This window comes from Balaenoptera acutorostrata, chromosome 1, assembly GCF_949987535.1.
Source record: "Balaenoptera acutorostrata chromosome 1, mBalAcu1.1, whole genome shotgun sequence".
In the NCBI taxonomy this organism is placed as follows: domain Eukaryota; kingdom Metazoa; phylum Chordata; class Mammalia; order Artiodactyla; family Balaenopteridae; genus Balaenoptera; species Balaenoptera acutorostrata.
In genome coordinates, this window is record NC_080064.1 from 33,017,592 (window position 1) to 33,070,401 (window position 52,810).

At 39.9% G+C, this 52,810-nt stretch overlaps 1 protein-coding gene across 1 annotated transcript; it reads left to right on the plus strand.

Moving 5' to 3' along the window:
- The first annotated feature begins 1,020 nt into the window (after positions 1–1,020).
- On the plus strand, positions 1,021–51,925 carry ZMPSTE24 (zinc metallopeptidase STE24). Its single transcript, XM_057528293.1, has 10 exons — positions 1,021–1,234; positions 3,222–3,368; positions 11,855–11,941; positions 23,238–23,354; positions 23,750–23,902; positions 25,253–25,394; positions 30,276–30,460; positions 44,436–44,540; positions 46,049–46,192; positions 48,964–51,925. The coding sequence occupies exons 1-10, from the start codon at positions 1,112–1,114 to the stop codon at positions 49,186–49,188; spliced, it is 1,428 nt and encodes a 475-aa protein (XP_057384276.1). The 5' UTR covers positions 1,021–1,111; the 3' UTR covers positions 49,189–51,925.
- The last annotated feature ends 885 nt before the right edge of the window (positions 51,926–52,810 follow it).

Below are 52,810 nucleotides of genomic sequence, written 5' to 3' on the forward strand. Positions count from 1 at the left end.
TCAGTGAGATAGATGGGGCTTCTCCACCTATTAATTCATGTATCTGAATGACTATTTCTTACTATTAGATAAGCAGGGTTCACTTTCATTTCTTTTTTGTTTTAGTAGATACGGTGCCGAGAAATATTACTCACATTAATGTATGATAATACTGGTAGCTTTGTTAGAATATTAATCAATTCTTTGGTTTTGTGGACAAAAAAAAAAAAATGCTGCCTGCCATTTCAGTAAACAAAAAATGTTGCCCATGGGACTTCCCTGGCGGTCCAGTGGTTAGGACTCTGGGCTTTCACTACCGTGGCCCCGGGTTCAATCCCTGGTGGGGGAACTAAGACCTGCAAGCTGCACGAGGGGTTCAAAACAAAATCAAAACTCATTACCCACTCTCTAATATGCCTGAATTCAGAACAGCCCAATATAGGCCAAAACACACTTATAATGCCTAGTCCCGCTCTTAACTTTAGTCTTAAGGTATCCCAGGGATGAACACACCACAGTATGAGTAGCACCAGTTCAGAGGAATGATTTCTAGAGCCTGGGAAGCCGGCTCCTCTGCTGTTCCTCCCAGCTACCTCAGGGCCGGAGCGGCGGCCCACTCTGTCCGTTCCCGCTTAGCCCGAAGACTAGTGGTCCTGACCGCGGAAAGAACGGCGCAGGCTGCAGCCCAGCCAGGGCAAGCCCCGGAACGAAGAGAAGAAACTGCCACTCGGGAGGCTAGAAAGCGGAGAGTCCGCGGCTCTGTCAGGCCCAGGAGGGAAGCCGGACCCTCGGCAGGAACACGCCGTGGAGGGGAGGGGAAAGGATGTCGGTGCGACGCAGCTCAGGGTAGCGGGGGCTGGCGGAGGTCGGAACTCGGACTGTGGGCCGGAAGTGAGGAAGGCGGAGCTTATCCTGTTCCTACAGACACTAGGCGGCCCTAGGGAGCGTCAGCCAGGGGAAGAGTGTCTGTGTAACACTGCGGGCTGAGCCGAGGGAGTGGGATGGGACGGGTGTCGGTATAAGGGCTCTCGGGAGGGACGGATATCGCTGTGACACTGCGGGGATGCTCTGAGGGGACGGGTGTCGGTGTGGCACCAGTGCACGCTGAAGGAGCCGGCGGAACGGGGTGGTCATGGGGATGTGGGCGTCGCTGGACGCGATGTGGGACATGTCGGCCGAGAAGCGTATCTTCGGGGCCGTGTTGCTCTTCTCCTGGACAGTGTATCTTTGGGAGACCTTCCTATCACGGCGGCAGGTGAGCCTAGACAGTGCCCACCTGACCCCGACACCCGGCCAGCTCTAGGCCAGCCTCGGTCTCGACTCCAAGTCCCTGGATGATTGCTGCGGCCCCAGCACCGGCCTCGACCTTATGGGTCCCTACTGAGCCTCCTAATTTGGCCCGATGATGGGATAGGCCTTGAGGGGATCTGGTGCCTCAGGACGTTTTCCGCAACGTGATCATGGGCCCCAGGCCGTTTAGGGTCTGGTGAAAGGGAAGGCAGGGCTGCCGCCTTTTCAGGCCTGAGCTGTTGTACCTGCCGCACAGCTTCCTAAGGATTCTCGGGCACAGACTTACTTCCTTTATTTTTGGCAGCAACTCATAAACCTTCAGAAAGAAGGTGCTAAAATTTTAGAATCACAACTTCCCCATGATATTTGTGTCGTGCTCAACCACAGCACTGGGAAGCCATTTTCTGAAAATGAAGATTCCTCAGTCCTTCCAAAGACCTGAACTCTTTTCCCTTTAAAAAATAAAAAAGAAAGAAAAAAAAAGTGTATATGTTGTTTTTGCCCAAAGAACATTTTCTTAAAAGCTTCTTTATTGTTTTTATTCAAACAATTAAACAGAAAAGTAGAAAGTGAAAGTTACTTAATAACAGTTCCCTGGAGATAATCACAATTAACAGTTTGATGGATTAGAGATATGAACTTTATTTATTTATTTATTTTTTGGCCGCACCATGTGGCCTGAGGGATCTTAGTTCTCCCACCCTGGCGGGCAGTAGAAGCGCAGGAGTCCTAAACACTGAACCACCAGGGAATTTCTGAGATCTGAACTTTTAAATGAGATAGATTTGAAGTTTAATTGACCACTTTATGGCAGTCTTTCACTAATGGTTTTCTTCTGTGTTGGCACTGAATCAAGTCAACTGGAATGGTTAGGAAAACCTTTCTTTTTTTAACTGCTGGAACCTTTTCCTTGAGCACTACAATCTTTTTCCTCTGCAAATTTCTCCTCTCAGATTACATTCTGTATGAATCTTTAAATTGAAAATTAAAAAATTTTCTATATCTGTCATTGTCTGGGTTATATCTAGATTTCTTTTTTTAGTCCAGGATATTCAAAGAGATGTTAAGCTGTATAACACTAGGTTCTCTGATTAGCTCTTAAGATAGCTTCGTTGGTACAGAATGCTGTAGGCCTAGAGAAGATCCTTTGCAGAAAGTAAGCACACAGTATGTACTGTCTAAATTGGAGATGGGGTATTGAACATCTACCTACTTGTCTTACCTTAATAATAAGCCTAGTTACAGAAACTACTTTTCAATAATGTCTTCTTTCTTCAGTTATGCTTTAATGTAATGCCCTTTATCAAGGGTTTGGTAAGATATCCAATAATAAATAGAGAATAGAGATTTATTGTAAAACCATTGTAGAAAATGCTGTCCATTATATTGTTTGGTATCTGTTCTCTGTATTATGTACCATGGGCTGAAATTACTTTCTAGAATTTGGGGTAATGAGAAAGTTTGTCTTTCTTGAAGACCTGATCTGTTTCTGTCATTCCTCAAATTTCCCTTAATTTGGCTTCTAGAATCAAATTTAATGACTAGCCACATTAACTGTTAAAACTCATGATTAGCATATTTACTTCCTTCTGTCCATGAATTTGTTTTCTATATTATAGGATGTATGCTATACCTGGAATGAGTAGTACTCTTTGTAATGTTACAATTTTGGTTTACCTGTGCAAACCAAAGTGTGTGACAGCTTTGATTTTAATTTCACCTAGTCAACTAGTTGCAGGTTTTCTCGTGCTTTTACTTTCCTGCACGAGTTGTTTTAGTGGTCAGTGTACTTCATCAAACGCAGTATTTGTGTATGTATAAAGCAAATTCAACAGGCTTAAGTGACAAGTTAATGTTATAAACCATTCAAAGTTTGATCGTAAATGACTATTGTAATAAGTAATGAGTTGGCTTGACTGTTTCCTTAAGGTGTTTTCTTCAAAATATTTCAGAGACGGATATATAAAACAACAACTCATGTACCACTGGAGTTAGGACAGATCATGGATTCAGAAACATTTGAGAAATCTCGACTGTATCAGCTGGATAAAAGTACTTTCAGCTTCTGGTCAGGACTCTATTCGGAGATTGAAGGCACCGTGAGTAATTTACTTCTTGGGGAGACAGTCTGTCAACTTATTTAATACTTTGGAATGTTTATTTTCATTTTTGTATTTTTGTGACACAAAAGAGGGTACCACACCTACAAATCCCAGAATGCTTTCTTAACCTTTGTTATTGATGGTGATGAGTGTGGAGCAAAAGAGGCAGAAACATAACTGTTTAGGCAGTTGAAAACTGTAGAATATGGTAACTGTCACCCTGAGGCAAGGTATGAAAAAGAACCTTTTTTTTTTTTTTTAATATTTATTTGGCTGTGTTGGGGCACGTGGGATCTTCATTGCTGCGTGCCGGATCTTCCTTGCAACGTGCGAGATCTTTCCGTTGCAGTATGCAAACTCTTAGTTGAGGCATGTGGGATCTAGTTCCCTGACCAGGGATTGTACCTGGGCTCCCTGCATTGGGAGTGCAGAGTCTTACACATTGGACCACCAGGGAAGTCTCAAAAAAGAACCTTTTGTTGTAAGTTATTCTTGTAGCAATCCCAGCTCCTCTTCCTGCCTCTCAACTCTGTAACCTATCCTCTACATTGTAGCCCAAGGAATCCTGAAACACGATTCTGATCATGTTATTCTCCTACATAAAACCTTTTGCTGGCCCGCTGTTTCCTTCAGGGTAAAGTCCAAATTTCTTGGCATGCTTTATGAGGTCCTTTTGACCTGGCAGTTGCTTACTTGAGCTTCATCTTTTTATTCCTTCCCCCTAATTCTTTCCGCGTCTTTATTGTCCATCTCATACCCAGCTTGGTTTCTTATGACCTTGAGTCTTTTCACATGCTGGTATCTCTGTCTGGGGTGCCCTTCCTCTCCCCCTTCGTCTCCACTCTCTCACTGGGGCCTGATAAATCCCTACTGTTCCATTAGGATCCAGCTGAGACATCATCTCTTCTAAGAAACCGTTTGAAACTTCCCCATCCCTCAAGTCTGGATAAAGTAGCATCCCATCATTATTCCTATCAGAGTACTTAGCATATTGTATTGAATTTGCCTGTTTAGCTGACAGACTGGTAGTTCCCTAAAGATAGGGTACTTTAAAGTCTTGTTCATCATTTTATACCTAGTACCTGACATATAATAAGCACATAATTCATATATGTTGAATGAAATAATGAGTGACAGATAATTTTTACTTAGTAAAACAGGGCCAGTCTTCTCCCGTGCTAAAAGAAGAGAGGCTGTAAAGTACAGAGCCATGTTTCTCAGTCTTCTTTTCATGATCTCCCCTGGCCCCTGACCCTGGTACCTTTTTAGCCAATTTTCCTAGTTGCCCCTCCATGAAATTTTAATACCAGAGATATACTGTATGTCTGTTTCTGTACTGTATGTATACATATACATATATATATATATATATATATATATATATGTGCTTTACACATAAAATGAGTAAGATTCCCCCTGCCACCACAGAGCAGTTCTTGGTTTTCTACCCCTAAGAACAATTGAAAGTGCATGGCATTGAGGTTGAGAGCTGACTCTGAACTCAGGTGGCTTGAGTTTGAGTCTCAGCTGTACCATACCACTTATGAGACCTCAAGCAAGTCACTCAACATTTCTGTGCCTCGGTTTTCTGTTAAAATCGTATGGTGGGCTTCCCTGGTGGCGCAGTGGTTGAGGATCTGCCTGCCAATGCAGGGGACACGGGTTCGAGCCCTGGTCTGGGAAGATCCCACATGCCACGGAGCAACTGGGCCCGTGAGCCACAATTACTGAGCCTGCGCGTCTGGAGCCTGTGCTCCGCAACAAGAGAGGCTGCGATAGTTAGAGGCCTGCGCACCGCGATGAAGAGTGGTCTCCGCTTGCCACAACTAGAGAAAACCCTCACACAGAAACGAAGACCCAACACAGCCATAAATAAATTAAAAAAAAAAAAATGACTGAGGCTTTTATATTAAAAAAAAAAATCGTATGTTAATAATAGTTCCTCATTCATAGTGTTGGTGAGAGGATTGAAAATTAGTTAATATATGTAGGATGCTTAGAATAGTGCTGGATCTGCTGTAAGTGCTCCAGAAGCATTGGCTTTTGTGTTTTTTATCATCATAAGCATGATTATCATCACTATTCCTCCAGAACTCTTTTACTTATTTATTTACTTTAAGTTTTGGGGTGGTTTACTAACAGCAATAAATAACTGGAACATGTAATAAACATTTAAAGACAGATCTAATACTCTTTATTCATTTATAAAACAGTTTAAAATTCAGCACCATTCTGTCATTCTGAAATGTAACTAATTCTACATATCTATCATATATTTAACTGAGCCAAACCACCATACTCTACTTATTTCATTAGGCAAAAAAATAAGTTGTTATATTTTGTTGAATTTTTTTTAAAATTTATTTATTTATTTATTTATTTTTGGCTGCATTGGGTCTTCGTTGCTGCGCAGGCTTTCTCTAGTTGGGGCGAACGGGAGCTACTCTTCATTGAGGTGCTCGGGCCTCTCATTGCAGTGGCTCCTCTTGCTGTGGAGCACAGGCTCTAGGCGCGCAGGCTTCAGTAGTTGTGGTGCACGGGTTTAGTTGCTCTTTGGCACGTGGGATCTTCCTGGACCAGGGCTCGAACCCGTGTCCCCTGCATTGGCAGGTGGACTCCCAACCACTGTGCCACCAGGGAAATCCCTTGTTGAAATTTTTAAGGGCTACAAAATAGTGCAATATAAAGTGATATAAACATGAATAGAATCCAGAAGTTTATATTAATGAAAAATGGGTATATATTCTTTTTAAAAAATAAACTATTTTTTAGAGCAGTTTTAGGTTGACAGCAAATTTGAGCAGAAAGTACAGAGCGTTCCCATACACCCCATGCCCCCACATATGCGCAGAACTCTCCCATTGTCAATGTCCCGAGTCACAGTGGTACATTTGTTAGAATGGATGAACCTACACTGACACATCATTATAACTCAAAATCCATAGTTTACATTATCATCGCCTTTGGTGTTTTCCATTCTATAGGTCTGGACACAAATATAACTACTTGTATTCACCATTACAGTTCCATACAGAATAGCTTCACTGTCCTAAAAATCCTCTGTGCTCTGCCTATTCATCCCTGCCTCCCACTAATCCTCGGCAACAACTCATCTTTTTATCATTCCCATAGTTTTGCCTTTTCCAAAATGTTATATAGTTGGAATCATATAGTTTATAGCCTTTTCAAATTGGCTTCTTTCACTTAGTAATATGCACTTAAGAGTCTCCCATGTCTTTGCATGGCTTGATTTTATATTCTTTTTGAAAAAATGCTCTGTCATAATTCCTCCAGAACTCTTTTAGGTCCCTCAGTACCACTAAGAGAAAGATTCCTAAATTGAAAATAAGGTTGTAGGTACTTTCACCGTAAGCATCTTTGCTGTAGACAGCTTTGCTGCAAGCATTTTCACCACATAACCAATTGACTGTAAGGCAATTTTGCAGTAAAAGATAAAATAATGACAAATAAAAGAGGGACATTAAAAAGGACATAAACACGTAAAATGAATAACAAAATTAAAAAGACTTTATTGCAAAATACAAAACATTTGAATACATTTAAAATGTGTGTGGATTCATGACAATGCTGCACAAATAACTGATTTTATTTTGTGAATTGTACCTAAGCACTTGTCTTCCAAGTCTTCTGTTCATAGTATTTTATACAATTTTTTTCTTGTTGATTTGTCTCATCGTTCAGCATTGCACTTTTTCTTTTTTGCTAAAACTTCTTCCTTTGTTAAGAGAAGTATCAGTTTTCAAATACTAGGAGGCATATTTGTAACTGAGCTCTGTATTGCGTTGTGAAAGCCTCTATACCATAGTTCATTCTTGGTATGTAGTCATATGTCCACTGATAGACGTTCCAAAGCTCTATGGGAAATGTGGGTTCAACTCTGCACCTTCGAGACCTCTTTCTCCTCCAAAGTAGTGTGTTTCAAAGTAAGAAACCAACTCTTGGGGCAAATCATCTGTCAGCTCAATAAAGCCATCAATAACATCGCTAACTGGAGGATATGCTAACCAGTTGAAACCAAACTGTCAACCCCAAAACTATCAACCAGTTATTTTATCTTTCACAGCAAAATTTCCTTACAGCCATTTGGTTATGCAGTGAAAATGTTTGCAGCAAGGTATTTAAGGCAAAGAAGCTTATGGCGAAGATACAGACGTAAAAATAATTGAGATTGGCTACCATAATTGTTTCCTCACTTAAAGAGAAGTAACTGGCTGTTTGTAGCTTTGTTAAATGATTACAAAATTGTCTAGTTAGTCACAAAATTTGCATTGACAAATATTGAATACTAAGACTAGTGTGGTTAAAGCAAAGACTCAGAGAAATTAAATGGCTTGCCCATATAATGGCCAGGTGACACTCACTGCTAAATAGGAGAACTGAATTTCAAACTCTGCTCTTCTGAGTCTTTAAAATTACACAGAAGAAACCATTCTTGAAACTCTAAGGACTGCAACATGAATGTGCTAAATTTATCCTTGGGGAATTAGTAAACTACATTTGCCATTAGATAGGAAGTATTTTGTGTTACTTTGAAATCCTGTTCTGTTTGAAAACAAGTTCATTAATTCCTATTTTGTGTTGATTAAAATTAATTGGTTTGGGCTTCCCTTGTGGTGCAGTGGTTGAGAATCTGCCTGCCAATGCAGGGGACACGGGTTCGAGCCCTGGTCTGGGAAGATCCCACATGCCGCGGAGCAACTGGGCCCGTGAGCCACAACTACTGAGCCTGCGCGTCTGGAGCCTGTGCTCCGCAACAAGAGAGGCCGCGATGGTGAGAGGCCCGCGCCCCGCGATGAAGAGTGGCCCCCACTTGCCGCAACTAGAGAAAGCCCTCGCACAGAAACGAAGACCCAACACAGCCAAAAATAAATAATAAATAAATAAATTTATAAAAAAAAAAAAAAAAAAAAAAAAAATTAATTGGTTTGTAAGCTTTGGTCACAAAGAACAAGTGTAAAGATTAATTTAGACTTTTTTTTGCCATGGTTCTTTCTACCTGAGGGAACATAAGAGGCCCTTGTGACCAATTACAGATGCCACTGTTCACACAAATGTGACAGAGCACGCAGAGATAAAATGTCCCCCCTTTCTGAGACAAACTTTCCTGATATCTCATAGGTGTCAATAAAGAGCCCTCTCAAGAAATGGAATGGCTGGGGAGTAGAGTAGGGCAGAGTAGAAAAGTTCAAATTGTAACTTCTCCAATTTCTGCTTGTTTCGGAGTCAGCAGTTTAGCCTCTTTGAGTCTCATTTTTTCTCCTCTTTAAGATGAGAAGAAGATAGATATTAAACCATATTTCATATCTTTTGTGGCAGGGACTGAGTAAGATAATGAAATGAAGCAATTAGTATAGTACTCAACACATAGCAATTACTTAGTCACTGGGTTTCTCTGGGCAAGTTACTTTAACGTTTCTGAGTTTCAGTTGCCTTATCTGTAAAATCGAGATGACTATGCTCCCTGCCCTGCCTGCTTCTCAAGACTTTAGTGAAATAATATATGTGGAAGCACAGGACTTGTTTTTGTAGGTATCATTAGTTCTTTTTACAGGACATCCTATCAATACAGAGAAACTTTACTGCTCACCGTATTTTGTTTTTCATTCCCCAAAGCATGCTAAGCAAGTTTGCAATAGCAGTTTCCAAATGCATTCATAAATGCATTCAAAGTTCATATTAAAGGTACCCTTGATACTTACTTAAAAGCTGGACTTTTGGGACTTCCCTGGTGGCGCAGTGGTTAAGAATCCACCTGCCAATGCAGGGCACACGGGTTCAAGCCCTGGTCCGGGAAGATCCCACATGCCACAGAGCAGCTAAGACTCACAACTACTGAGCCTGCACTCTAGAGCCCGCGAGCCACAACTACTGAAGCCCGAGTGCCTAGAGCCCGTGCTCCGCAACAAGAGAAGCCACCGCAATGAGAAGCCCGCGCACCACAACGAAGAGTAGTCCCCACTCGCTGCAACTAGAGAAAGCCCACGGGCAGCAAAGAAGACCAAACGCAGCCAAAAATAAATTAAAAAAAAAAAAAAAAGCTGGACTTTTAATAGTAGATGTTCCAGCCCTTCCCCCAAAGCATTATAAATCCTTAATTCTGCATTATTTATTAGTATTGAGAATAGGATGAAGGAAATGTCATCCCAAGTCAATTAGTTCAACAAGTGGAGCATATACCACATACAGTGGTGCCGAAGCATGTCTTACGGGAAAACAGTTTATATCCAAGATTGAGTTAGTTAAAGTAAAGTGGAAATAGCCGGATGTAGAGTTAAGGGGCCTTTAAAAAGGCAGTCTATTAAAACAGTGATTTTCAAACTTTGGTGTACATCACATTTAACTGGAGACTGACTCTTGGGCCCCACTTTCAGTTTCTGATTCAGTAGTTCTGGGGTGGAGGCTGAGACTTTGCATTTCTAACATATTCCCAGCGATGCTGCTGCTGCTGTCCAGAGACCGTATTTGAGACCCATGGTATTGTATCAATCCCCTGCATACTGGTAAAAGTCTAAGAGATGGATAGCATCAAGTATGAGTGCGATTGTGGGGAAATAGGAATGCTCAAGTATGGCTAATGGGAGTGTAAATTGATGTAAACACTTTAAAGAACAAGCTGATAATGCCAAATAAAGTTAAAACTCACCATATATTGGTCTAAAAAGATGTAGAGTGTAAAAAGTAAGTTGTAGAATGATAAATACAATATGATGTCATTTATATGTGTATATATATATATATTCATTAAAAAAAATTTTTTTTTAATAAATTTATTTATTTATTTTTGGCTGCGTTGGGTCTTCGTTGCTGCGCGCGGGCTTTCTCTGGTTGCAACGAGCAGGGGCTACTCTTCATTGTGGTGCGCAGGCTTCTCATTGCAGTGGCTTCTCTTGTTACGGAGCACGGGCTCTAGGTGCTCAGGCTTCAGTAGTTGTGGCACGCAGGCTCAGTAGTTGTGGCTCGTGGGCTGAGAGCGCAGGCTCAGTAGTTGTGGCGCATGGGCTTAGTTGCTCCACAGCATGTGGGATCTTCCCGGACCAGGGCCCGAACCCTCGTCCCCTGCATTGGCAGGCAGATTCTTAACCACTGCACCACCAGGGAAGTCCCTATGTGTGTTATATATATATATATATATATATATATATATATATGTATATGTATATTTATATTTATATTTATATATTTATATATTCTTAAAAAGCATATGTAAACCGCTTTATTATTTATGGGTACATATATAAAAATGGAAAGTAGATTGGAAGGACACCTAAGAAATATATGATAGTGCCCAAAACCCTCAACGCCACAAGGAACCATGTCTGAACGGATGGGAATATTGTGCTTCTAACCAGGGAGTGTGATCATTGTGTTCTCGGGGCTCCACAGGTGAAGAAACAGTACGTTGACTCCTCTGGGCAAAATGATTCCACGAACTTGGTATCTGTTGTGAGAAGTCATGTTTTGTAAGCATGTATTCTTTTCACATTTTAAGAGCTGCTCCCTCATTCATATGTCTTGTTGGTTTGGTGAATATCTGTGTTCGCTTTATCTGCCCAAGACAAAGGGTGGTGCTGAGAAAGGGCCTTACTCCTATGATACCCTGACTCCTACCTCAGGATTCACTTTTTCCTGACCCAGAGAAGGCTCTGATAGCCCATTCTGTCCCCCAACATGGTAGGTGGACATGACTCTCTACTTATACCGATACTAATACTTTGTCCTGACCAAGAGGCTATTTCCTTTCAAGGAAAAGCCAGCTATGGAGCCGTAAAGCCTGGCTCAAATTCCATTTCTTTCACTTGTTAGCTGTGGGATTTTTGACACGTTGCTTAGCCTTTCTAAGCTTAGTTCCTGATTCTTAAGGTCTTTTGTGGTCTTTTAAAACACTTTTTTTTTTTTTTAATTTTATTTATTTATTTATTTATTTATTTATTTAATTTTGGCTGTGTTGGGTCTTCGTTTCTGGGCGAGGGCTTTCTCCAGTTGTGGCAAGCGGGGGCCACTCTTCATCGTGGTGCGCGGGCCTCTCACCATCGCGGCCTCTCTTGTTGCGGAGCACAGGCTCCAGACGCGCAGGCTCAGTAGCTGTGGCTCACGGGCCCAGTTGCTCCGCGGCATGTGGGATCTTCCCAGACCAGGGCTCGAACCCGTGTCCCCTGCATTAGCAGGCAGATTCTCAACCACTGCGCCACCAGGGAAGCCCATGTGGTCTTTTGGCCAAAGTTTGTTGGTTTTTTTTTTCTCTAAACAGCTTTATTGAGGTAAATTAGCAAATCATACAGTTCATCCATATAAAGTGTACAGGCAAAAACCTTTTAACAGTCTAAACTTAGTATCTCAATTGGTTTGTATCTGTCTAAATGCGTATTTTATCCTAAATAAGATCTCTCTTTTTTTTTAACATACTTTCATATGATAGTTTCTAGTACTGCTTCAATGTGACCAACATGTGCTTTGTTTTATAGCTTATTCTTCTCTTTGGAGGAATCCCTTATCTCTGGAGACTCTCTGGGCGGTTCTGTGGCCATGCTGGCTTTGGACCAGAATATGAGGTATGTCATTCATTAGCATATATTTGTCAGTCTTTCTTTTTCCTTGGCCAGCTTTCTACTAAAGTTAATTTTTTGGCTCCTACCATTATTAGGCTTCTCTGTCTCTGCAGTCCTTGTTGACCTGTGTTAGCATAATGCAAGTTACTGTAGCAAACCCCAGAATTTCAATGGCTTATTACAATAGTTTATTTCTTAATCACATAATAGCCCAGTGTGAGTATTTTGGGTGTCAGCAGGTGACATCCTTTTATGTGGTAAGTCAGAGACCCAGTCTCTTGTTATATGGCTCTGCCATTCCCTAAGTGCCCCTAAGTTCTCTGCATCCAACAGGCAGATGGAACGAGAGGGTGTTGAAAGTACATCCTCTTCTTAACTCCCTTGGCTCCGAAGTGATACCTGTCCTTTGCATTCACATTTCATTGGTGAGCCAGTCATTTAGTCTCAGATGCAAGGGAGCTGGGTAATGTAGTCTCTGGTAGGCAGCTGCTTCTTGGGAACAACTCTATGAAAGGGGAAGCATGAACTATGTTGAACTCACGCTAAGCAGATACCCTGTGCCACACATGCTTAGCAGATACTTTCAACAGAGACAGAGAGTATACCTCTTAGAATCTCCACTGAGCTGCTTGAGTTGACTGCCCACTCTTCCAGGAATACCAGTTATTGGAATCAAAGCCTTCGACCTGAGACTTTCTGCCTATAATGGATGCTGGGACACTGCTTTTGACTTTTTCTTGGAAATTGCCAAGTCTGTTCTCTCCTTCCTGATTGTTTATTTGAAATGATGGGTCTTATCTATACGTGTAGGTACCTTGGGCTTTAATTCAGCTCATCCTGTATCCCTTTTCTGTGTACCGTTTTCTAAAGGAGCCAAACTCTTTAAGACCTCTTCTTCCTGTGATATCTCTGTATCTTCATAGACTCTGTCCTGACCTGCTATATGCGCTGTTATAGTTTAATTGCATGTCCTCTGTATTGTTTCATAAACAATTTAAGGTGGTTTTGTATAAACATGACTGGCTCCTATTTTAGTTCCCATCTTCAATGTCACTTTCTCAGAGAGGCCTTCTCTGACCACTCTCATCTAAAATCGCATCCCTCTGTCACTCTTTTTTTTTTTTTTTTCCCCTGGCCGAGCCACCTGGCTTGTGGGATCTTAGTTCCTCAACCAGGGATTGAACCCAGGCCCTTGGCAGTGATAGCATGGAGTCCTAACCACTGGACTGCTGGGGAATTCCCCCCTGTCACTCTTTAGTGAAGCATATCACCTTATTTTATTTTCTTTATAGAGGCACTTACCACTATTTGCATTTATCTTATTGTTTATTCGTTTACTTTTTATCTGTCACCCTGACAAGACTTTTAAGCTCCAAGGGGACAGAGACCTTACATATTTTCTTCACTGCTGTGACTTGTGCCTAGAACAATGCCAGTCACGGTGTAGGTACTCCATAAGTATTTGTTGAACGAATAAACCCAATTTATATACATACATATAAAAATATTCCTTACGTTAATGGGACATTTTATATAATGTTCTGAGACATTATTTTTGTATTTAACAATGCTTTAGAGATCTCTTCCTGTCTGTTTATATAGATCTTTGTTTTCTTTAATGGCTGCATGGTACTGGCAGTCCTCACTCTGCAGTTCTGATATACACACATTTCACCTACCATGGTTTAGTTAATAACACCAGTCCCTCAGCAGGTTCAAATTTCAGTTGCCACAGTATGTTACATGCATAACTGCATAAAGTACAAGTTCCCTGCTAGCTCTTCAGTCCACAAATCACTGTGCAAATAACAAATGCTCATGCAGTGACCAATCATGTCACTCTTTTCAAATTCTGCTGGTGACTGGTCACTGCACATCTGCTATTCAGTGAATCAGAGCGTGCAGTCGTCTTGCCTCCTGGTCTCCCAGCTATAAATCCACATGACATTTTACAAAGATGGATCACTGAAAGAGGGAATTGGCCAACAAAGATGAAAGTGTAGCAAAGAAATGGAAGATGATAACACTGGAATTGAAATTCAAATCTAGGAACTTCCCTGGCAGTCCAGTGGTTAAGACTCCACGCTTCCACTCAAGGGGCATGGGTTCAATCCCTAGCTGATGTACTAAGATCCTGCATGCTGTGCGGCACGGCCAAAAAAAAGAAAAAGAAATTCAAATCTGATGTACATGGTACAGAGGAAACAGCTGACCAAATTCCCACCTGAAACAGCTTTTTTGGTTTTTGTTTTTTCATAATGTATGAAGCACTAAAATACCCTTGCCCTGGATCCTCACCGGTACTTATTGTATACATGATTTTTAACTTTTGCCAGTCAGGGAAAAAATGTTATTGTGCTGTTATTTCATACAACTTATTGAATGGAACTTGTTGAATGGAAAAGTCACTTATGAAGCAACATAAGTAAGTAAAAGTGTGTGAATATCCATACAGATTTTTAATATAACTAGTGTCCTGGTGATGAACATTTAGATTGGTTCAATCTTCCTCCCTCCCTCCCTCCCTCCCTCTCTGCCTTCCTTCCTTCCTTCCTTTCTCCCCCCGCCTCCCCCAGCTCCCTTCCTTCCTGTGTTGGGTCTTCGTTGCTGTGCATGGGCTTTCTCTAGTTGTGGCGAGCGGGGGCTACTCTTTGTTGCAGTGCATGGGCTTGTCATTGCAGTGGCTTCTCTTGTTGTGGAGCACAGGCTCTAGGTGCTTGGGCTTCAGTAGTTGTGGCACACGGGCTCAGTAGTTGTAGCACACAGGCCTAGTTGCTCCGCAGCATGTGGGACCTTCCTGGACCAGGGATCGAACCCGTGTCCCCTGCATTGACAGGCGGACTCTTAACCACTGCACCACCAGGGAAGTATGGTTCAATTTTTCTTAATTGCCTACACTCGTGCCCATCCTTGTACACATGTCGTTGTGCACATATTCCACATCTATAAGAAGTCTGAAATAGTATATACCAAAATTCCAAAAGTGGTTTTCTCGGGAGAGAATTTTGGCAATTTTTATTTCCTTATTTTTGCTTATCTCTTAAGAAAATTCAGCAATGAGCATCTACTTCTCATATAATTAAAACCAATTTCTTCACTAAAAAAAGAAGAAGAAGAAAACTAAGTGGACCTCAGCTTACCCTTAGGTATAGGCAGTGTGTCTTTTGGCAGGACTTTCTGCTTTCCAAACTACCAACAAGTGGTCTCATAATCAGTGTCCTTATTTTTTGACAGAGATATTTGGCCCAGCCTTTTTCAGCAGGTAATCGACTTAATGACTCAGGATGCTCCAGAGTTCTGTTGCCACATTATGCATATAAGATGGAATGAGTAGGTTCATCTCAGACAAGAGGTGAACTGTGCCATCAGGATGTTTTGGTCTGGATCACTTTGCCCTCATGACGCAGCACTTTATAACGTTCTGTGTCCTGGAGTCTTCAAGTGTTCACTGATAGGGCTAGAGCCCAGATCTTGTTGCCTTTGAGAAGCTATGCGTCAAAACCCCTTCCCCTCACTACCCAGTAGATCTTATTCCTAGGATATTTTCTCCTTCCTGATTAGAATTAGAGATCTTCTGAGAAAAACTCCTGGAAGTTTGTGTGTTCTCCAACTTCCCCAGTGTGACTGTCACAACTCCTTTTTTCAGCTAGAATATCTTCCTTAACGCAGTCACCTGTCTAAACTCCAGCTCACAGTTGTCTGTTAGGAGTAGAAGGATCTTAGAGAAGAGTAGTGAAAAGTAGCATTTTGGGGTTGGATTATGAAAATCTTTAAAAGCATAATGAGTTTGCAGTCTTATAGAGCAGCGGTCCCCAACCTTTTTGGCACCAGGGACTGGTTTCGTGGAAGACAGTTTTTCCATGGATGGGGTGGGGGGACAGTGGGGAATGGTTTCAGGATGATTCAGGAGCATTACATTTTTTTAAAAAAATAAGTTTATTTATTCATTTATTTAGACTATGTTGGGTCTTAGTTGCTGCGCGTGGGCTTCCTCTAGTTCCGGCGAGCAGGGGCTACTCTTCGTTTCAGTGCGCAGGCTTCTCATTGCGGTGGCTTCTCTTGTTGCGGAGCACAGGCTCTAGGCACGTGGGCTCAGTAGTTGTGGCTTGCGGGCTCTAGAGCGCGGGCTCAGTAGTTATGGCGCACGGGCTTAGTTGCTCCTTGGCATGTGGGATCTTCCTGGACCAGGGCTCGAACCCGTGTCCCCTGCATTGGCAGGCGGATTCTTAACCCCTGAGGTGCATTACGTTTATTGTGCACTTTATTTCTATTGTTATTACATTGTAAAATATAATGAAATAATTATACAAGTCACCATAATGCAGAAACAGTGGGAGCCCTGAGCATGTTTTCCTGCAACTAGATGGTCCCATCTGGGGGTGACGGGAGACAGTGGCACCTGAAGTGTGTTGCTTATGTCCATCTACTCCGTAATCTCGTTTTGGTTGCTGTCACCGCAGAAAACCCTGCTTCACAAAGACAGGATGTTGGAAATGGAAGCAGGCTTTTCAGTGCTTTTGTGGCAATCTCAGGATATTCCACCTTGACTTTCATCCAGAACGTATGGAGATTTGAAGTTGTCTTAAACATACTTTTTTTTTTTTTTTTTTTTAATTATTTATTTACGGCTGTGTTGGGTCTTCGTTTCTGTGCGAGGGCCTTCCCCAGTTGCGGCAAGCGGGGGCCACTCCTCATCGCGGTGCGCGGGCCTCTCACCACCGCGGCCTCTCTTGTTGCAGAGCACAGGCTCCAGACGCGCAGGCTCAGCAGCTGTGGCCCACGGGCCCAGCCGCTCCGCGGCATGCGGGATCCTCCCGGACCAGGGCCCGAACCCGCGTCCCCCGCATCGGCAGGCAGACTCTCAACCACTGCGCCACCAGGGAAGCCCTAAACATACTTTTAAGGCCACCGTCATTTACGATCTCAAGCAGTTAATCCTCTTCTAGCACAGACAAAGTTAGTTCACCTGGCTTATTCACAAATGGGTCGCAGATCCATTCCTTCCCAGTTCAGGGGTCTTTTGTGGTTGGGAAGTAATGCTCAGACTCTTTTGAAAGCTGAGATATGTGATCATGCACCAGCTGGGAGAAAGAAGCCCCTTGCTCAGTCTCTTTCAAAATCTCTGCTAATGTTTGAAACACGTCAAAAATCCCAGTGTTCACTTGTCGACCCCATAATTCCAGTTTGGCTCTGAATGTAGCTACTTTATCTGCCGACTTGAACACAGTTGTCGTTCTCCCCTGAAGTGACAGATTGAGTTTGCTGAGCAGGTTGAATATGTCACACAAGTAAGCAAGTTTTGTGACCCATTGTGTGTCACTGAAATGTGCGGCCAGTGGTGACTGTTTTTCTAAAAGAAATCTCTGGAGCGGCTCTTGTTAACTCAAAAACTCTGGCCAGTGATCTACCTTTAGAAAGCCATCTCACTTCTGTGTATGAGGGAAAGCGCGGGACTTCCCTGGTAGGCTAGTGGTTAAGAATCCACCTTCCAATGCAGGGGACGTGGGTTTGCTCCCCGGTCGGGGAACTAAGATCCCACATGCCGCGGGGCAACTGAGCCCTTGCGCTGTGGATCCCGTGTGCCACAACTAGAGAGAAGCCCGCACGCTGCGACTAAGACCTGACTCAGCCAAATAAATAAAGAAAAAAAATATTAAAAAAAAAAAAATAGAAGATGTGTGTGCTCTGCATCCATCTCCTCAGAGCTGCACGAACAGATGTGAGTTAAGGGCATGTACTTTAATGTGGTTGATAATTTTAATCACATCCTGCAAAACGTTGTTAAGTTCAGGTGACATTTTTCGGCTAGCCAGCAGTTCTCTATGGATGACACAGTGCGTAGATTCACATTCAGAAGCGACCTCTTTGACCCGAGTAGTGAAACCAGAAAGCCATCCAGCCGTGGCAGCTGCTCTGTCCATGCATATACCGACACAAAATGACCAATTCAGTTTTCCTGATATGTAATCATTCGAAGACTTGAATAGTTCCACAGCTGTGGTGCTGGTTGGCAACAAAAGTGCACATAACATATCCTCATGCACATCCTCCTGAAAAATATATCGCACAGAAATATATCGCAAGGCAAACATTGCTGCCTTGTCAACATCGGTAGACTCATCAACCTGGATTGCATACCATGGTGACTCATTAATCCTCTCTAACAGTTGTGCCTCAATATCCTCTGCTATTTCATCAATTCGTCTAGTTATGGTGCTAGCCGAAGGAGGAACATGTGCCACCGTTTGAACTGCAGCCTCTCCTAAAAGTTCATGACAAATGTCCTCAGCAGCAGGCAGGATCAACTCTTCACCGGTAGTAAAGGACTTCTTAGCTTTAGCCATGCGGTTAGCCACTAAGAATGATGCTCTCAGTGCAGACACATTTGATGACGTGGTGGCCTTCAATAATTGCTTCTGTTCTTTGTGTTCGTGTTTTTTTTTCCTTTGAAAAACTCCAAAGGCTTGCCGTCAATGCAGGTGCTTGGTCTCCATGTGGCGAAGCAGTTTTGAAGGTTTCATGGCTTCGTTGGATAGCCGGTGGCCACATATTATACAAAGCAGGCTTGGAGAATGTGAATCACCTGTTGCAATGAACCCGTAATTTAAGTAGAACTCTTAGTATTTTCTTTTAAATGTAACTTTCTTTTTGTTGGCAGTCTTAGAGTCTTCTGCTGTCTCATCACTGGGTCTTTCTCCCTTTTCAAAGAAGCTCTCCAGTGATGTTTGTTTTTTTACTCATCCCGGCTAGGGTTAGCTTGTGGGCTTACCAAAACTGTGGCTGAGACAAGTGCGCAGTGTGGGACAGAGGCGTGGATGGAAGTAGATAAAATAATGGGCGGGCCACGCACAGACTAAAATGTGTTGGATTCTGACTTAAAGCCTGCCACCAGATGCAGCTGTACAATTGAAGTACATCAACTCACTTGCCACTATAACGCCTGCCACCAGATGCAGCTTAATTGTCGCTTGCCACTCACAGATAGGGTTTTGATATGAGTCTGCAAGCAATTGATTTATTATGGTCTCTGTGCAGTCAAACCTCTCTGCTAATGATAATCTATATTTGCAGTCGTTCCCCACCGCTAGCGTCACTGCCTCAGCTCCACCTCAGATTATCAGGCATTAGATTCTCATAAGGAGTGCACAACCTAGAGCCCTCACATGCACAGTTCACAGTAAGGTTCCCACTCCTATGAGAATCTAGTGCTGCAGCTGATCTGAACAGGAGGCGGAGCTCAGGTGGTAATGCAAGCAATGGGGAGCAGCTGTAAATACAGATGAAGCTTCGCTCACTCCCCCACTGCTCACCTCTCGCTCTGCGGCCTGGTTCCTAACAGACCACAGACCAGTACCGGTCTGTGGCCCGGGGGTTGGGGGCCCCTGTTATAGAGCCATTACGAGCTTTTAAAGTAGAGAAGTGGAGTTTTAGATTCATCTGGTGTGTGTGTAGGATGGATCGAAAGGGGAGGGATTGATATTAGGCAGAGGGACCATTTAAGAGGCTGTTTTACTGTTTAAGGCAAAATAATTTACAACGCTTTTGGAATCTTAGTGTTTTAAGGAGGGAATAAGCCTACTGATTGGGGAATTAGACTTACTGTTCATCTTCTTTAAGAAGAAAAATGGTTTATTGATAGAATTATTCATTTAAAAATGGTATTTATGCATAAGATAAGTGAGATTAAGAAGGAATCAAGTTGTCTTAAATTAATTCAAGGCTCCAGACGTAGATGATTTATATATTAGTGTGCAGAAGGAAATTGAATTTATGGCATATGTTGATAAACTAGGGAGAATGGAGAATGTTTCAGAAGACTATAGGTGAGCAAAACCTAGATTTTCAAAAGGAGAAAATGGTAGATTCTGTGCAGAATGCTAAACTTGATAATCAGTGCCTTATCACAATTCTTCAGTGAATTATTAAGGAAGAGATTTATGAACTTTAAAAAAAGAGTAGAGGGACTTCCCTGGTGGTCCAGTGGTAAAGAATCCACCTTCCAATGCAGGCGACGCAGGTTCGATCCCTGGTCGGGGAACTAAGATCCCACATCCTGCAGGGCAACTAAGCCCGGCGCCACAACTACTGAGCCCCTGCACCTCATCTAGAGAGCCTGTGTGCCGTAAACTACAGAGCCCACGTGCTCTGGAGCCTGTGCCACAACTAGAGAGAGAAAATCCACACGCCACAACTACAGAGAAGCCTGCACACCGCAACTAGAAAGAAGCCTGCATGCTGCAACGAAGAGCCTGCGTGCCACAACTAAGACCCGATGCAGCCAAAAAAAAAAAAAAAAGAATAGAGCCCAGTTATAATCCCAGAGCAGCTTGTGAAGGGCACATGATAAAACATTTTATAGTTAATCTGAATGACTAAAGACAGAGGAATAGCCAGAAAGATTCTGAATAAGTAAAATAATGAGTGGTAACTTTTAGATATTAAAATGTATCACAAATCTTAAATAGTGTATTGGTACCAGAAACAGGCCTAACTAAGTATATGTAATCTTGGTATATGATAAAGGTGGCATTTCAGATTGGTGAGGAATATATAGGTTATACATTTTCTTAGGACAACTGAGAAAAAAATAAATTCCAATTTTATATCCTCCAAGAAAAAGAAAGACTTAGATGAATTGAGTATTTAAATATAAACAAAGATACATTGACAATACTTAAACAAAAAAAAAAACTATAAATTTTTTTTAAACTTTTTATTTGACATTGGACTATAGCCGATTAACAATGTTGGGATAGTTTCAGGTGCACAGAAAAGGGACTCAGCCATACATATGCATGTATCCATTCTCCCCTAAATTCCGCTCCCATCCAGGCTGTCACATAACATTGAGCAGAGTTCCCTGTGCTGTACAGTAGGTCCTGGTTATCCATTTAAAATATAGCAGTGTGTACATGTCAATCCCAAACTCCCTGACTATCCCTTCCCCCCTTCATTCCCCCTGGTAACCATAAGTTCGTTCTCTAAGTCTGTGAGTCTGAAGAAACTATAAATTTTAATATGATCTAGAGTTTTAAATTAATTAATTAATTAATTAGGCTGCATTGGGTCTTCGTTGCTGTGCACGGGCTTTCTCTAGTTGTGGTGAGCGGGGGCTACTCTTCATTGCAGTGCATGGGCTTCTCATTGTGGCGGCTTCTTTTGCTGTGGAGCACAGGCTCTAGGCACGCAGGCTTCAGTAGTTGTGGCTCGTGGGCTTTAGAGCGCAGGCTCAGTAGTTGTGGCGCACGGGCTTAGTTGCTCCGTGGCCTGTGGGATCTTCCCGGACCAGGGCTCGACCCCATGTGCCCTGCATTGGCACGCGGATTCTTAACCATTATGCCACCAGGGAAGTCCCGAAAGAACACTTTAGAAAAAATTGAGTACCTCAACAGAAAAATGGGCGAAGGCAGAAATTCGTATGATTATAAAATACATGAAAAATATAAATCCATACTGACAATCAAAGAAATGTTTTAATACAACAATGAAGAATCTAGGAGTTGTGCTTCTTTCTTTGTTTTGACCTATCATATCATATTGGGGAAAAAACAGTTAAAAGAATCATAAGACAGAATTGTTGAGGGATAGGGAACTAGTCTCATGCTGCTGTCAGACTGAAAACTGGTATAGTTTTTCTAGAGGACACCTTGGCAGTGTGTATCAAAAATCTTTTAAAAGTTTGACACCAGACATTTCACTTTTACGAATTTATGGGGAATTAATGAAAGGGGTTCATTGTAGCATTGGAATGAATGCTATAATGGAAATATATGTAATGGAGCCATTAGCAATGAAGAAGTAGATCTATATTTATTGATATAGAAAGATGTTCGTGATATGTTAAATGAGTAAAGCAGGTATTCAAACAATCTATACAATATGGTTATATTTTTTGAAGATGGGATTCCGATTCAGTAGTTTTGAGGAAGATCCTGGAATCTACTTTTTTTTTTTTTTTAAGGAGGCTTTTAGCCCTTCTCACAGGCTCTCTCCTTGCCTATGTTACTTTTTTATTTTTTTTATTATTTATTTATTTATTTGGCTGTGTTGGGTCTTCGTTTCTGTTGCTAGGGCTTTCTCTAGTTGTGGCAAGCGGGAGCCACTCTTCATCGCGGTGCGCGGGCCTCTCACTATCGCAGCCTCTCCTGTTGCGGAGCACAGGCTCCAGACGCGCAGGCTCAGTAATTGTGGCTCACGGGCCTAGTTGCTCCGCGGCATGTGGGATCCTCCCAGACCAGGGCTCGAACCCATGTCCCCTGCATTAGCAGGCAGATTCTCAACCACTGCGCCACCAGGGAAGCCCCTGGAATCTACTTTTAAAAAATTTCTCATTTCCCATTTGGGGACAAATGCTGGCATAAACCACCCTGCATGTTGTAGCCAGACAAATCTCCTTTCTTCCTCTTCCCTTCTCCCTCTTCCTATGTTTAGAAACGTAGTGGCTGCGTCTTTACTACCAAGTCAAATATGCTTTGCTGGTGTACTCACACTTAAAAGAATTCAGTTTTACTCTAGGGAGTAAGAGGGAGAGTGATGGCGTGGTGGGAGGGAGAGCGAGGGTTTTATTTGCTTCATTGCCTTCCCCTCCCCACAAGTTCCTTCATACCAATTAGCCCTCATCCTCCACTGTCATAGGAAAAGATATTTGTAAAGAAAAATGAGGCAGTTCTTGGCTTTTGATCTCCTAAGGACCTGTTGTTAAGGCAATTAAAGGAGTTCTAGAGGGTTATTTTCTCTCTTGAATTTTGGCTCTGGTAAAACTTTAGCACACTCTGCCCCACCTGCCCTGGCCCAGCTTTCCTGATGCTCCATTATGTTTCTCTGCCTGGTCCCAACTAGGCCCATCATCTTGTCATCTTTCACTTTTAAGGTGCTCTTTTCTTTCTCCTTGCTTTTGCAAATTGTGTGGAATTCCTCCTTGCCTCTTCTGTCCCACTAATTTATCTCTTTCTTCAGAGTAGCATTCCATTTCTCATCAGCGTTGTAAGCCTTTCTTGAATTCACCAGCATATGTGGCTCAATTTAAGTTCTTTTAACCATTTTGTCTCTCTCTATGACTTCAGTTAACTTTCATATGGTGCCCGTGTAATAAAAGAGGAAGTGTTTTATTGCCTCCCTATCTTGCAAATAAACTCTGAGGGTAGTGGTGATGTTTCAGGCCTTGTATGACCCATAGAATCAAGCACATTGCTTGAGTTATAGTAAGTACTCAGCAAATACTCGTTGATTTGTTCCCTAATAATTCATTTGAAGAACGAATTAATATTTAAAAAACTGCCTCTTTTTTTCTTGTGTTTAGATCACTCAGTCCTTGGTGTTTCTGCTGTTGGCTACACTTTTCAGTGCATTGACTGGTTTGCCGTGGAGTCTTTATAATACTTTTGTGATAGAAGAAAAACATGGTTTCAATCAGCAGGTAAAATAGAGAATGCAAATGTTCTCTTTTGTGCTTTTGTCCTCTACTGGGAATAATTAAAACATAATTTGCTATTTTAGAGCATGAATTAATCGAGGAAAAAGGAACTGCAGATATGGTAAAGATCATAGTTTAAAGTCTTGCCATAAACTCCTCTAATGTCTAATGTCTAATGTACTAATGTCTAGTGTTTTTCAGCTAATAACATTTAAATGAGTTTATTTTAAACTATAAAATGCAAGACACTGACTTATTATCTTAGGCTACCTGTTGTCATATAGTCTCACTGCCTTTTAATTTTTAAAATTGCTTTAATAATGTATCCTTTCTATTCACTTATTTGTTATTTTAAAAGCAGTTTCTTAGTTTCTCATGATGACCTTTTATTTTTTCAGACTTTGGGGTTCTTCATAAAAGATGCAATCAAGAAATTTATTGTGACTCAGTGCATTTTATTACCTGTGTCTTCACTTCTACTTTACATTATTAAAATTGGGGGAGACTATTTTTTTATTTATGCCTGGCTGTTCACACTAGTTGTGTCTCTGGTAAGTGAAATCTTTGTTTTGATTTTCTTTTACAAAATGTTCCTTGGTGAGATAACTATCATTTAATCTTCATTAGCATCTAAATGGTTCTTAAGAAGCAGAAGAAATATAAATAGGTGCTCATATAAATTCCCCTTCTGTTTTCTGCTTTTAGCTATAGAAATGGGAGAGTTGACTCTGACCATAGATTTTCTTCTCCTTATACTGGCTCTTATAGATTCTAGAAGCTAGATGTTAGTTACCTTTAATGATCCAGTTGTCAGGCAGTTTGGGGCTGTGCATTTGTGAGTTGCCACCAGAATGATGACTAAGTTTGACAATTTGATGACTCTTGACTGAGCTCCAGTGTCTAAAAACCATGGATATTTTGGAGAGAGAATAGATGTAAGCGGGATAAGAAAAAGAAAGCATAAACGTATCTGCTCTCTCCTGCCCTCCTTCCCCTACCTTTCCCTTCCTCCCCCTTCCTCCTCTCCCCTTTGCCCTCTACCCCTTCTTCTCTGTCCCTTGCCCCCTCCTCCTCCCCCTCCCCCTGCCTCTTCCCTTTTCCCCCCACAGCCCCCCCTTCTTCCCTCTCTTCCTTCTCCCTCCTTTTTCCTCTCTCCGCTTCCCCATTGTCCCTTCTTCACGTCTTCTTTTCCTCTTCTCTTTCCCATATTCCAAACTGCTTCACAGCACAAACACTACAACACGATCAAAATGGTCTGTTAACAACCCCCAGAAAATACGTCCTATCAGCTCTTCAGCTGCACTGATGATGTTTCTTTTAGTCTGAATTACCATGATGCTCATTGCTTCACCTCCTGCTGGTGGGATCATGACTGGAAAATGGGTGCTAGTTGGACTTACAAATATATGTCGTATGGCAAATTGAAGTGACAGGAGAGAGAGCAGAGGAAATGCTCCCAAAATGCTTAAGGAAGTGCTGTTTCAACCAGTGTGTATAGTTCTGAACTGCAGGTCAGTAATGTTAGCAGGCAAACCAAATAATAGCACACAGTCAAGCTCTAGTAGTTCTTTTTTTAGCAAACACTTCAAGTCTATTATGATTACCTTGAAAGACAGAATTCCAAGTTATGATGGGCTTATGAAGTGTCAGAAATCCACAAGATAGTTTTGAATGGACCATTTGGCTTTTCAGTTATTACCATATAGAGACTATTCATTTTGATTTAATTTATCAAACAGATATTGAATGCTGTACTGGTACTATTTCGGGAATACCAGAGCAAATAAGATACGGTCCCTGGTCTCAGGGCTGGGATCACATAGTTTTAACATTGAATCTGTATAGTGAATAGTTTCTCTTTAAGGACATATTCATAGGTTGTTCTCATATTTGCGTTTCAGGTGCTTGTCACCATCTATGCTGATTACATTGCCCCTTTATTTGACAAATTCACACCTCTTCCTGAGGGAAAGCTTAAACAAGAAATTGAAGTCATGGCAAAGAGTATTGACTTCCCTTTGACTAAGGTGTATGTTGTTGAAGGTAAGGCTCCCTGGGGTAAGAAGATTTTATTTGAGTGATTTGTTTTATTTGATTAGTTTATTCTTAAAACTTTAATAAAAGAACAAATCAGTTGGTTTGGGGGTTTTTTTGTTTGTTTGTTTTTGTTATTTAAAGATTAGGATTTACATTTTGGCTTTTGAAGATTTATAAGAATTGATGACATAGTTCAGGGATAGAAACTGGTGGCCTGATGCCAAGTTCTGCTCTTGCCTGCAGCTATGTTTGGTTGGCTTTATTGTTTTTAATTCTGCACCACTGCTTTTATCACTCCCTGCTATGTCATGATATTAGACTGATTTATTCACTTCTATTACCTGCCTGGCTCCTATATGTAATTGAGTTGGACTCTTGCTTAGTTAGATTCCATTTGGCACTTGGTTTGGGGGCTCAAAAACAAAACCAATGTTATTGGCTTTGTCTCCACCAAGAAAACTTCCAGTGTTCCGCAGGACTCTGATTTCACCTGCAGATTACCCAAGATTGGTACCACTTGGTACTTTAGATTAGTTATACTCTGCTTTTCTGATGATTGCTTTTGAAAATTAAGCTATCTATCTGTTAGCTTGTGTAAGACTACTAAGTTCTCAAGGAAACCTACAAAGATGCAAAGAAAAACTGTGTGGTACCATGACTTTCAGAATCTGTAAATTAAAATCCATGTAAATGAATGAGTGTAGTTCTGCCTCTGCCACTTACCAGCTGTGGGATCTTGGACAAGTCACTTTGCATCTCTGGGTTTCAGTTTTGCTTCCTCTGAACTATGGTCTGGCAAATGCTTTCTGTAAAGGGCTAGACAGTAATTATTTTAGGCTTTGCAGGTCACATGGTCTCTGTTGCAACTATTCAACTCTGCCATGATAGTACAAAAGCAGCCATAGTAATACATAAAGAAACAAGCATGGCTGTTTTCTAATAAAACTTTATTTATAAAAATAAGCGGCAGGTTTGATTTGACCTGCAAGCCATAGTTTGCCCTTTCCTCCTCTAAAGTAAAAATCACCATTGAGAAGTAGCTATGGTGGATGAAGGAGTAGAAACTGAGAAGTAATTGCAGGGTCCGGGAGGACAGAGATGGTCACAACTGGAAAGAATGAATTAACAGCAACGAGAAGAGTATAGAAATCTCAGGCATTTGGTGGCCAACTAAAGGCACAATTAGAACATGTCTATGGGGAAATGGTAGAAAAAGAAGCCAATTCATACTACTGCTTTGGCCTCTGAGATTACTAGTCTTTTAATAATATTAAACTAGTAGCACAATGATCAGTAGAGTAGAACAATCTCTGAGGCACTTTTACTGAAGGGGCAACCTAAGTTGCCGATCACTTATAATCAGATAACATGAATGCTAATGCTATGACAATAGAGGTAGTTGAGAAGATATGTGATATATACCATCAGTGCTATATGATTTTAGCTGAAATAGTCAGGGAAGGCTTTATGGAGGGTTATAACATGAGCTGGGTTTTGTGGAAAATCAAGATTTGAGTAGGTGGAGGGTAGCATTTCAGAGGTCAGGCTGTGGAGCCAATAGGCTTGCGTTTAAATGCTAGTTCTAGCACAGATTCCCCTTGTGACTTTGGGCAACTTACCTCTGCTAAACAGAAGTTACTCATCTGTAATGCATGCTTCTGTTGTTGTTAATAATGTTGTCAAAAATATTTTGAGTGAATGAATGTTGTTAATAACAATAACAACACACATGATGGATTTGTAAATTGAAAGGAAAAACCGAGTGAAAAACCAAGAGTCTTGCTCTCAGAAAATGTCAGATAGCAAGTACTGCACAGAGAATTAAACTGATGTGAAGTGATAAAGAATGGCTGAGTAGATACTTTAGATTAGGTCATCAGACAAGACATCTCTGAGCAAATGAATTTAAGCTGAGATCTGAAGGAAGGAGCCATCCATGCCAAGATCAATGGAGAGACCCTCCAGAGCTTTGTATCTTTAAGAAACAGAAAAAAGTCCAGTGTGGCTACCGCACGGCAGGAAAGTGTTATGATATGAAATCTGAGACATAGGCGAGAGTCAGACCACATAGGCCTTTGTAAATCAGAGTAAGGAGCTTGGATTTTATTTTAAGTCTAGGGTTAAAGCTATTGAAGGTTTTAGGCAGGAAAGTGACATGGCCTAGTTTGTACTTTTTACCTATTTTAGGTTGCTTTATAGAGAATAGACGGTAGGGGAGGCAAGAGTAGAAGCAGGGAGAGCAGTTAGGAGGCCAATGCTGTTCAGGAGGAGATAATGTGGCTTAGACTAGAATAGTAGTAATTGATGGAGAGAAGTGGATATACTGGGGATGTGTTTTAGAGGTAGAGTTGATGGAATTTGCCAGTAGATGACATGTAAAGGAATAAGAGAGAAAGAGACATCAAAGATAACGACCTAGATTTTTGGACTAAGCAGTTGGATAAATGGTAGGTTACTGAGATGGGAAAAAACTGGGAGAAGAGCAAGTCTGTGAGGGTTTAAGTTCTGATGGGTGTGTTACGTACCTATTGAACATTGTACTAGAGTTCTAGAAGCAGTAGTTAGTTGCATGCCAGCCATAGAAACCAACTATGGCTGATTTAACCAGAGAAATTCCTTATTGAAACAATATTTGATAACTCACAAAGTCACCAGGAAAGTTAAGTTTACCAAACTTGGGAAGTGGGCTCTCCATCGGGAGACTAGGAACTCAGAATCATCCTGCAGAACCAGTCTGGGGAGGACACTGCTAGTGGCTCCTGATGTTGGAGTCAGCAGTGTGTATCCCTAACATCCCTTCCACTAGCACCTGCAGAATTCATTCCTCACTGCCCTGCTTCTTTATGTAATTAGCTAACTGTTTCAGAGTCCCCAGTGGGTGCATCTGATTGACTGAGCGAGGGCACTGGGCTAGCTGCCAGGAGTGCTTGGGGAAGCAGATATCTAGCTTTTTAGATTTCTCAGATGAGAAGCAGTCTCTCACAAGACTTTCATGATGCGAAATTCCCTAAACTCTGCAAGGGAATTCTAATACTGGTCAGGGAAAAAACTATACTTGAGAATATAAACAACAGATAGGCACTTTAGCCATCCATGTGGAGATGTAGGCCTGTCAAATAAGCAGCTGGATATATAAATCCAGAGTCCTAGGGAGAGGTCAGGGCTAGAAATAGTGATATGGAAGTATCTGTATCTGGCATGTAGATACCTCCTTGGATGAGGGCACTTAGAGAAGAGAAGGGGGCTCAAGTCAGAGTCAGCAGAGGAGGAAGAGCCAGCAAAGGTGGCTGAAGAGGAGAGACCATTGAGGTAGGAAGAAAACCAGGAGAAGATGGTGTTTCTCTTGAGATAGGAGAAGAAAGTGTTTCAAGGAGGGAGTGGTCAACGGTATCAAATGCTGCCAAGAAGCTGATTAAGATAAGACATCATAAACGAAAGATGAAGAGACAGCTGGCCATGCCTTACAATTTCATAGAACGTTTAGGTTTTCAGAGTTCCCAAATACATTACTTCATACCTCAAGTGGTACGATAAATCCATTCAGTAAACAAGCATTATTGAATAAATACTACATGCAAGGCATAGTGATACAAAAAGCTTATGGTCTAGTGCAGGGACTCTTAAAACTTTAGTGAGTATAAGAATTCCCTGAAGAGTTTGTTAAAAGATTCCTCGGCTCCATTCCCAGATATTGGGTGTTTCTAGTATTTACGTCTAACAAGTACCCATAGGTGATTTTGGTGTAGGCATTCTTTGGGCCACACTTTGAGATACTTAGACCAGTGGGAGATACTAAGACATTCATTTTGTTTTATTTATCTGCCTACTTCCATAGATAACTACAGGTAGCTTCTAAGAACTATTTTTAAATTAATTTAAAAATTAGAATCAGAGAAGATAGAAATGAGATAGAAGTATAAGATCCAGATACCCAGCTTTCCAGATCCTAAGGTCCTATATTATTGATAAAATTGGACCACATGTTTGGCTCTTAACTTCCAGGCAACCAAACCAAAAAGTCCTGGCCTCATATCATAAATGGGAAAATAAAGCTTAAAGAAATTAAGAAAGTTTCTTACATTTACACAACTAATACCTGGCAGAGCCAAGATTTGAACCTAAAGTCATTCTTAACCACTAAATTCACTGCACATACTAGAACATAAAATATAAAGAAAATAAAGTATAGAAAATAAAGAAAAATATAAAGAAGAAGATAAAAATCAACCATAGTTCAGCTACTGTTAGCCACTGTTAAAAATTTAGGGGTTTTTTTTTTCAGTCTTTTTAAGATAGTTTAAATTTTTTCTGATTAAATAAGTATACTGACTTTAAAAGCCTTGGAACAGAGAAAAGTATAAGGGAGGGAACAAAAATCCATATTTCTAGAAGCCAGTGATAAACACGTCAGTATTTTAATATATTTCTTAATAGGCTTGTGTTTCTGCTTTTCTATTTACATGTACATTTTTTCATGATAATAATGGAATTTTATATACATGAAATTTTACATCCTTTTCAGTTATGTTGGTGAGCTTTTTCCTATCTTGTTAAAATATTTCAAAAGTATACTTTTTTTCTGGCTGCTTAAAATTCCATTTCATAGCTTTACCATAATTTAATCATTCCATGACTGTTGGATATTTAGGCTTTATTTATTTACTTATAGCTATAAAGCTGCAATGAGCATAAATATTTGTTGTCAAGACTGCAAAGAAACAGACACTTTCCACTGCTGGTGGTGATTTATGTTGATATAATATTCTTCAGGTGTTAAACAATTTGAAAATGTTGACGTCCTTTCCAGTAATTCAGTTTCTAGGCGTCTCTCCAAAAAACCCCATACTTTTTAATTATTTTCCATATTTTGAACTGTCTTTTCCTTAGGATCTAAACGCTCTTCCCACAGCAATGCTTATTTTTATGGCTTCTTCAAGAACAAGCGAATAGTTTTGTTTGACACTCTACTAGAAGAGTATTCTGTACTAAACAAAGACAAACAGGAGGAGTCTGGCATGGAACCCCGCAATGATGGAGAAGGGGACAGTGAAGAAATAAAAGCTAAAGTTAAAGTGAGTTCTTCTCTTCCTAAGAGACCCTGGCTTAGTTTTTATGAACAGTTCCTGTGACAACTCAAAATAACATTAATTTCTATGTAGTAAGTGTTGATTCAGGGAGACTATCAAATAAAAACACAGTGGCACCTTTATAACTGTGGTATTTGGGAGAGATTATCACTATCGTTACATGCTAACTACCTTGCAAGCTTTCACAGAATGTACACAAGTATAAGGTAGGAAAATTCTTATGATTATAAGCTGTCTTTAAAACAGGGACTTTATATATAATTCCTGACATGTTTATGATTGAAGAATTCCCACAGGCAAGATAAAAAGGCGATAAACATCTCATTTTTAGCTTAATTGAGATATAGTAACTATAGGCTTTGGCAGTGGAGAGACTTGAATTTGAATCCTGGTTCTGTCATTTAGTAGCTGTGCATTCTTGGGTATACTATGTAACTTGGTCAGTTTTCTTTTGTTTGTTTAACAAATATTTATGAAATGTAAACTCTGTGCTGAGATACTTTCCTTGGCACTAGGAATACAAAAATAAAGAGGCAAACCTTGCTCTTAAGGAGTTTATAGTCTAAAGGGGAGAAAGTCATACAAGCACAGTACAATATGGTAATTGTTGCAGTGAAGCTATAAATACTGGATGCAGTGAGAGCACAAGATAAGACGTTTGTTAAATCTGACCTTTTAGTCTGAGAAAGCTTTTTCTGAATCTTCTCCTGGATGAGGTCAGCTAATGCTGATTAGCAAAATCTAAAGTATACCAAGACTAAATGGGGAGGGGAAACACTGATAAGAAAACAGTACATATTTCATCAGAAACAGTCTCCAGTAGTTGTGTGTGTGATGGAATGTGCCATTGGTTTTGGTGTCATTCAGAGATGATTTGGGATCTGTGTAACTCTGGGCAAGTAACTTAAGCTCTCTAAATCTTTGATTTCTTAACTGAAAGACAGTGCCATCAGGGTTTCTCATCTTGGCACTATTGACATCTTGGACTGGACAATTTTTCACCATGGGAGGCTATCTTGTGCATCATAAGATGTTTAGCAGCATCTCTGGCCTCTCCCTTTAGATGCCAGTATCAATCCCTCCTTTCCCAACAATTGTGACAATGAAAAATGTCACTAGACATTGCCAGATGTCCCTGGGGTTGGGGGGTGCTGGAAGGAGGGGGCAAGATCACTCCTAGTTGAAAAACACTGGGATAAAGATGCCTACCTTTTAGGGTTGTTAAGATTAAATTAAATAATATATGTGAATAACCTTGTACTCTATGTACTTTAAGTACCAGAAAATAACTATTATCACTGAGCATCTGTTTTGACTCTAAAGAGATGGTCTAATAGAGTACCTAGCCTGTTTTAAATATGTAGATGGAACAAAATTCTGTGAAGGGGTTAAACAGCATTGGGTGAAGTTTAACTTCTGTGATTATATTTATTTATTTTTTCTTTTTTTTTTTGTATAATTCTTTATTTTATTTATTTATTTTTGGCTGTGTTGGGTCTTCGTTTCTGTGCGAGGACTTTCTACAGTTGCGGCAAGCGGGGACCACTCTTCATCGCGGTGCGCGGGCCTCTCACTATCGTGGCCTCTCTTGTTGTGGAGCACAGGCTCCAGACGCGCAGGCTCAGTAATTGTGGCTCACGGGCCTAGTTGCTCCACGGCATGTGGGATCTTCCCAGACCAGGGCTCGAACCCGTGTCCCCTGCATTGGCAGGCAGATTCTCAACCACTGCACCACCAGGGAAGCCCCAATTATATTTATTTTTAAGTGGGTTTATCAGATTTCCCTAGAGGTCCAGTGGTTAAGACTCTGCGCTCCAAATGCAGAGGGCTCGGGTTCGATCCCTGGTTGGGGAGCTAAGACCTCACATGCCACGTGGCAGGGCCAAAAAAAAAAAAGGGGGGGGGGGGAAACAAGTGGGTTTATCCTGTCCAGATATTGGAATAAAAGTCATTTTGGTCTGACCAAGAGTCATAGGACTTTAAGCTAGGAAGAGCTCTTAAGGTCATCTTATAGACAGGAAAACTGAAGTCCAAAAAGAGTAACCAGGTGACAACAGTGGGGAATCTTGCAAGTTCAGCAAGTCAGCCTGCTGAAGAGGTATCCACATACAGGGTGGATTACTTTATAGCCAAACCTGGGTGTTAGATAGTGGTCTGCTGATTTCAGTAATGAAATAACTGACCTTTAGTATCTGTGAGAACAGTATTCTTTGGCTTAAAGCTTAGAAAAGATTAGTCTTTTGAACCCTGTTGAATGGAGTTTGGGTTATTTTGTTGGCTTCTTGAAGAGTAGCTGCAAATATTTTAGCATCTATGTATAAGTTACATAGTCCTACCCTAGAGAACCTGTAGTAGAGGAGAGTAGATATGTATACAAATAGCCCATAGTTTAAGGCAGAGGGTGGTAAATGAGTGGCTGAAATAGTGTGGCTTTTAGAAATTAAGAAATTAATGCAGATGCTAATGGTCAGACAGGTTTCTTAAAAGAGAGGATATTTGAACTAGGCAAAATTTTGACTTGGGGATGGAGCTTTTCAGGTTGAAGATATGGAATGAATAAAGCTATAAAGACAACTACACAATGGCTATTCTGAGACTAATGAATAAATGGATTCTTGTAGAAGGGGGGGATAGAAAGGTAGGCCAGGACCAGTTTGTAAAGTACTTCTTCCTGAAGACATTGAGTGGTTGTTTTCAGTGGCCTGGAAAGTTTAGATTGATTTGGGTAGAGGCCAAAGCTTGTTTTAGGAAGTTTAAAATTTGGTGGCAACATATATGATAGAGCAAAGATTAGAGGCAAGGGGGACTTCTAGGGGCCTATTGCATCAAGATAAGCAAGATAAGCATGAAATAAGGGCCTACACTAGAGTGAGAGGTGAGAATAAGTGTGGAGTCATAATAAAAGATGGATTTAAAGTACTTGGGTGATTGCTATTATGGGGAGTAAAGGAGAAAGTCAAAGATTGACGTAGAACGCCAGTGCATGTACCACAGGTAAGGTGATTTTAGGTAGTATATCAATATTTAAAATTTGAATGGCTATATGTGTATTAATGTACATTAGGAAAAAGATAAAACTAGCTTATCATGATTTCATGAAAATTGTCATTTAGGATAAGGCTAAGTTTTAAAAAGTGAATTGATTTTTTAAAAGATATTAAATAATCACACAGAGAATACACAGGTGTGGCAGAAGTTTAGGAAATAGTGGTTTATTCAGCACCTGCTACTGAACGCCTACTATGTACAACACAGTGGGGGATGCAAAAATGGTTTTAAGTCTGGATCACGTAGAAAGGATGAAGTGTTTCATTTTGAACAGACGTTTAAAGAAGAAAACTAAAGTTATCTGAAATCCCTCCTCTTAGAGATAACTACTATTAACATTTGGATGAATATCTCCATACTGGCTATTCACATTTTAAAAGATGTCTAGGAAACTTACTCTCTGCAGTTTTATCCTTCAGAAGACAAATTCGATCATTGGAACAACCTGTCTCAAAAGCAGTTTAAGTAAAAGGAAAAATTTTAATATATAAAAGCTGTATATAAAAGCTGCCCTTTTATAGAAGAAAACAAGTATTTCCCCAGCAAGTGCTAGGGTCATGTGAAAGTCTTCCCAGTTGATAAGTATAATAGAGGACAAGATCCAGAGATGTGGGTTTGGCTTTTACCCACTACTTATTAGCAAGATGATCTTAAGACATTTTAACTTCTCGGTGTCCTTTATCTCTAAAATGAAGATATTAATTCCCATCTTGCGCAGCTTGGTGTTGTGAGGATCAAATGAATCAGCATATGAATTTTATGAAAAGGAAAGTGTTATAGAAAAGTGAAAGATATGTGGTACTTATTTTTGTTCTTGTATGTGAAATTTGCATGGGAAGAAAAGAAAATCCAGTTTTGTCTAAGAATCTACCATGAATAAACAAGTCTCCTTTCTGCAGAAAGTGACCCTTATTTAAGCTCTTTTCATTCCATATCTTTGAATGTGACTCCATGCAGTTCTGAATAACTTCCTAAACCCAGACATCAAACCAAGAGACAAGAGCCTATGTTATCTAATAGAGACCTGCTTGTTTTATAAAAGAATTAATTCATAGCTCATACTGGGAAGCAGGTAACTAGTGAAAATAGAAGCCTAAAGACTGTGTTACTTTATATAAAATGAGGCTAATGATAGCTGCCTTCTAGTAGTGGAGATTAACAAACTGTATGTAAAATATCTAATAATACAGTGTCTAGTACATAGACCATTTAATGAGTGGGAACTGTTATCATTATTATTAAACAAAGCAGCCTATTTTGCTTATTATTAAACTAATAGACAAATTAGAAAACATGAAAAATCCAACTAACCATAAGCATCTTACTATATATATTTCTAGTCTTTATAAACCATCATTTTTTAAAATCATTTTCCTCGGGACTTCCCTGATGGTGCAGTGGTTAGAATCCGCCTACCAACACAGGGGACACGGGTTTGAGCCCTGGTCCGGGAAAGTCCCATATGCTGCGGAGCAACTAAGCCCATGCGCCCCAACTACCGAGCCTGTGCTCTAGAGCCCACGTACCACAACTACTGAAGCCTGCGCACCTAGAGTCTGTGCTCTGCAACAAGAGAAACCACCGCAATGAGAAGCCCGCACACTGCAATGAAGAGTAGCCCCCGCTCGCCGCAACCAGAGAAAGCCCGCACGCAGCAAAGAAGCCCGCACACTGCAATGAAGAGTAGCCCCCGCTCGCCGCAACTAGAGAAAGCCCGCACGCAGAACGAAGACCCAAAGCAGCCAAAAATAAATAAATAAATGAATAAATAATAAATAAATAAATTAATTAATTAAATTAAATCATTCTCCTCTTATTGGGTATATGGGTTTTTTCCAGTGTTTTGCTGTTAAAAATATTCTTGCAATGAATATTTTTGTATATAAATCTTCAGCTGCACCTCTTAATTTCCCCCTTAGAATACATGTCTATTAATTGGTGCTTTGTTCGTTATTCCCTCTTAATGGCCATTCCCTGAAGGTACAGGTACACGTGTCTCTTAGCCATTTAAGAAACTAGGCTAGTTATCTCATTCTTTACTTTCTCTACCAAATGTATTCTGACCTAAATACTGATGTTTAAAAGGAAAAGAGATAATAAATGTAAATGCTATCTTGCCAGTCATTTTAATCTATCCCTCTTTTTCATGCATCTACCCAGCCTCATTTTTAAGTGGTCATTTTCCTTAAAAATGAGGAATTGGTGAAGGAGTAGAAAAGTGGTAGAATATCTAGATTCCAGTATCTTGCTGCCTGTGTTTCCATTAGGTTGCATTTTTCTAAGGTGTATAAAACAAAATAAATTCCCTTTTTGTCTCTTTTTTTTTGTACTTCACTCTTTTAAGTAGCTGAAGTTTATTTCAAAACTGTTAGCCTTCACTTTCTAGGGTATATATTGTGTAATTGTTGCGGGACAGATATGTGTCCCATAGATGAAGCTTCTTTATTATTTTGTTTATTTTTTTTAAAACAAGAATATTTTTTAAATATTTATTTTTAAATAGCAACATACTTTATTTTTAAAATTAATTAATTAATTAATTTTTGGCTGCGTTGGGTCTTAGTTGCTGCGCACGGGCTTTCTCTAGTTGCAGTCAGCAGTGGCTATTCTTCGTTGCAGTGTGCGGGCTTCTCATTGCGGTGGCTTCTCTTGTTGCAGAGCACGGGCTCTAGGTGCACGGGCTTCAGTAGTTGTGGCTCGCGGGCTCTAGGGCATAGGCTCAGCAGTCGTGGCGCACGGGCTTAGTTGCTCTGTGGCATGTGGGGTCTTCCCGGACCAGGGCTCGAACCCGTGTCCCCTGCATTGGCAGGCAGATTCTTAACCACTGAGCCACCAGGGAAGTCCCGAAAAATGTTTACTTTTTAATAAATTTTTTTTATTTTGGCTGCGCCAGGTCTTAGTTGCGTCATGCGGGCTTCTTAGTTGCGGCAGGCAAACTCTTAGTTGTGGCATGCGTGTGGCATCTAGTTCCCTGACCAAGGATTGAACCTGGGCCCCCTGCATTGGGAGCATGGAGTCTTATCCACTGCACTACCAGGGAAGTCCCTGATGTGGACCATTTTTTTAAAGTCTTTATTGAATTTGTTACAGTATTGCTTCTGTTTTGTGTTTTGGTTAAGTGTACAGTTCAGTGGTTTTTAGTATATAATGTGCAACCATCACCATATCACATTCATCCTTTTACTTTTAACCTTACTGTTTTTATATTTTAGATGTCTCATACATAGACTTTGTTGTTATGGTTGCTTTTAAATCCAATCTAACACTCACTGTCTTTTTTTGACAAGCTTTATTCATTCATGTATATTGTGATTACTGGTATATTTGGAATTATTTTTACCATATTATTTTATGCCTTTTTTCCCCTCTATCCTTTTCACATCCCCCCCATCCTTGTCACATCCCCCCCACCTCCACCCCAAACATACACACACACATCCTCCTCTTGCTTTATTTTTAGAACTTATTGAAGGTTTTTAAAAAATGATATTTGGGTTGTCATTAAGGTTTGAAGGTTCATATATGACTATTCTTTTAATGGTTGCTGTTAAAAATAAATCATGCCCATATAACCTAAAATCTTAAAATATACAGTATCTTCACTGCTTCCTGAACAATCCAGGTACCTTAAATAAACACTTTGATCTAGTTATACCCCCTTCATATTATGTTTTAGTTTTATCTTGTTTATTTTTTACCCCTAAAATTAACATTATTATTATTTTATACAATCATTATTTAAGTTTACCTATGTGCTTACCTGTGTCTTTGCTTACCATTCCATATTCATCTCACACCTTCCTTTTAGAAATTACTTTGCTTCTTCCAGAGTATATGCTTTAGAAATTTCTTTGGAAAGTTGTTTTTGTTTTATTTATTTATTTATTTATTGGCTGCATTAGGTCTTTGTTGCTGTGTGCAGGCTTTCTCTAGCTGCGGCGAGCGGGGGCTACTCTTCGTTGTGGTATGCGGCCTTCTCATTGCAGTGGCTTCTCTTGCTGTGGAGCACAGGCTCTAGGTGCGCGGGCTTCAGTAGTTGTGGCACACCGGCTCAGTAGTTGTGGCTCGCAGGTCGTAGAACGCAGGCTCAGTAGTTGTGACACACTGGCTTAGTTGCTCCGCAGCATGTGGGATCTTCCCCGACCAGGGCTTGAACCTATGTCCCCTGCATTGACAGGCGGATTCTTAACCACTGTGCCACCAGGTGAGTCCCTGTTTTTGTTTGTATATCACTCTCATTCTAGATATCAATTCAAGATTGACAGCTATTTATCCTAGCATCCTAATATTTGTTTATTTTTTTCTATTCTGTTCTGATTTCCTTTGTTCCTGTTGAAAAAGTCTGCTCTGTGAGAATTCCCTGGCAGTCCAGTGCTTAGGACTCTGCGCTTCCACTGCAGGGGCCATGGGTTCGATCCCTGGTTGGGGAACTAAGATCCTGCCTGCCACGTGGCCAAAAAAAAAAAAAAAAGTCTGCTCTGAGCTTATTGTCTTTTTTTTTTTTTTTTTTAGTTCTTTCTGGTTATTCTTAAGATTTTTCTTTGATTTTCGTGTTGTGAAAATACGGACTTCTTTATCCCAGTCCTGCTTGGGATATGCTGTGGTTCCTAAATCTAAGGACTCATATCTTTCCTTAAGTTTTAAAAATTCTTTGCCATTATCTAAAGTTTTCCTTCTTTCCCGTTCTCCCTAGTCTATCTTTCTGGAATTCCAATTAGATGAATGTTATACCATCTCATTCTGTCTCCCATGGGTGCTAACCACTCTTCTATATTTGTCTCTTGGAGCTGCATTCTGTAATTTTTCAGCTCTACACTCCAGTTCATGGATTCTTTCTTTAGCTATATTTAATCTGTTCTTTAACCAGTCCATTGTGTTTTAAAGTTCTAATTGGTTCTTTTTCAAATCAGTCGTTTCTGGTAGTCTCTTATTCCTTCCTCATGTTTTTAGTTCCCTTGTTTGTATAAAACATGCTTATTTTTTATTCTGTATCTGATAATTCCAGTATCTGAAGTCTTAAGGAGCTAATGCAGCTCCATATTGTTTCTGCTAACTCTTACTCATTGTGGCTTGTTTTCTGAAGTATTTGGTAATTTTTATTGTGAGCTCATAATAGGTCAATGATCTTAATCTTCGGGAATCTTGAAGGGTCTGGGTTTAGGGTACATTCCTCAATAGAGGATTTGTATTTGCTTCTATCAGTTGGCCCCAGTGCTACCAAGCCAGAAGCACTTTAATATCTCATCTTGGGGTTTTCTGGACCATGCAGATAATGTTTTTGAATTTTAATGGAGACTTTTCTTTTTTTTCCACTTTAGATGAGCTTGACACAGGTGGGTTACTTTGCCAGCATTTTTTTTTTTTTTTTTTTCTGGCTCACTCTTTGACTCAGAGTATACCCCTTCATGGGATTATGCAAGGGATGTTAATTTCAACTCCTCACCTTTGGCTTTTTCTTACTTTAAAATAAACTAAACTGTATGTTTAAAGGATATTTGTTTTACCTTATTAAGCATTTTTAGATGTTTTTCAGAGTATGTGTGTGTTGGTGAGTGAATGTGGGTATACACATGTGAGAGTGTGTGTATAAGATTAAATTGTTCATTGTGTCTTGGCACTATTTAAATTGAATCTGGAAAGTTTATAAACAGTGAGAATTTTATTTGGCTTTGTAAACATTATATTTTATCATTTATATGACCACCTACCATTTAGGTTTAGTTATTTTATTTTATTTATTTATTTAATTTATTTATTTTTATGCAGCATGCGGGATCTTAGTTCCCAGACCAGGGATCGAACCTGTGCCCCTTGCAGTGGAAGCATGGAGTCCTAACCACTGGACCACCAGGGAATTCCCTATGTTTAGTTATTTTAAAAGCAGTACTATAATAATATGCAAATGATTACATATCTGTTAACTAAAAAATTGTTTATTTGATAAATGTTGTATAATTTACTTTTATATCTATAGTTGTGTGAAAGTTGAAAGCACAGGTCTCTGGCATCAGACTACTTGGCTTCACATCCCAGGTTTTCTATTTATTGGCTGTGTGGCCATAGGAAAATTAGTTAATTTCTCTGTACCTAGATTTTCTCTTTATTTTTTAAATTTTTTAATTTTTTAAATTAATTTTTATTAATTAATTGCTTTACAATGTTGTGTTAGCCACCACTGCACAAGAAAATGAATCAGCCATACACATACAGATATCCCCTCCCTTTTGGACCTCCCTCCCATTTAGGTTACCACAGTGCATCAGGTAGAGTTCCCTGTGCTATACAGTATTTTCCCATCAGTTGTCTAGATTTTCTCATCTTTAAAGGGCAGTAATAAGTGTACTTATCTCATATTGTGATTATGATGTATAAATGAGTTATAATACAGTATTTAGCACAGAGGACCTGGTACATAGCCACTGTTTAATAAATGTTAGCAACTTTGTTGTTACTTTTTTAATCTTTCCTGGACTATTCTTTATATGTGTTGAAGGAAGAAAAAATATGTATGCATTTGTGTGTGTATGTGTGTATTTACATATATATTTGTAATGTTGGTTTGAGAAGCTATAATAAAGTTAGGGAAGCAGAGCTCCAATAAATTTTAACATTAAATTTTACTTTATTAAAGTAACACAAACATATTGTTTAAAAGTTCAGAGTACAAAAAAAGCATATAATAAAATATAGCAGTTTCATGTTTCTCGCTTCTCTGTGCTGCTCACGTCCTGCCAGGGCCCTTTCCCCACAGACTGCATCTCTTTTAGCTTCTTCTGACATTTACACATATCATTTTTCTATATTATATGTATACTATTATTTATTGACCCTATCTCTTTTTTTTTTTTTTTTTCTGCACCGCACGGCATGTGACATCTTAGTTTCCCCAACCAGGGATCCACCCCGCGCCCCCTGCAGTGGAAGCGCAGAGTCTTAACCACTGGACCGCCAGCGAAGTCCCTGACACTATATCTCTTGACTTTCACTTACGGTAGATGGGGATTTAGCTCCTGTCCTAACATCCGCTCTGCTCCTCCCTTCCCTCAATTCTTCCAATATAGTCCTGTTATAGTTCTTGGTTTAATCAGAATCAAAACATTTTTGTAAACATTATTGTAAAACAGCATTGTACCTATTCATTGCTGAGCATGCCTTACCTTTTTTCCCTCTTGCTTAATAATTGCTTTTTTTTTAAAGTGTGCTTAGTTTTCCTTTTATCTTTTTGCTAATTCTTCTCACGACTTCTGCTGTCTTCAGTATAATTTCCTACAAGTTTAATTGCATCATTAACCTTATTAGTTTTAGTCCCCCTCATCCCTGCCACACCCCGAGAGAGATCTCTATTTTCTTTCTTTTGGGGTGGTTTCTCTGAAGCCCTGCTCTTCAGCTCTCATACTGGACTTCCCTTGTGCTCATCCTTGATTCCATGTTGATTTGCTGTGTTTTCTTGATAGTGTACGTCTTCTGCTAGTTTCTTCAGGTTAAAAAGATGGTGTGGTGACTGAGAGTGTGATCATGGCAGCCCTCAACAGATTTTCTTTCGAGCCACACTGTTCAAATCTGGATGCGTTACCCTCTCTAGCTGGTGTATAGATGTCATTCTGGGGTTGCCCTTTACCATTAGAGATTTCCTTCACTTCTCTCCTGCATTGGGTCTCCTGTGTTCTGTATTCCATCACTTTTTTTTTTTTTTTAATTTGTATCCTTTTTTTTTTTTTAAAGATTTTACTGATTGATTGATTGATTGCTATGTTGGGTTTTCGTTTCTGTGCTAGGGCTTTCTCTAGTTGCGGCAAGCGGGGGCCACTCTTCATCACGGTGCGCGGGCCTCTCAGTATTGTGGCCTCTCTTGTTGTGGAGCACAGGCTCCAGACGCACAGGCTCAGTAGTTGTGGCTCATGGGCCCAGCTGCTCCACGGCATGTGGGATCTTCCCAGACCAGGGCTCGAACCCGTGTCCCCTGCATTAGCAGGCAGATTCTCAACCACTGCACCACCAGGAAAGCCCTCCATGGCTTTTTGTTCCTTAATTTACTCCTTCATGTTGGTAAAGAACATCCTCAATCCAGTACCTTGCTGAGAAAGACTGCATAGTAAAGTTTTTGAGTTCTTGCATCAAAATGCCTTCACTTTTCTGTCACATTTTATTCTGTCACTTTGACTGGGGTTTAGATTTCTAGATTGGAAATACTTTTTCTTCAAGATCGTGAAGGCATTGTTCCATCATTTTTTTAAAAGTTGCTTTATTTTTATTTTTAAAAATTAATTAATTAATTTTTTTGGACACGCCACACAGCCTGTGGGATCTCAGTTCCCCTACCAGGGATTGAACTTGGGCTGCAACAGTGAAAGCCCAGAATCCTAACCACTAGGCCACCAGGGAACTCTCTCCATCATCTTCTTGATTTCAGTGTTGCTGGTGAGGTGTCTGAAACCATTCAGTTTACTTATCCTTAGTATGTTACCTTAATTTTTACGCTTCTAGAAAATTGTTGGATCATTTCTCTGTGTTCTGAAATTTCACATGCTTTGTTGTGAGCCTTTTTTTAAAATTGAAGTATAGTTGATTTGCAATATTATATTAGTTTCAAATGTACAACATAGTGGGTCTGTTTCTACCCATTGTGCTGGGTATGCATTGGGCCCTTTTAATTTGGAAATTGAGGTTCTTTGGTTCTAGGAAACTTTCTGGAATTGTTTTGTTGATGATTTTCTCCTCTCCATTTTTTTATTCTCTCTTTTCATAGTTCCTATTATTTGAATGTTGGCTTCCTTATATTGAACTTTCTTAGCTTTTCTTCCCTGCTTTTCCATTTCTTTATTTCTTCTATTTTCTGGGAGATTCCATCATCTCCCAATCTTTTTTTTTTTAATAAATTTATTTATTTATTTTTGGTTGCATTGGGTCTTCCTTGCTGTGCGCGGGCTTCTTATTGTGGTGGCTTCTCTTGTTGTGGAGCACAGGCTCTAGGTGCGTGGGCTTCAGTAGTTGTGGCTCGCGGGCTCTAGAGTGCAGGCTCATTAGTTGTGGTGCACAGGGTTAGTTGCTCCGCAGCATGTGGGATCTTCCCAGACGAGGGCTCGAATCCGTGTCCCCTGCATTGGCAGGCTGATTCTTAACCACTGTGCCACCTGGGAAGTCCTTCCAATCATTCTATTAAGCTTTAATTTTCAAGATTTATTTTTCTCTGAATTTCCCATTTTTACAGTATCCTCTGTTTTTCCACGAATGTAATATCTTATCTCTGAATTTTCTCCTTCTATAATTTCTGTTTCTTCCATACTGCATTTTTCCTGTATCTGGTCTTCCATCTTAACAGCTTACCTTGTATACCTGATAATCCTTGTTCCTGTACTCCTTAGTAAAGGAATGGGACTGAAAACCTGATTGGAATCTCTGAGCCTATAGATAAGGCTTATCAACTTTGAACTTCACTGTAGCTTGGCTTGGGTGTGCTTGTAGTTGAGGAATACCTGCTGTTAGTATCTTCAGGTCTTTCCTGGTAGAATGGTCAGTTCCCAGGGAGTACTCTTCTAATCTTTTGCCTGGTGGGTAGTTATCTGGGAGCCAGGTATGGGGAGAGGACTAGTTTGGGAGAGGGAGTTCTCAGTGTTCAGTGTACCATACCATTAGGTAAGCAAATACATGGTCTGTTGCTAGTGTACCCAGGCCCTCAACTATGTCGAACTCCCAGTTGAAGTGTCCTTTTCTTTTGCCCTATCCAGGGAGAATGAGCTTTCAGGCTTTTGCCAGAACGAGGGAGGAGCAATTGCCTTTTGGTGTGGAGTTGGAGAAGGAATCTGGAGCTTTAACCATTTCTCAAACAGCTCTCAATTCTTATTTCAGCCACCACCTCCTGTTCCTCAGTTCCAGAATTACCTGGTACTGTTTGTTCTCGAGCCCTTTAAAGACTCTCAGTGTTAATCAGTGTTCTCAGCCAGTGTAAATCAGGCTGGTTCCTTTTTCTCCACTGCTAGCTTACGATGTAACTTTCTTTGGCCTGCCTAGTCCATTATCATTTGTCTGCTTTCCTGCTTCCAAAATGTTGTTGCTATTGCCACGTCACCTGTTTTCCCTATCCTTGTGGGTTTATATCTTTAAAAAAACAACTCTTGATTGTAGTTTTACTGGAGTTTTTAGAGGGAATAAAATTAGATGTGAATGTTCCCTCTGCCATCTTAGCTTGGAAGTCTCCGTTTTTTAAATAGCATTTCCTGGTGTTTTAGGAGGTCATAAGTGATATGTGCTTATTAGTAGATAATTTGGAAAATAGGAAAGATATGAAATAAACATCACTGTAATTCTACCATATAGAAAAACTATTGTTGACATTTTGATATACTTTCAGTCTGTTTTCTATATTTGTGTACTTTTACATACACATTTGCATTTTTTCATAATTGGAATCATACTATATATTTTTAGTTTTGTTTCCTGCTTTCTTCACCTAATGAACCATTTTCAGAACATAATCTTTGAAAACATCTAGTGGATATACATCTAGTGGATGTATAACATAAATGTTATTTGGCACTATCATGAGCAGTTTCCCATGTTGCAACATAATCTTTGAAAGCAAAATTTCTAATGGGTTTATAATATGGCTGTCACATGACTGTGTCATGATTTATTTAACTATTGTCCTATTGATAAAGATTTATATTTTTTCTAATCTAAAGTAGACTCATGAAGTCAGAATATGTCTGTCTTATTCATGATTCTGTGTTCAAGCTTAACCCGGTGTTTAATGTGGAGTGGTTCAGGGAATGTTTTGTTAAGTGAATGAACAGTTCTGCACAAAAGTCCGATTGTTTTCTTAAGTTAGAATCTAAGAAGGGCTCTTTCTGGGTTAAAAGGTATAAACTTTTTGATGTTTGTTGATAATTTATTTTCAATTTGTTCTTCAATTCAGAATAAGAAACAAGGATGTAAAAATGAGGAAGTGCTTGCTGTGCTAGGCCATGAACTGGGGCACTGGAAGTTGGGACACACAGTCAAAAATATCATTATTAGCCAGGTAAGTTTGGAGTGACAACTCTCTTTTTATGGCAGGATAGTCAAATTATAAATATAGCAGGCATGAGAGTTCATATAGTAGAGAGGTTAAGACAGACTCTGTAGCCAGGCTTCACATCACGGCTCCCTGACTTACTACCTGTGTGACCTCAGGCAAGTTCCTGAGCCTCTCTCTGCCTCCATTCCCTTATTGAGTGATGATATCTCATAGGACTGATGTAAGAATTAAATGAGTTAATACATGTAGAGTTTGGAGTAGTGCCTGGAATATGGTAAGTACTATATAAGTATTTATTGTTGCTATCATCATCATCATCATCGCCACCTCCTGAGTCGCTCAGCTAAGGAGCTGTGAAGATCAAAAGGAGTGAGCCCAGATAACTTGGACATTAAAATACTTTTTAAAGAACATTTTTTCTCTTTTAAAAAAGTCATTAGATACCCATCGAAAAAAAATTGGAAAAGGTAGTAAATATAAAGAAGATAATAATTTCTGTAATACTCCTAAACCACTGTAATACCACTAAACCAACAGAGTGACCACAGTTTTAAGGCTCTAAGTGAAGTAGCACTGTGTTTTGTTGACTGGTTCTGAGCATCTATGGCCTCAACTGAGTCTTAAATGGGTCCTTGTACCTTTCTAAAAGGCCAGCTGGTTCTGGGTGATGGATTATATGGGAAGACTTGTGTACTCCTGTACGTACCTTCCTGTTGCCTTACATCTATAGGTATAAAAATGAATTCCTTGGCTGGAAGCTATGTTGTACGGATACATGGCAGTGAGTAAGACATTAAATAAGTCCAAATCCAAGTTTAATGTAAGTTATTCAGTTTAATAAGGAAAATCACTGCTCCTTTCATGAAGGAAAGGGTCCAATAGAATCAGCCTACCATGAGGGTGGTGGGCTGGTCCCTGAGGTACCTCATCAGGGCTGGGGTTGCCTCTTCTGAAAAATTGGACACTCAGCAAGAGCCAGTGGGGGGATGTCTGTGTTGTTGATTAATGCATTGACTCCATCCCTATCACCATGGCCACTCTGTTCATGAGCCCTTGACCAAGTCCTAGAGTGGCTAGGGAAAGAAGCTGGCTAACATCCCCAGAGCAGGTATCTTCTCCACCTGATCACTGAGAGGGCCTCCTCTATCGTGGAACGCTTTTGGTGAACATTCACGTTAGACCTGAGTATTATCATACTCTGGGCTAATTTTGGAAGTTTTACCACATACCTCTTTCCAGATCTTTTTGTTAGCCATCCACTAGTTTGCTCCAAGGCCCTAATCATCCAGCTAAACCATTATTTGTCCACTAACAATGAATTAGTATATATATCCTCAACTCAGGCCCTCTCTCCTTCTAGAATAAAAGTAAAACTATAAAACTACCTAAATAACTTTTTCTGTGGTTACACTAACATCATTCTTAAAATCACATCATGATGTCTTGTTCTACTGATCCCACAGTGAAATCAGCTTAGAAATAACTTAGAAATTTTGTATCCTTCTTTCTAGATGAATTCTTTCCTGTGTTTTTTCTTGTTTGCTGTATTAATTGGTCGAAAGGAGCTTTTTGTTGCATTTGGTTTTTATGACAGCCAACCCACTCTAATTGGACTATTGATCATCTTCCAGTTTATTTTTTCACCTTATAATGAGGTAACGTATACTCTTTAAAATTATCTCACATATGCCCTTGTCTATTTCAAATCTAGAACCTTTAGGGTAGTGAAAAAACAAAACAAAACTATAGTTTTAACAAGCAGATGAAACAAAGTTTTAGTCCCTTGATGTACTAGCTAGTATAAGAAAGTAGCAGAAAAACCCAATCCCAAATAATAAGTGCTTGCATACTGTTAGGGAAAAAAAAAAAGTGGAGAATTAGACTTTAGTGGTGAAAACCTTGATATAACAGGTACCTAGAGACTTGGTAGATGGAGATTAACTATTGGAATGCTATGTCCTAGACCACGTATTCACCAGTGCTTGGGTGAAAATCTTCTGTGTGTGAGGGGACAAAGCAAATAATAATTGAGTGTAAGTATGACTGGATAAGGGAGGCTGTATGACAGTGTTCCTCTGATTGCATTCCCTGACCACCTGATTCATAATAGCCTTAGCATCCCACCCCAGACCCTCTGAATCAGAATTGGGTGTTTTATGATAAGTGTAGTTTAAGAACCACTCAGTAGCGGGACTCCGTATATGTGATAAGACATAGATTAATGAGACTGTATATGAATAAATCCAGTGATGGCAACATGTCCTGATACTAATTGATTAGGCTTCCACATTAAGCCAAGAAATAGTATCGGGGATCTTGAGATGTCTCCATTCAGAAGAATTCTTTCTTGGGACAGGTTGTAGAGTTAAGGTTTTAACTTTCTCCGTAAAAGGTGGGGGTGGGCTGGGGTGTAAGGCACCAGCAAAGAAAAACGGAGAGGAATAGATCATGTTTGTATAGCGCTGTCCACAGAATCTACATTCATTTTCCAGAGAACTGAGATTTATTATCTTTAAATTCTAAATGTTTTAATTTTTTATTTTACCTTTTGTTGAGAATATTTATAAAATGCTGTATACAGACTGTTACTTCTTAAAGAGGTTATAGAACACCTTATAGTGGTAATTGTCATGTCTGTCTTCAGTCACAATTCAGGAATGCCTTAAGGACACTGAGCTATATGTATGAAATGCCCCAGACTGCTTTGCTCTTTAAGCAGTTATGCTGTTTGTTTGTTTATTTATTTGTTTAACTAATTTTCTTATCTCTTCACTCACTGTCAGGCTGATAATCCTTGCTAATATCAGTGTAACTTTCTGTTATGGTCATTATCTGTTTATAATTTTCTTCTTCAACCAATCATAGACTGGGAAATCAGATAATCAAACTCATTAAGTAAAAGTTACTAGATTCTAACTGAGTATAAGTGTCCTCTTATAAGTAAGGCACCAGTAACATTAGTGGTTCTCCTTTGGGCATCTAATTTGGCCTCTCAGTTTTTGTCTTTGTCTCCTTATATTGAGTAGTTGAGTTCACTTCAAAAAATGTCTAAGTAAATGTAGGGTATTAGAGTAATTTGAAATGTGAGATATTAGCAACTGTTTTAAAAACCTTGGTGAGCCCAGGAGAGTCATTTCAAAAACACTAAATATTTAAACAGAAAATCTTATGTTTAATGTCAGCATTTAAGAGGTCATGATAGGAAAGACATATTTTCCTGGAAAATGGGGAAATTGCCCCATCAAGAAGAGCTTGGAAACCTACAGCAGAGTAGGTAGGTATAGGTTAGTATCTGCTTATGTTTCTATTTATGTCTTACAGTGAGATTCAAGGAACAGTTAGCCTGGGACACTTGAAATCAGGAGATAGATAGATAGATAGATAGATAGATAGATAGATAGATAGATAGATACTAGTTAATGATTCTGTCCCAAAAAGTACATTCAAGATTTGGAAAGAAATTTCAGGTAGAATTCAGATATTAGCTTTGAACATATCTAAGAAGGTATCAGGAACTCCCAGAATTTATGTTGAAACTCTTTATCTGCTAGTGGCAATAAGAGGTACAGAGGAGAGACTTTTTAAACTTTTTTTTTTTTTGGCTGACATATTTTAAGGTAAGAAATAGACATCATGTCATTCAACCTGTAATACTGCAATATGCAAATAAATTACTTTTCCCTCAAAATTTATATTTTCGGATGAAATCTGTCCTCTTCATAGTTGTCACCTTCAGGGACTGAACATTTATTCTGATGAAGCTACCATAGCTCAGAACACTTTAGAAAATTCTATTTTGAGATTGTCATTAGTGGCTATAGTATATATATATGTGTGTGTGCGTGTACACACACATATATATATTAGAATGTTCTCAGTTATCATTTAAAAGTGGATAAGTGAGCAAGAATTTTTTTAAAATAGAAAAAAACGAGTCTGAATATAAATCACCACATTTTACCTGTATCTGAGGAAGGTAGTGTCCATGGGCTTTGGAATCATCAAGAATTTCAGCACTGCCACCTTCTAGCAGTGTGACTACAAGCAAGTTATCTCACCTCTCTGAGATACACCTTCCTCATCCGTAAAACAGGAGTAAGAGTAATTACCTTGTAGGATTGTTGGAGAACATGTAAAGTGTCAATTCAGTGCCCAGCACATGGCAAGTTCTCAAATATTAGTATTTCTTTGTTAAGACTGACATTCCTTTGGATGTATATCTGTTTCTGGTCTGTTGGCTTGGGGGGAAAAGGCTCAATTTTTAATAATTCCCCCACCCTGGGTCCCCTAAATATGAGTGATCTTTCTTTTGGCCTGCTGTTTCTCTTATCCTGAGCCAAACTTCCTCTACAGTTTTGGCTCATGAAACCTTTAGTGACAACAAAGAGGGGAGCAGTGGTTAAAACACTTTTATTTACTTTTTCAGGTTCTTTCTTTTTGCCTAACAGTCCTAAGCCGCAGATTTGAATTTCAAGCTGATGCATTTGCCAAGAAACTTGGGAAGGCTAAAGACTTATATTCTGCTTTAATCAAACTAAACAAAGATAACTTGGGTTTCCCTGTTTCTGACTGGTTGTTTTCTATGTGGCATTATTCTCATCCTCCACTACTAGAGAGACTTCAGGCTTTGAAAAATTCAAAACAGGACTGAGTTGCCCAAGGTCTGCAACTGAAGACATTTCTGATTATTTCTGTCCTGGCAGCATGTTCTGGCTCTTGATGTTTTTAAACGTTTTTTTTTTTTTTTAAGAAAAATTATTAAGTATGGAAAAGCCAAGATTTAAATACATTTAATATCTCATTTCAAAAATGATTTTAATAATCCATTTCTTAAAGAAAACACTGGATGAAATTTTGAGGCTTCATGTTTTTAAAGGCATAGTTTTATCTTTAAAATCTAGTTTACCATCAACTTGTAAAATTACTTGAGAAAATACAGAACTTGTTTTATTTACATGCTTATATGGAACCTGCATATAAGGGGTTTGGGGGCATATGTTTAAAAGGGAACACCACCTCTGAATCCTCTCTGTAAGGCAGAAACAGTGGTCCTGAATCACTGTGCTCATACCTAAGTTGAGACTTATTTTTACTTTCATGCTGTTATGATTTAAGCTGGCTAATCAGTGTTTTAAATAAGGAAGAAAGATAATAATTGGTAAGGCTGATGTTTTGTAAATGAGAGTAGTTAGAAATATGCTCTCTCCTGTTCTATCAAATTTCTCTGTTCCCTCTCTTGCTATACACTGATCAGGAGTTTCTAATAATGCTTTGAAATTAGAAATTATGTGCAGAATGTTTTAAATCACTGGGTTTTGTTTTTGTTTTTAAGAAAGTCTTTCTCTTTCTTTCCACCTGGTGGGTATGATTCCATTAGGGGTAAACGAGTATTTTTCTAAACATTCAGCTTTTTCTCATTCATACTCTTGTATTCAGTAAACAGTGCATCCTTTTACTTAGCAGGAATTGCCATGTTGAACAGGCTTTGCTATTTTAAAAGTGGGAGAATGTGGAAAGAAGAAGAAATGACATTTTAAGAGATATAAGATTGAAATACTGATGATTCTTCTATGATGTTACAGGAAAAAATATAATTTTCTATCTCTTTCAAGGACAGAAGAGTTTCCGTTTTTATTTTTCTAATTTTTATCAGTAAGTCATAAGTGCTATTTAATCAGTCCTGATTCCATTTTAGAAAATTATAGTTCTTGATATGCAGACAATTTTTATTTTCAAAATAAATGTCATGAAAGATTTCCAGTTTTTGAAGCTGCATGTTTGACTGATTCAAATCTCTGTCCACTTTCTGAATGAGACCCAACTTTGTGCCTAGAGCTCCCACCCACTGGTGATGTGTATCTTCTGGGCATTTATTCCAAAGTGGGATCAACTGTGCGTGCTTGGTATCTGGCCAGAAAGTCTTTTGCTCAGCTGATATTTGGGTGATGTCTTTACATGGAAATACAATAAAAATAAACATCTAGTTTAGTACCGCATTATTTATTTTCCTAAGGCTAAAGAGGAACAGTGCTATGATTTGATCCAGCATCTTTCATCTGTGAACTCATGCTGTGATAACTGCCTTTCCTTCCTTCCGTGCCTTTAAATACAAATTTCAGCTCTGCACAAGTGAAACATTAAAAATTGCCAATGCATATTGATATTCTTTGTCTTTAATTTGACAAAATTTGTCTGTCATTTGTTACCTAGCAGATATATGTTTATTACCCTAGAGGAACCAAGTGCTAGTACTGGGTTGGCCAAAAAGTGCCTTCGGTTTTTAAGTAAAAATAAAAGACACATTTTTCACTTTCACCAAGAACTTTATTGAACACTGTATTCGCCCTTTTGTTCCACTACCTTCTGCCATTTTTCAGGCAACTTCATAATTCCATCTTCCCAAAATGTTTTATCTTTTTGAGCAAAGAACTGTTCCAGGTGCCTTTTACAGTCTTCCAGGGAATTGAAATTTTTTCCATTAAGAGAATTTTGTAAAGACCAAAATAAATGGAAATCTGAAGGTGCAATGTCTGGTGAATACGGTGGATGAATCAGAACTTCCCATCCAAGCTATAACAGTTTTGCCTGGTCATCAAGGAAACACGCGGCCTTGCATTATCCTGATGGAAGATGATGCGTTTTCTGTTGACTAATTCTGGACACTTTTCTCATTGAGTGCTGCTTTCAGTTGGTCTAATTGGGAGCAGTACTTGTTGGAATTAATCGTTTGGTTTTCTGAAAGGAGCTCATAATAGAGGACTCCCTTCCAATCCCACCATATACACAACATCACCTTCTTTGGCTGAAGACCGGCCTTTGGTGTGGTTGGTGGTGGTTCATTTCGCTTGCCCCGTGATCTCTACCATTCCACACTGTTGTACAGTATCCACTTTTCATCGCCCGTCACAATTTGTTTTAAAAATGGAACTTTTCATTACATTTAAGTAGAGAATCGCATGTGGAAATATGGTCAAGAAGTTTTATTCCGCTTAACTTATATGGAGCCCAAATATCAAAGCGATTAACATAACCAAGCTGGTGCAAATGATTTTCAGTGCTTGATTTGGGTATTTTCAGTATGTCGGCTATCTCCCGCGTGGTATAACGTTGATTGTTCTCAATTAATGTCTCGATTTGATCGCTGTCAACTTCAACTGGTCTACCCAACTGTGGAGCATCGTCCACCGAGAAATCTCCAGCACGAAACCTCGCAAACCACTTTTGACACGTTCGATCAGTCTCACAGCACCTTCTCCATACACTGCACAAATCTTTTTTTTGCATTTCGGTTGCGTTTTTACCTTTCTTGAAATAATAAAGCATAATATGCTGAAAATGTTGCTTTTTTCCTTCCATCTTCAATATTAAAATGGCTACATAAAAATTCACCAACTTTGATAAGTCTTTTTTTAAATGCACGCTGATATGACAGGGCTGCAGCCCTGTCACATACAATCTAACAAAATTGTTTTGAATGAAGTTAAAGACAACTAAGTGCTACTAGAGCCATCTTACGGAAAAAACAGAATGAACCTTTTGGCCAACCCACTACCTGAAGAGTAGTGTGAAGGAACGGCCTGAGTGCCGAGTGGCAGCAGGGCCATCACTGCACCTCACTCGGAGTCCTCTTCAGTGCCTTTCTCCTGCTCCACCCCAGAGTGTCACTGGTTCTTGCTGATGTTTCCTCAGAAGTGTCATTCAGAATCATTCCTTCCCCATTCCCATAACCTCTCATTGTCTTGGGCCTGTTTGGTCTGCTCCAGCTGCCTCTTTGGTCTTCCTTTCGTGTGGCAGCAGTAACTAGCTTTTTTTGGGGGGGGGCATACCCCATGCCATGCAGAATCTTAGTTCCCTGACCAGGAATCGAGCCCGCGCCCCTTGCAGTGGAAGCGCAGAGTCTTAACCACTGGATCACCAGGGAAGTCCCAGTAACTAGCTTTTTAATATGTGATTGTTTTGACCTGGTCACCTACAGTTTATGGGAGGCGTGGGGATGGCCAGAGGATACTGGTAGGTTCCTGAGGTATTGACCAATCAGGGGAAGGAGTAAAGAGGTCAGCCAAGGAGGGAAAGAGGTGGCACTCTGCACCCTAATATTTGGTGGATGTGCAGGGGGCAGAATGAAGTAGATCAAGGCCTCAGATAAAATGGCATGACCTCAGCAGGGTTTATCTCTGAATCTAAGGCGGAGTCCTTGTTGTGTGTACATACTGCCTTTATCTGACTTGGCTCTTTGCTGAAGTCTGAGAGCTACTAGTAGATGCTACCTCTGT

What these genes read in the sequence shown, in the direction of transcription:
- ZMPSTE24 (XM_057528293.1), top strand. Translation starts at nt 1,112, where the DNA reads ATGGGGATGTGGGCGTCGCTGGACGCGATGTGGGACATGTCGGCCGAG. An exon ending in ATTCGGAGATTGAAGGCACC is followed by an intron (nt 3,369 to 11,854) that starts GTGAGTAATTTA and finishes TTTGTTTTATAG; the next exon opens with CTTATTCTTCTCTTTGGAGG. An exon ending in TAAGGTGTATGTTGTTGAAG is followed by an intron (nt 25,395 to 30,275) that starts GTAAGGCTCCCT and finishes TCTTTTCCTTAG; the next exon opens with GATCTAAACGCTCTTCCCAC.